This window comes from Pristis pectinata, chromosome 44 (assembly GCF_009764475.1).
Source record: "Pristis pectinata isolate sPriPec2 chromosome 44, sPriPec2.1.pri, whole genome shotgun sequence".
In the NCBI taxonomy this organism is placed as follows: domain Eukaryota; kingdom Metazoa; phylum Chordata; class Chondrichthyes; order Rhinopristiformes; family Pristidae; genus Pristis; species Pristis pectinata.
Window position 1 is genome coordinate 1928534 of NC_067447.1, and position 64594 is coordinate 1993127.

A 64594-nucleotide genomic window follows, 5' to 3' on the forward strand; every position below is an offset into this window, starting at 1 on the left:
CACCTGGTTCCTTACATCGCCTGTAGGTGTCGCATTCTCCTTCTCGCGAAGTATTGTAACCGCCATCGTTCCTTTTTGTTGGATCCTCCTGTTTAACTGTTTGACAGTCAGGCGCATCTTAGTGGCCAGTAAGGTGCGCATCGGACTCCGGCACCGCGGCAGAGAGAAGGATCCAGAGATGGAAAGCCGGAGGAAATCCGTCATTTTACTTTTCAGCGTGTCGGGGAGTTTTATACTGTTGTGGCTGACCGCCACCGTGAACTTCCTGACCACCAAGCTAACCGGCACGGCACATTACGCCGGCGACTACACCGAGCCTGCCTACATCGCTACGGAAGCCGGCTACATGTTCATGTACCTGAGTTCCTGTACTAACACGTGCATCTACGCAGCCTCTCAAACCAAGTTCAGAGAGGAGTTGGGTGCGGTGTTGAAGGTTCCTTTGGCATTGTTCCTGATATTGGTCCAAAGATAAAGTCAAACCAACGCCGGTGGCTATGCACATCCAAGCTTTGGCAGTTTTTAGGGGGTTCCAGCAATACCAGCAAGTCTGGTCAAGTCTACCTAAGCAGCGTCTCGGGCGATTGCAACACTCGTTATTGATGTTTTGTGATGATGTATTGGTCCGTGGTGTAAGTGCGAACTAAACCCTTGACGTCATTCGAATGGAAAAGTTTCATTAAAACCCGTGTCCCGAACAAAAGTCGGATATGACATTTGACTGGGCTTCCTTCCTTCATTGTTTCCGTCTGTTCCGTTCCCTGCTGTTCTTCAATGTTCACCGTGACCATGTGCTCTCGAAGGAGGCACCAGAGATGCTGAAATCTGGGGCAAGAAATCAAACTATTGGAGGAATCCAGCGGGTCAGGCAGCATCCATGGAAGGAAAGGGATGGTCGACGTTTCGGGTTTTTGCCTGGCATCAGGTCCTACTGCATTACGTCTATTTAGTCTCGAAATTCCTACCTCCACAGATGTTGTTTGACTCCCTGAGTTCCTCCAGCATTTTGGGATTTAGTCCGTGATACTCCCGCTACCTGCCTCCAACTAGCTGCAGACACACCGGGAGCTCAGTGTCGACCGTAGAGTCATGGAGTGCTACAGCACGGGAAAGGTCCTTCGGCCCAATTTGTCCTGTCCCGTTTCCCCGCGTTTGGCGCAAACCTCTCTGGACCTGTCCTATCCATGTAGACCTTTCCATCTAATCAGAAGCTCTTCCATATTTTGGAAGGCGGAGATTGGCTACTGGCAGTTCTGTAAGAGGCGGAGCCTTCCCCTCTGAAGGTCCGGAGTGTCTGTGGAATTTCCGACGAGAGCCAATGGCGGCGGGGGGGGGGGGTAGAATAGCATATAGCGTAACAGAGAGACTGGGGGTGGAGAGAATGTGAGAAGTTTAGGGTGGGGATATCAGTGAAATAAACGGGTCAGAGATGAATGGACCACAGACCTGTGTGCGGTGAACACAATGAGAACAAAACCGCCCTTTTTTCAGCTCTCTTGTCACGACGAAAACTGAGGTGCCCGAGGAACTCGGCGGGTCAGACAGGATCTGCGGAAGTGTTCAATCAATTCACATTTACTGACCGCTGTTCTTTTCTGTTTTGTGCATCAAAGTGAACAATATCATGGTTCTTCCATTATATTCCGTCCTTTAGTGTTTCTGCTACTCAGTCTAGCGGTGAGTGTAACACTGTCACAGAGCCAGACACCCTGGTTCAATTCCTGCGGCTGTCTCTACGTTCTACCCGTCTCTGCGTGGGTTTCCTCCGGGTGCTCCGGTTTCCTCCCACATTCCAAAACCATACGGGTTCCGAAGTTGTGGGCGTGCTATGTTGGCGGCGGAAGCATGGTGACACTTGCGGACAGCCCTCAGGACACTCTACGCAAAACGAGGCATTTCACTGTGTGTTTAGATGTGCATGTGACTATTAAAGATAACCTATCATTCAGTGAGTCTGCAACCAACTGAAGCCACTTCACATTCCTATCCCTGCCCATAACCTCGCCTAGTTGTCATAATCGTTTAACCTGGGAATAATGACATTTCATTCCCTCGGCCAGATCCCCAGATATCGCCCCTGACATTTGAAGTCCAAAATCCGACCACCACCACCTCCCCCCCACCACCACCGCACCACAATATTTCTTGACAGCCTGAGAAAGATCCGTCAATTTCCCATCTTTCCTCTCTGTACAATAGCCCACCCTCTGGAGACTCAGCAGACTGCGGAGGCTGGAAACTGGAGCAAAACGCACTCTGCTGGAGGGACTCAGCGGGTTGAGCAGCATCTCTGGGAGGAAGGGGGAGGAAAAGTCGACGTTTCGCGTCGAAACCCTGCATCAGGGCAAAAGCCAATTCTATGTGCTTGTTGAGAAATTTCACCAAATTCCGTCTCCTCTGTGCTGATTGGCCGGCCTCCAACACAGAACGTATGGAGCTTTGGAAGGGAATCACCGTAGCATTAAATTTCTCTGTCACGTCCACTTTCAAATCTCTGGGACGGAGACCGTCCGGTCCGTGGGATGTGACCGGTTGTCGTTTTACCAAACACTACGTTTGCACAAATATGCATTTCCTTCAGCTCATCGTTCTCATTCGATCTCTGGAATTGCTGACACGTTCTTGAGTCCTCTTAGCGTCATCGAGTCACACGGCCCAACTCGTCCATGCCGACTGCTTTGTCCAGCGATCGAGTCTCATTTGACCGCTTTTGGCCCATAAACCTCTCTTATCCGTGTACTTATCTGGATGGTTTTTACATGTTTCTAATGTGCCCATCTCAACCTCTATTTCTGGCAGCTCATTCCAAATACACATTACCCTTTGCGTGAAGAAGCTGTCCCTGGTGTCCTTTTTTAAATCTCTAGCCTCTGATCTTAAACCTGTGTCCTCTTGCTTCAAGCATCCCATTCATGGGAAAAAGTCTATGTGTTTTCACCCCGTCTATGCCCTTCTTGATCTTGTAAACCTCAGTCAGGTCACCCCTCAGTCGCCTAATCCAGCACACGATGTGTGAATAACCAAACCAACTGCAGATTAGCCCGTGTAACTACGGCAGTCAGGGATCTGGGCCCGGAAGAGAAAGCAGAGAGACACGGTGATCAGTTTACTGAGCGATCTGATGGAAGAGACACGATGTTGTTCCCCGACATCGGCAGCAACGATGCTACAAATCATGTGACGGATCAATGACCTGTCACGGGGTACAGAACCTCAGGACAGAAGTCGCATCTGTCACAACACTCGGGAGTTGACTGAAGAGTGGGTAGGATTGGGGAGAGCTTCAGAGGGGTACCGGGGCGGGAGGAATGCGCGGGAGATGAATGTGAAGGGAGAGACGAGCATTTTGCTGTAAATACAAGAAATATCAACACAATCAGATTCACGGCAGTGACCAACAGGACGTGGAGACGGGCAGCCGCGGGTAGATGTGTGCACACGGCTGTAAACTGGGGTTTCACTTGTCATTTAAACGGAATTCCGGATCCTGGACCTCATGAATAGAGGAAGAAGCTTCATGCATTTATTGTCAAACATATGCCACGGCGAAAGTGAAATGATTCAGGTGTTTAAATCCAAAATGTAATGGAAAATTACTGTGAATACTCATGTTTGTGACTGCGGAGCGAGAACAAGATTAAAAGCCGTCAGAACGATGACGATTCATCAGAACAAAGTTCCACTGTCCACTTGTGACAAATTGTTGTATTATTAGTTCCAAACTGCATTCATAATACACGTATAATCAAGAATCCTTCCCATCCCGTTCATTCTGTCTTCTCCCCTCTCTCTTTGGGCAGGAGATAAACAAAAAGAAAATAAAAACACAAAAATATAGAAGTACAGGCGCAAGGGCAGCTTCTCTCCCGCTGTTTTCAGACCCTTGAACGAACCTCTCAAACGCTTAAAGATGAACTCTTGATCTCCAAATGTACCTCGTCGTGCACTTGCACATTGTCTAACTGCACTGCACTTAATCCGGAACTGCAACATTATATTGCCCATGCAATTTTCATTCGACAACATCAATGTAATTATTTCTGGCGTGAGCTGTGCGGGTGGCGCGCAAAACCAAATAATCTCATTATATCTCTGTACATGTTACCTGAACATAAATCAAAGCAAATGTGACATTCCTGAAGCAAAGTCAATGTAACCTTAAAGCCTGTTTATCTGTAATCGGTTCTCTGTTCTGGAGATAATTAGGTAATTTGAAGAAACGGCTTTATCCAGAGAGGCTTGAGTTTGTATTTTGCTGCTTGCACCGGTAAAAGCTAAATCCCAGGAGAGGTGGGAGATTTTGAGGGCGGTGACTGACGAGAGAGCTGCGGTGGTGGGGTTTTCTTTTTTCTCCCGGGAGGAACACCCAGCACTCTTTCCTCACCAGGTGGAGAGTGACCGGGGTTTGGGAGAGGTAGAGGCTGACAGGCTCTGGAAGCGCAGGTTCTGCCCATTCTTCACATGTAGCTCCCGGGCACCCGACCAACATTTTCTGATCTCACGGCCGTTGTTGTAACGGAGACAGTGGGAAGTTATAATTTGCATACAAAATAGACCGTGGACAGCAAAACTTGCAATTCTCTGAACACAGTTAACAGACGCCGCGGCACGGAATGACCAGTTAATAATCATTCCCGTTTATCACAGTTATTGTACATCAGGGGGTCCCCTCAGTGCAGCGTCCGAGATCGCCGCAGATCCAAGAGCAACTATGGAGATATTTCATACATTAACATTCTATCGACAGGATGCTTAATGACTGCAGTAAAAATTCCAGCTTCTCCGCCCTCAACAACGTGTTTAAAAGGCCGGTGTGCCGGGATAACCCACTCCTGGAGATACAGTGTGACAGTTAGTGTCCCAGAATGAGCCCCAAACTCGGCTCTTCCTGGCTAATTTCCCTGGCTCCAGTGGGGGACATCCGACCCGAATATCCGACCGCAGCTTCTCCTGCGGACGGAGGGGGTGGGGGGAATGGGTCACCTGACAGCAGGACCACTTCTGACGTCACACTGTCCCCAGACCGAGCTGGGAACCGTTGGTGTCTAAGCCCGGACCGCGGACGTTTAAAGAGGAAGTCGGGAAATCGGCTAAAAATACTCCCAGCCCGCGGGCGGTGACGTTTCTTCATTGAGGTGTTCACAGGAACACTCTCATTCCGGGTCTGGGCTCCTGCATAGACCGCAATTCCTTCTCCCCGGTCCGACTGAATTTATTCCCCCACAGCCTGAAACAGAGTGAAGAAAAAGAGGAAAGAAACAGATTACACAACAGTGTCAGTAACTGGGGACTCGGGTTCACATTTCAACACTGACAGACAAATATCACCAGAACAGCCCGTGGATCCACCGAGATTTTACCGCATTAAGCATTAACACAAACACTCACCTGATCCACTCCAGACTCGAGTTGGTCACGATGAGGTGCCGCAGAGCGGGGACTGATCGGTCTGTGAGTGAGTTGCTACTCATATCCAGCTCCGTCAGTGAGAGGTTTGTACTGAGAGCGAAGAGGAGATCTTCGGCACCAGAATCTGTGAGATTGACCTTCTCCAGTCTGCAGATGAGAGAGAGAGGTGGGGGCGGAGGGAGAGAGGGACACAGGGAGACAGGAGACGGTGAAAATCCCCAGGGTTTATCAGTAACACAATTACTGACCACATTAATATTCAGTGTCAGACACCCAGTGACTGTAAACACAATCTCTCACAGTCTGGGACTTACCCCAGTCTCTTTATTTTACACTCCGGGTCTCTCAGAACCGCAGACACCAGTTTCACTCCCGAATCTCCTAGTTCATTGTCACCCAGGTCCAGCTCCGTCAGTGACCCGTTTGTTCTGAGAGCGGAGACGAGATCCTCGGCACCAGACTCTGTGAGGCCGACACGGCACAGACTGGAGATGAGAGAGAGTGAGGGTGAGGGACACAGAGACAAGAGATGGTGCAAATCCCTGGTGTTTATCAGTCATACATTTACTGACCACATCAATGTTCAGGGTCAGACACCCAATGACTGTGAACACAATCTCTCACGGTATGAGAATTACCTCAGTTTCTGTATTTTACACTCCGGGTCCCTCAGATCCTCAGACACCAGTTTCACTCCTGAATCTCCCAGTTCATTGTAACACAGGTCCAACTCGGTCAGTGATCGGTTTGTACTAAGAGCGGAGAAGAGATCCTCGGCACCAGAATCTGAGAAACCGACACGCTGCAGTCTGGAGATGAGAGATATTGCGGGTAAAGTACATATTTCAAAATTCAGTGTCAGACACACAATGACCGTAAACACAAGTTCTCACAGCCTGGGACTCACTGCAGTTTCTGTACTTCATACTTGGTGATTGTCAGAGCCGCAGCCAGCAGTTTCACTCCTGCATCTCCCAGTTTATTACCGCTCAGGTTCACGTCCATCAGTGTGTCCTTTGCATTGAGAGCCCAGACGGGATCCTCGCTCCAAGAAGTCCAAACACTGCCTTCATCGAGCCTAGAGATGGAGTGAGAGTGAACGACAGAGCCAGACAGGAGACGGTGCAAATCCCCAGTGTTTACCAGTAACGAAATTACTGATCACACTAACGCTCAGTGTCAGACACTCAGTGAATGAGAACACAATTTCTCACTGTCCAGAACTTACCAGAGTCTCTGTATTTTACACTCCGGGTCGCTCAAGGATGCAAACACCAGCTTCACTCCCGAATCCCCCAGTTTATTGTAATTCAGGTCCAGCTCCGTCAGAGATCGGTTAGTACTAAGAGCGAAGATGAGGTCCTCGGCACCAGTATCTGTGAGACCGATCCCGTCTAACCTGGAGATGAGAGAGAGAGATAGAGAGAGGGTGAAGTACACAGGGAGGCAGGAGACGGTGAAAATCCCTTGGGTTTATGAACAACACAAATTCTGACCATGTTCAGTGTCAGACATCCAGTAACTGTAAACACAATCTCTCACAGTCTGGGACTTACATCAGTTTCTGTATTTTGCATTCCGGGTCCCTCAGAGACGCAGACACCAGTTTTGCTCCCGAATCTCCCAGTTTATTGTTCCCGAGTCTAAACGGAAACAAAATGTGAGACATAGTTATTCAAACAGTGGGTCTAACAGACCTTCTCTCGCTTGGATATTTCAGGGAAAGTAAAACCCTTCATGAAATGTCTGACCGGAGTTCCATTCACCGACAATAACCCTCACTGCCCAGATCCCAAAGAGGGGTACAGTGGGGGAGTTGGTGGGAAAGTGTCCCACGAGGGGAGGGAACGGAGCGAGAGCCTAACAGGAGGGGGCGTCGTAAGGAGAGGGATGGTACCAGAGGAGGGGGAGGCAGGAAGAGGGGAAGAGGGGAGGAGAGTCCGATTGTGACAATACTCTCCATCTCGCAGTGACGGTCCAGTGACGCTCTCCTGTCCCTCTCCAGGAAGAGGGTGGGATTCTCCGACACACCGACTGCTGCAGTCAGTGTCGGTCTGGGCGTCAGTAACAGTGAGAGGGAACGTGGTCAATGGACGTGTCACAGGCAGTGAGAAACACAGCCACTCATGTGATTTACTGCAATTAAACAAATGGCCGTCATTCACTGATCTGATGAAGATTTCAACGACCCTTAATAAGGACCCACTGATCCCTCCAGTTCCTGCGGAATTACAGAACTACCCTATGCTTATTCTTCACAGTTATGCACATTCTACTTTGCTACAGGTTTATCCAAGCACATGCTGTTCGTTTACGTTGAAACAACAAAATGGAATCGTTTCACAGTTCAGAGCTGCAGAAAAGTCAACAGTTACCTCAGCTCCTGGCACTTGTGCAGCCCGGGTCCCAGCCGCTGGAGCCCTTCACTCTCAATGCCGCAGTTACACAGATCGAGGAGTTTTATTGTATCACAGAGCCCGATGACAAGAGACAGGACGGCGCAGTCAATGGGATTCAGGCGAAAGTCACTGAGTGAAAGTGTTTCCACAGCTCCCAGTGCAGCCTGAGCCAGTGCATGGTTCTGAGACTCAAACAGGTAGTGCAGTGTGTTCAGGAGGCTCCTTTTACCAGCTTCACTCCCTGTTATTCCAATCTGACGTTTAACCTCCTCCTTCACCAAGTCAATCACTCGGCAGGTTGTTTGATTCGAAAATGGGCCCAGAAACTTCTCCAGCCCCCGAGCTGACCCTGGGGAGGAGAGACCAGCCACAAAACGGAGAAATATGTCAAATCGCCCGTCTTCCTTGTTGTGGGCTTTAGTGAGTATCTGGACATCCACGGGATCAGGAGTCAGGTATTGTGCGAGTGCGGCTACAAACTCTTGGATGGTGAGGTGTGGGAATGTGTACACCACGCTCCGGGCACAATCCTCTCTCTCCAAAAGTTCCATCAGGAACCCGGACAGGAAGTGGGAAGGCTGCAGATTGTAGCTGATCAAATCTCCATCTGTAAACACAATCTTCCTCTCGGACACTCCTGTGAAGGCCATCTGACCAACCCTCAGTAACACATCACGGGGGCTTTCAATATCACGGCTGTGGTTTTTTAGGATGTTGTAAATATAGTAGGAATATAGTTGGGTGATGGTTTTGGGAACTCTATGCGGGTCCCTGTGTCTTTGTGTGAAGAAGGGGCCCAGTGTCAGACTGAGGATCCAGCAGTAGGAGGGGTTGTAGCTCATGGTGTACAGGATCTCGTTCTCCTCCACGTGTTTGAAAACAGCTGCTGCCACCGCCTGATCTTCAAAATACCTGCTGAAATATCCCTTCCGTTCGTCACCAACAAATCCCAGGATTTCAGCCCAGACACTGATCTCCGCCTTTTCCAATAAATGTAAATCAGTGGGGCGGGTTGTCACCAGCACTGAACACCCTGGGAGAAGCTTGTTCTGGATTAAACTGTACACGATGTCAGATACCTTACACCGGAATTCAGGATCTGTGCACATGTGCTGAGGTTCTGTGTCTCTCCGACTGTCAGCAAAATCGATTCTGTCCCTAAATTCATCCAAACCATCGAATATAAACAGCAATCCCTCTGGGTTTTTCCACAACTTTTCCAGAATATTCCTCAGGTAAGGATAAAAAAATACCATCAGGTTCCACAGGTTTATTGTGCAATTAATCGCGTTTAAATCTCGGAACTTAAAGCTGAAGACAAATTGAAATTGTTGGTATATTTTCCCCGTGGCCCAGTCATAAACAATCTTTTGCACCATGGTTGTTTTCCCGATCCCCGGGACTCCGGCCAGCGCTGCCGAGCTCCCAGATTTGGATTTACTCCAGGCAAGTCTGCCCTGGAACAACTGAGCGGTCCGGAGTTTCTGCAACTCTCCCCGGAGATGTTCCTCTCTCCACTTCTCGTGCTCCCGGCCTCTTGCCAGCAGCTCGTGTTCCACTAGTTTCCGACGTCGAACAGTGGAAATGACCGTAAGCTCAGCGTATCGATCAACCAGCTTGAAAACCTTCACCTTCTCCCTCATCAGGATGGTGTTCACTCTCAGTGTTTCAGTCTGTTGCCGCAGTGTACTCTTGTGTTTCTGTTGAACATCTTCCATGGTAACAGAGAGAGATCAAAATATCAGATGTCTCAACTCAGAACTCAGTATTTAAGACGACAAGAATGAGTTCAATGCTCTTCAATTAATTGAATTCACTCATGTATGTTAGTGCAGGATGTAAACTTGTTTAACAGATCCCTGACTCGACAGAGAACCATAGCCTGTAAAGCCATCAGACCCTGACATTCCCATATTTACTATGTCGAGCAGCATCTATGGGGGTGGGGGTGGAATTGTCGACATCTCAGTAATCGCACTGTCAGGCAGGCAGGGTTCTGATCGGAATCCTTTGCTGTCTTCTACTTTTTCCCCATATATTTGTCCAGCTCAGATTCCCACCCGCCTGTCAATCTAGTTCCATCCCTCCCTACAAGTGCTGGCAAATTTCACTGCAGGGATATTGCTCCTCCCTAGTTCAAGCACAACCTGTCCCTTTTGTGTAGTTTGCCCCTGCTCCAGAGTAGATGTCTCAGTGAAACTCCTCGCCCTGCATCGGGTGCTTAGCCACACGTTCCTCTGGCCGATCTTTCTCTTTATGATCTCTCTATCACGTGGCACCGGTAGTAATCCGGAGATCACCATTCGCAGACACGCTTCTTAACTTGTTATAGCTACCTGTACTCATTCTGCAGGACCTCATTCATTTCTATGCCAACGTCGTTTGTACCAACTGGCTGTTCAGCCTCCCGCTCAGAAATGTTCTGCAGCTCCTCAGAGGTATCCTTGACCCTCGCACCCGGGAGGCAACGCACCGTCCTGGCGTCTCTTCTGCGGCCACATAATCACCTGCCTGTCCCCCTCACAAGGAAGTCTCCTGTCACTATCGTCCTGTCTGACGGCACCCATTCCCTCTGAGCTTCAGAGCAGGTCACAGTACCAGAGACATGACAGCTGCTTCTATCCACTGAAAGATTATCCAAAGAGGTGCATCTGCTCGGGAGGGAAATGGCCACAGGAAAACCCTGCACAGCCTGCCTACTCCACTTACATTTACTGGTGATCACCCATCTATCTGAATACTGCATCTTACGTGTGACCAACTCACTAAAAGTAACATCTGTTGTCCTCTCAGCATCCCGGATGATCCTGAGTACATCAAACATCTTACCCCGTTTGTCAGGAGCTGCAGCTGGGTGCACTTCCCACAGATGTAGTCTTCAGAGTGACCGAGAGGTTCTTTGACTTCCTATATCTTGCAGGAGCAGCGTTCCACTGCCATCCTGCCTAGACTGACTCGAGTGTCACGGATGAACAGCAACACAGAAAATATCTCATAATCTTATGGATTGTTGTTTAATTCCAAGGACAGAACATCCTATTCCCGAGCCAATGATCTTTCGAATCCCAGATCTTGACAACCTATGGATAAATGGCTTCTGACACAGGTCGATTCTAAAGATAAAATGATTATAAGGTTGCATTTCCTCTCTCACCTTTCAGTTCCGTGGGTAGTTCAGTTAAACCTCGGGCGATGTTCAAATATTCCTCTGGTTCCGGACCTGTTCAAATCATCAAGGTTTCATGAAACCAGATCTGACTAATATTGTTAAACCTTGAGTGTTTCAGGATGAGTTTGATTTCAATGTGTTGTTTTACCGTACCGAACTCCTGGATTTCCTTTAGTATTTTGTCCAACTTGGGTAACTCCATCCTCATCTTCACAAAGGATTCCCACATCACCCTCGGGGTCTGGGAGCCTTTCTCCGTCACCAGACTGAGGAAGAGCTTGGAACCTTCTGTCCGCTTTCCCTTCCCCATCAGCTCAGTGATTTTCTGTAATGGAAAATAATGAAAATGTTAAGGAGTGGGCTGAGAGACACAAGAAAATACCTGCTCATTGATGGGAGGTCACAGTGGTTTTCTACACAAAAACCGTCACTGGGCTGTGTCTTTATCAAGCTGGTGAAAAGCTAACTATAAAGTTACAAATCAGAGCATTGTGGTAGCAGAGTGAGGAATCACTGATGCTCTGCAATGGACTGTATGTGATGCGTTTCCCTTGTCCTTCAGAGGCCAACTTTAGTCACATTTCTGACTGTACAGCACAGCTACACAAATCCAGATTTAAGCTACTTACGCTGGAGAAAGAGACGTAGAGCCGACTGAGAGAAGAGAGGTTTAAGGTGGGGAAGGATATTCAAAGGGGATCTGTGAGATCTGTTTTGTTTATCCACACTGAGAGTGGCTTATGTCTGGAACGCGCTGCCAGAGGAGGTGATGGCAATCACAATTATAACTTTAATAAACATTTAGAAAGGCACTTAAATAGGCATGGAACAGAAGGAATTGGTCACATTATGAGCAAACGGTATTGGTGCAGATGAGCATAAGGTGGGCATGGACATGGTTGGCTGAAGGGACCTTTTCTGTGCTGACCGACTGTAACTGCATGAGGAACAAGCCGGCACCAATAACAGGTCCACTTACTCAGAAAGGACAAAGTCTCACTGAGGGAAACAGAGAGAAAGCAGAAATCACCAGCAGCTGATCTCAGGAACCTCTGTGGGTTTATTCAGAGGCACCGAACAACGACAAGAATAACTACCCGATCCGTACAATCATTTGTCCCTGGTACTCGACATAACAGACATTTCCTTTGGCACATTGACTATCCTTGGAGAACTATGCATCACATATCCACCAATGGGATTTCTTCAGGCAGAACATCAACCCGTACCATTTTTAATCCATAGAAACACATTCCATGGAAGTCCCCAGAGGAGGAAGTAGGTTGAATGGACCAGAATTCGCGGTAACCTGTCGCGTGGCACCAGGAACTGGAGAGGATGATAAGGAGAGGCAGATTCTTTCCGGAGATGGAATTTCATTGGAACACAGAAACATTCGGCACAGACAGATACCATTACAGCTCACATTGCCCATGCCGACTGTGATGTGCATCCACACTAATCCCATTTGCCCACATTCAGCCTGTTTACCTCCACACCTTTCCTATCCTGGTACCAGTCCAAAGGCCTGTGAAGCACTGCAAATATTTCTGCCTGCTTCGCCAGCACGACCTCTGGCAGCCCGTTCCAGGTGTTCACCCTACTCTGTATGGAAACGAACCTAACAAATTCACTTGAAATTCTCCCCTATCAGGTTACACCTGTGCCCTCTTATTCTCGACGACTCCTGTGGCTTTGGAAAAATCCTATGTGTCCCATGCTGTTATTAATTTTATTAACCTCCAAGGTCACCTATAAGACTCTTAAATTCCAGTGTGTGTAAACCCAGCCCATCCAATATCTCCTTGTAACTGCAGCCCTCCAATCCAGGGCACACCTCCTGGTGAATCCTTTCTGCACGCAAACTTCTTTGACCACATCCCTCCTGTACTGCTGCAACCAGAACTGTCCAAGTGCTGTCTAACCAATACTTATTTTCATGAGGGTGATGGGTTGTCCGGGAAATGCAACAGCAGCAGAGAGCTCAGTGTCACCACGACTGGCTCCGTTTTACAGCAGGTAGTGGGATTGGACTCTGTGGTCAGAGGGTCGTTTCCGTGACTGCGAGTGAGACTCCAGAATGGGGTGTTGCTTCTCTCCGTGGTGACAGGGTCAAGGATGTCTCTGAGCAGGTACAAAACATTCTGAACGAGGAGGCTGATGAGCCAACGGCTGTGGTCCATATTGGAACTAATAACATAGACAGGAAGAGAGATGGGGTCCTCAGAATTAATTATACGGTGTTAGGTTGAAGGTTAAAATGCTGGAAAGGATGATAATTTCAGGATTACACCCTGTGCCATGTGTTAGTGAGTGTAGAAATAGGAAGATCAGGTAAATAAACGTGTGGCTGAACAACTGGAACAGAGGAACAATGTCATTTACGTGGACTATTGGAATAGCTACGAAAGAGGATGCAACCTCTACAAGGGGACAGGTTGCCTCTGAACCAGATGGGGACCACAGTCCTGGTCAGGAGGTTTCCTGGAGCCATTCAGGAGGCTCTGAACTAGTCTTACAGGTGAATGACACTGAAAATAGTCGTAGAACAGATGAGAGCTTTGAGGCAAATATAGTGGCTGCTTTGAGGACAAAATTCTGTGCTTGAAGACTAAGTGCGAGGCTTTGACTCAAGAGGCCTCGGTGAGGAGGCTGAGTCGTGATAAAGTAAGATACGTCAGATCTTTTACTTTCCTCTGTAGCCTTCGTGGTTCGGTGTTGGCAGTCAGGGCAATCGCATGCTCCTCCGGCAGAATGGAGGAGATAAGGGGACCGTCCACTCTCCCCGGTGCCTGTACCTGTGGAAGTGTATCCACCTGCAGCTCCTGACTGACCACGCTGAGGAGAATCCAGCAAGCGGAGAACATCACAGACAGGAGCGTTATAGTGAGCTGATCACTAAGGAGGTACATGCCACGGATAGTTTGGTCACAACCAGGAAAGGTTGTGAAAGTAGGCAGGGAAGGCTGGATTCCACTATGACCCTTTCCCTCAGTAAGAAGCGTGCCGTTTTTGTGACTGTTGGGATAATGGCTTCCAGGGGAGAGCAGCAGCAGGTGCCAGTGGCTCAACAACGGCCTCTGATGCTCTGCAGGGAAGGGTGGTTTCTGGAACAGCTGCAGTGATGGGAAACCCGGTAGGTAGGGGAACAGATAGGCTGTGAACAAGGCTCCAGAGTGGGACGGAGCCTCATGGGTGCCGGAGTCAATGACATCTCCGGGCAGTTGAAGAACATCCTCGATGGAGACTGTGAGCAGCCAGAGGTCGTTCTGCACACTGGTATCAATGACATAAGTAGAAAAGTGGATGAGATCCTCCGCAGTGAATACAGGGAATTTGGTGGAAGGATTCAACAAAGGACCAAGGTTAACTCTGGACTACTCCCAGTACAACGCTCTAATAAGGGGAGGTATAGGAAGGCAGAACAGACAGATGATCGGCTGAAGAGCTGGTGTAGGTGGGAGGGATTCAGGTCCGTGGACTGTTGGGATGTCTTCTTGGGCAGTGGCGACCTATACAAGACGGATGAGTGATACCTGAAGTGGAAGGAAAGCAGGGTCTTGGAGATTTGCTGGAACTACTCGTGAGGATTTCAACTGGTCAGGCAGGAGTTGGGTTCCAAAGTAGTCGTAGAACATGTAAATGTAAATAAAATACAGAAGTTAAAGCAAGCAAGACCGTTTCGCAGGAGAGGGGGCAAGAAGCCTCACAAACGAAACAGATGAACAAACGCCACTGATGGACACATTGGATTGCAACATAATCGCTATTACAGACACGTGTTTGAGGACATGGGCAGAACTAGCAGCTCAATATTCTGGGTACAGATGCTACAGGCATGAGAAAGGTGGAGGTAAGACGGGAAAGGGCGCTGTGTTATTGATTGGGGAGTATACTAGAATGGGAGGATATTCCGGGAGTAATGTCCCTTGAGGATATGTGGGATTCAACTTAGAAATAAGAAGGGCGATCACTGATGGAATGATACTATCGGCCCTCCAGCAGTCAGTGGGAATTGGAGGAGAAAATGTGTCGTGAGATCCCAAATATGTCCAGGACATATTTGTCACAGTGCCAAAGGATTCGATGGGGTGGAATTTCTTAATTGAAAACAGGAATATTTCTCAACCAATTGTAGATGGCCCTGTTAGCGAGGGCCAAAGCCCAACATTCTCCTGGGAAATGAAGCTGGGCAAGTGGCCGATGCGTCAGTGAGGGAGCATTTTGGGAACAGTGACCATAATTCTATTCGTTGTCAAACAGTCATGGAAAAAGATGGGACTGGCCCACAAGTTAAAGTCCTAAATGTGGGCAAGGATAATTTTGATGGCACGGGACAGGCTCTTGGGAATGTTAATTGAGAGAAGCTGTTATCACACGAAGGGCCACTTCGCAAGTGGCAGGATTTCACTCGTGAGGTTGGGAGAACTCACTGCTATCGAGAACCTGTTAGAATGCAGGACAAGGCTAGCTGGATTGATATAGAACAGTACAGCACTGGAACAGGTCCTTCGACCCAGGATGTAGGTCCAAACTAATTAAACTAGTAATTAAATGCACAACTAAAGTAATCTATTCTGCATGTACAGTGCCCAGATCCGTCATTGCTCTGCATATCCACCAGCCGCTTGAAAACCTGCCTCATACTTGCTTCTAACATCACCCTTGTCAGCGCGTTCCAGTCACCCACCATTCTATCTATAAAACACTTGGCCCCCACATCTCCTTTGAACTTACACCCTCTCACCTTAAATGCGTTCCCTCCAATAACAGACATTTGGAAACTGGGAAAAAATGCCGCCTATCTATTCTACTTGTGTCTCTCATGATCTTAAAAGCTGATAGGTCTCCCCTCAGCCTCCGCCGCTCCAGGGACAAACAATACAAGTTTGTCCAACCTCTCCTTTAAGCATATGCCCTCTGTTCCAGGTAGCATCCTGGGTGACCTACTTCTGTACTATTTTTAAAGCCGCCACATCGTTCGCATAATCGGGTGAGGCCTAACCAGAGGTTTATAAACCTGCAACATTACATTCCAACACGACCTCAGTGTCTCAACGAATAAACGAAACCATTCCGAACGCCTTCTTTACCACTCTATCAACCTGTGCAGCCACTTCCAGGAAGCTATGGACATGCACCGCAAGAACCACCTGTACATCAACACTGTTCAGGGCCTTGTCAGTAACAGTGCACTGTCTCTTTACATTTGATCTCCCAAAGTTCAACAACTCGCATTTGGCCGGATTAAACTCCGTCTTCTATTTCTACGACCATCCCTTCAACTGATCTATGTCTCGCTGTATCCTTTGTCAATCTTTTGCCATGACCACGACACCACCAATCTTCGTAGCGTCTGCGAACTTACCAACACACCCATCCACATTTTCATCCAGGTCATTTATACATATCACACACAGCAGAGGCCCCAGTATGCCGAACCCCATTTGTCACGGACCTACAGCCACAATACGTCCCATCGATCACCACCCTCTGTCTTCCATGGGCAAGCCGGTTCCGAATCCAAAGGTCTAAGTTTCTGTGGAGTCCATGCAGTTTAACCTTCTGTATGAGCCTACCATGTGCGACATTGTTAATAGCTTTACTAAAATCCATGCAGACAACATACACTGCTCTACCTTGGTCATCTTGAAACTCTCAATTAAATTAGGAAGTCATGACGTCCTCCGCACAAAGCCACGCTGACTGTCCCGAATTTCGCAATAGCTGTCCAAATGCGCTTAAAGCCTATATCTGTGAATCCTCTCCAGTATCTTCCCGACCACTGACGTGAGACACACTGATTCCAGAAATCTCATCTCTCGCCTCCCTCAATAACCTGGGCTTTGTCGCATCAGGTCCTGGGGACATCCATCTTAATGTGATTTCAAAGAGCCAACACTGCGCCTTGTGGATAATCTACAAATATTATAAAATACGAACACCTAAGTAGAGGTACAAAGGTACAAACATTATAAAAGTGAACCCAATTAAAGAAAAAAGTTCATTTACACATGTGCCAGCATACAGCATTATCCACACTGATCTCACTGACCTCCACGTCCTTCTCCTTGGTAAATACCGACGCGAATTACTCGCTTAAGACCTCGCCCACATCCTCTGGTTCCACGTACATTTTCCCTCCTTTATCCTGGGGTAGTCCTACCCTCTCCCTCATTATCGCCTTGCGATTAATGTATGTACAGAATGCCTTGTACTTCTCTTTAATACTGCTTGCCAAGGAGATTTCATGGCCCTCCTGGCCCTCTTAATTCCCTTCTTGAGTTCTTCGCTCGTTCCTTTATTGTCCTCAATGGGTCCTTTTGAATTTAGCTTCCTGAGTCTTATATACGCTTCGTTTTTGTCCTTGTCTAAGTTCACCAACCTCTCCTGATATCCGAGGTTCTCTGACTTTCGCATCATAACGTTTCCTTCTCACTGACCTGCAGTTGGTCTTCAAATACCCTCTACATGTCAGATGCGGACTTTCCCATAAGCCGCTCTTCCCAGGGAACTCATCCGTGCTCAGAGAATGCAGTTGAGGCAGGTACAATAACAACATTGAAAATATATCGGCATAAGTGCATGGATAGGAAAGGTTTAGAGGGATATGGGTCACACACGGGAAAATGGGTCTATCTCAGGAAAGCATTTTGGTTGGCATGGACGAATTGGGCCGAAGGGCCTGTTTCCGTGTTGTGTTATTCTTTCACTCTCACCTCATGTTCAGGTCCACTGAAATGTCCCTCGTTTCTCAACAGTTGGCTGAGTCCTTCAACCCGTTCTTCAATCGCCTCTGCCAGTCTATGCTGGTAGAATTTTCCCAGCTGGAACAGTTGGTAATCGTCCCACTGTGTCAGGAGCTCAGAGAGTGTGGACTTTGGCTCTGTAAATAGAAAGGGAGAAAGTGAACATCATCCCAAAGAGTGCCGTGGGCTCTGGCCCCAAACACAAACAACGCCCCGGACCCTAAGCACAACGCTCACCACCACAGTGAAAACGTGTGTCTTCCACAGAGCCATAGAATTGCACAGCATAGCAAAAGGACTTTCAACCCACCGGGTCTATGCTGATCACTGTGATAATCACAGCAGTCGGCACTAATTCCTTATCCCCCTTTGCCTTGCTCCAGTGTCTAGAAGTCTGACACATGATGTTACTGTTCCTGCTTCCACCACTTTCTCTGGCAGCTCTTTCCAGATGCCAGCTACAGTGTGGGTGAAATATTTACCTTTCAGGTTCCCTCTGAACATCCTGTCTCTCACCTTAAAATACACCGAATGCACTTAACTAGAGAACTCAAACAGCACCTCCCGATCTGCAAGGACATGTGTAACATGTGGATGGGAAGACCCCACTGCCTGGACATCACACCCCCAATGTTGCACAGATTTCCGTTGTGCATCACTGGATATAAAACCCACCCGACAGTACAGCGGGAGTTTGTTCACCTAAAGAACCACACTCACCAGCACTCCGTCAGGGTCAGTGAGGGATGGGCAAAAAATTACAGCCTCATCAGTGACGCACTCACGCAGAAGACTCTGAGCTCTCTGTCACACTCCGACACCCCCGATACAGATCACACATGCCCCACACACAGGTACCGCACCTTTCACTCTCCCCGTCCCTGACACAGATCAGGTACTACATTCCACTGCTCCCGTCTGCCCACTTCCCTCCTCACTGCGTCCACCTCTGGTCTTCCTCACTCCCCTCCCCATTCTCTCACCTCTCACTTGATAGAAGCTTGGCAGTTACTTGTTTAATGAGCCTCCAAGGGCAGGAATCACTTCACATGAGTTCGAGGGACCTGATCACTGCCCCTCTCTCCACTCCCTCCTGTCTGACTTTGTCCCCTTCTCCCTGCAGACAGCTCACACTCCACAGGGACTCTCACTCAATTCGAGATCGCTTTCTTCTTGCGGTTCCAGTAATATCATTATTTTCCCTTAAACTGACTGGCAAAAACTTCTTTCGAATACACAGTTCTGAGGTTGGAAGGCTTGTGCTTCATTCAGTTGTTGTCCCGAAATCAATTTTCCCTTTCCGTCCGCTGTAAGTAACACAGTGCCACGAGGTCGATTCGAACAAATACCTTTATTAGCAGTGCACCGCTAGGAGAATTCTCTTCAGCACTCACTAAGAGTCGCTTTCCGAGTTCTCCCCGAACAAAGGGCAGACAGACATTTATACAGGAATTGTCACGCACATCCCATGCAAACGGCGCCGCGAGTTTCCGTCAAGCAAAAGAGATCCCGAGACAGCTATCACACCTTTTGTCTTAGTACAATTGAGTTATAATCAAGGCTTTCAAAGGCAGGTATCACTCTTCATTGTTCCGACCAAGTCTTTACCTCGATGTTAACTACACTCAGTATCACCACCGTCACATATCACATATTGGAACGGTTCGTTACCCGAAACAATACTTAACATTCTGACCTAACTAGTGGGTCAGCAGCTTGCTAGTCCTTGCTAAAGAAATATAAATGCATATATATATATTTTGTTTTCCAGTTATAGGTATGGTTGCAATTCTTAACCCTTCACTTCCTCACAGTCACCGAACCACGTTTCATTGTCTCCAAAACCCTCGTAAGAGGTTAGGAGTCCACTTAATCTTAACTGTGAAGCACATTCCATGGCTTTTAATTACTTTGTTCTCTCCAATATCCCATACAAGCCCCAGAGGATTCACTCAACACCAATTTCCTATCGCTGAATCCACTTCCCTTTTCCTCATCAAACCTTCAATAGCTTCTGTAAACAAGGTTCTTTTAACTTACCGCCTTTGCTTATTATCCTTGAAGGAACTTGGTGACTCCGAACTCTTACAATCTCGCTTTTCAACACTTCCCATTTCCCCAATGTTTCTCCCCCTCTGGCAGCTGCTCCCATTGACTGTGTCGGACCTACCCATTGTCGTCGCTCCATTCCATGTGACCTCCTGCTGCCCAATCACTTCCTCTACGGCCATGAAAATGCCCACTGACAGGGATCTGTCCGAGAGCTCCCTCCAAATGTGCTCCCTCCCCTCAGCCTATCCTCTCCTGTGAGCTGCAGGTCCGGGAACCTGACCCGGACCCAATTTCAGGACGTTTGTATTTTACAGAATTCTCTCACCCACCCTTGTCGTCCCTTCTTGTTGTTGTCACTGGATCTCCTCCCCTGTCTGTACCTTCAGCCATGGTGGTGACCGGTGTTCACAGATTCTTCTGCTCTGCAATGAACGGAACATCGAAAGGCTAATCAGACAATAGTTCACACGAGGGGGAAAACATTGCCTTACCAATGGGGTCACGCGAAGTCTCCTGTCCTGCTGAGGGTTTACGGCATTTTCTGTATTTATTACAGTAGCTGCAATTTGATGCTGATGTCTAAAAAGTACCAAACGGAGGCAAACTATTTCGGACATCCCGAGATGGGAAACGAATCAGAAAACCCTGCTCCTCTACCGTCACCCCCATTGGTTAGTCAGTTCTATATTCAGGTGCAAGGCTCATGCCATGAAACATATCCTCAGAGCCGCATTTCCCCGTCCATTGAGTGTTGCATCTGTCTCATTTGTCAACATTGTGTGACATTTCCTGACAGTTCAAGCCGGCTGTTACCCAGACAATGGAGGGAGGTTCTCGTCAACGATAACTGAAAGCATAAATAACAAACTGAATATCGCATGTTCCTCGGCTTCAGTCTGAAAAATATGTGAACCCTGAAAATTCTATCCCACTTTAACCATTCAAAACCAATTCCAACGTCCCACAAAACAAGTCACAACAAAGCTGCAGATGCTGCAAATCCGAATACAAGCACAAAGAAGGATTTGTTTCCGTCCGAGGCGTATCAGACCTGAACCAGTGACTCTGCTCCTCTCTGCACACACGCTGTCCAACCCGTTTCCACCATTTCCTGATTTTGTTTTCAGATTTCCAGTATATATACGTTTTATTTTTCCACCCGCACCACCCTGACACCAAATACCGGCATCCCCAGATTCACGGGATCAACGCCCATCCCAGCCCTGATACAGTATTCACAGTCAACGCGCAAATATGTTGATATAATTCAAATCACAGTTATAATTATCAATTCAAATTTACATTTGCTTCCCATTTACCTGTCTCATCCACTCCCTCTGGCAACTGATTTCATACGCTCACCACCTTCTTTGTGACAAAGTTGACCCTCAGATCCCTTCTCATTCTTTTCCCTCTCAGCCCATACCTGTGCTACCGAGTTTTAGACTCCCCTGCTCTGGGGAAGAAATTTATCCCATCAACCGTGTGCATGCCTCTCAGGATGTTAAACATTTCTATAAGGTCGCCCCTCATTCTCTTACGTTCCAAGGAAAGTAACCTGGAGGAGCTCTCCCTATAACTCTTTGCCTCTAGTTCTGGCAACACCCTTGTAAATCTTTTCTGCACACTTTCCAGTTTAGACACTTCTTTCCCGTAACAGCGTGACAAAAAAAATGTGCACAGTACTCCAACTGCGGCCTTACTTATGACGTCTACAATTTCAAAGTAATTTCTCAGCTCCCATACTCTATGCCCATACTGATGAATGTCAGCGAGCGAAACACTTTATTCACCACACTGTCTCCCTTTGAAGCCGCTTTCAACAAACTATGTGCTTGTACTCTTCTGTCCCTCTGCACCATTACATACCTCGCCCCCCTGCCATTCATCGTATAAGTCTTACTCTGGTTTCATTTTCCAAACTGCATCACCTCACACTTACCTGTATTGACATTAATTTGCACTCATTGGCCCACTTCGTAAACTGATCAAGATCCCGCTGTAATCCACGATAATCTTCTTCACCTTCAACAACATCTCCTAATTTTGTGTCACCTGCAAACTTCCGGATCAAACCTTCCGCATTCACATTAAAATCATTTGTCCAAATATTTGGGATAACGAAGATACCAACATTGACCCTTGCGGCACACGGTTAATCACCGGTCTCCATTCCGAGAAACAACCTTCAACCACCACGTGCTGCTTGCTCCCTCCGACCCAATTTTTTATCCACATAACTGGCTCTTCCTCGATCCCATGGTACCAAACCTAACGTCCACGAGGACCGGGAACATTTCGCACTTTAATGAAGGTGAATAAAGACATTGATAAGAAAAAAGGAAAGTAGGACACGAGAGCAAGTTGGTGAGAAATGGAAAGTCAGATTTTGAAAGCAACTGGAGATATAAATAAGAGAATTTTACCAGAATTTAAACTTTATCACTTAACGTTGAAATTTGACCTGCCTGCTCGTGTGTCCATCTAAATCCGCCTGAAACCTCCACGCGCCCCCTTCCAGCGCGTTCCAGGCACCTGCTGTGGAGTGGCTCAGATTTTATCAAACGGCAGAGCATGTTTCAGATACCGAACTGCCGCTCCCTGCTCTGGGTTTCCAGTACGGAAATATTTTCTGTAGTCAACAAAATCGTACTGACACAGAAATGTCAGATGATTTTCAGGTGAAAGGATTTGAAACCAGAAGGGCTTCAAGTCCAACCTGAACTTTTTGGAACAGGAATTAAACGAGGGAGGGAATACCCGCTGAACGAGGAGCGGACGACTCCACGGGACAAGACGATGCGGGCAGGCGTTACAACTGTGCAATAAATGCTCGTGAAATCAGATTGAAACGTGTTACAACTCGAGTCTGTTCGCAATACACAAGCCAAAATTGGAAGATAATGTCTCTGTGAGATACTGTCTGAACCCCCAGTTCGAGCCCCTCCTTTGTATCGACGATTGGTCTGTCAGAGACCCAGGGTGCGACTGAGATCTTTGACTCCAGGTCAAGCTGAACTACTGGACCCTGTTTCCACTCACAGACTCACAGAACTGTCGCATACCCTTCCCCAGAATACGTAGGTCAGCGGAAAGGGAAGAAATGGGTCAAATACAGGGGACGGATAGCACGGCGGGGCGGCAGTTCATGTCGCCGCTGCTCAACTCCAGCGGCTCCAGCGCATTCCTGTTTGTTGGTGCGTTCTCGCACTCCCCACCCCCTCCCCGGTTCTCCTGTTTACCAGCACGTCGCACAGATGTGTTGGTTAACTGTCTGGTATATATTTCTCCTTCGTGGGTGGACAAAGTCCATTACTTTAGTCTTACCTGACAGTCGCTGTTGATTTCTACCTGGATTTCCGCGAATAGATTGCATGTAACAGCCTTGTTATTCCATTCCAACTAATGAGGAGGCTATTTCGCAAGTCACAGATGTGAATTTCATCCGACTCTCGTTCTGTGAGTTTCTGAGCCCCGGTGTGCCTCAGGAGGGACCAGCTTCACCTTAAACATTCCTCGCATTCTTCAGCTCCCTTACTGGAAAATTAAAATAAAACCGGTTCAACCATCTGCTGTCGTTTCAACTGTGAACTAAACCTCAGCATAGAACAGTGCAGCTCAGCAACAGGCCCTTCGGCCCACAGTGTCTGTGCCGAACACAATTCAGATCAAACGAATCCCTTCTGCCGACGCAATGTCCAAATCCCTCCGTTGTCTACACATTCGTGTGCCTATCTCAGAGCTTCTGAAGCACCCGTTTCGCTGAAGGTTCTGCACAGCCTTCACAAGCAGGTGCTCTGTGCCCTCCCCTGATTTACATTTTCTTTGTTTCCCTGAGCACCCCCCGTGCAGATCTGGGAAACCTTCAGATAACCGCTCACCGTTCCTCACTTCATCTTAACCTGCTCAGATCCTCCCAGCAGAAGCTTAGCGATGTGCACCCAGGATATTACAGATAAAAACAACATCAAAGCGTGATTCTATCAAAGTCGAATTCAAATTCGAGTTTATTGTCAAATGCACAATTACATGTGTGCACAAGTGCAATAAAAAACTTACTTTCAGCAGCATCACAGGCACATAACATGCGATAAGCAACGTTCACTAGAAAAACATAAATTACACTGAAATTATGCACAATTTTTACAAAAAGAAACACAACCAGAACATAAACAAAGTCCACTTTGGTGCAATGTGATCACTTTGCTGCTAGTGTTGCTATACTACGGTTATTCGGGTTATGCCAGTTTGTTCAGGAACTTAAAGGGAGAAGGGAAGTCGCTGTTCCTGAACCTGGTGGTGTAGGAGTTCAGACTTCTGTACCTCCTGCCCCGATGGTAGCTGTGAGAAGACGGCATGGCCCAGATGGCTGGGGATGCTTGATGATAGATGTTGCCTTCTTGAGTCAGCGCCTCCTGTAAACACTACGGATGGTGGGCAGGGATGTTCCCGTTATGTGTTGGGCAGGTGATGGGATGAGATGTGCTTAAGGTTCTTGAACCGACCTGAAAATCCCTTGCACTACCTCGCACCACATTTCCCTCAATTTTCACTAATGATAGCGTTTCTGACGAAGGGTCTCGACCCGAAAGGTCTACTCTTTATTTCACTCCATAGATGTTTCCTGACCTGCTGGGTTCCTCCAGCACTTTTTCTGTGCGTCTAATGATATAATATTTATTTTTAATGTATATTATGATATTTAAGGATGGCAGTTATGTCCATCATGTCTGTAACCTACTGTGCGTTTGCTTCAAAAAACAAACGAAGCCTCACGGCCTTCGTTTGTTGGGTATTCATGCCACGATCATAAACTTGAACTTGATTGGTGTCCAAGATTGCTGTCTCAACAGTCTGCCATCTCCCAGTTACAACTGTTAATGAGATCAGTCTGCCTAACTTCCTTTTGGATGGCCAGAAGCTGAATGAAGGAGTTTCTTCCCAATGATCAGAGGTCACTTGCAGAGTGAAGAACTGCCAGTGATTTATTGACTCTCCCTTTGCAATTGTAAATTAAACATCAGGAAAGGGAAGACGGCAGAAGGCATATCATGTAAATGCCAAGCGCCCACATTCGTCTGTTCACCACAGGACACATTGAAACCCCTTCCAGCCCCTTGCTGCAGACTAATTGGGGGAGTCCTGGTATATTAGTTGCCAAAGTCATAGTGATACAGCTCGTCCATGTCGAGCAAGGTACTAACCCAGCTAGTCCTTTGTGCCCATGTTTGGTCCATATCCCTCAAAACCCCTCCTATCCATGTGCTTGCCCAAATATCTTTCAAATGTTGCTGTTGTACCTGCCTCAACCGCTTTCTTTGGCAGTTCGTTCGGCATATCCACGATTATCTCTGTACTAAAAACTCCTCCCCTTGGTCTCTTTTACACATTTGCTCTCTCTCCTTAAAGCTAAGCCGTCCTAAGTTCTCTTTCCCTTGGAACAGGCTGTCGGGCACAGTAATACTGGCACTCAACGACACCGGGGAAGCGCACGTTGCACATGAAGGGTAAATATTGCTTGGGGACAGAATCCCAGAGGGAAGCATTGGAAGCTTCTTGGTGCTTACCCCACACGAAAATCTGCAGTGAGTGGCCTGCCCTTTCAAAGCATTTGCATATTGTGTTAAAGCCAATACGAGAAAGGATCTGTGTTTTGTTTCAATGTGAGTAGTCTTTTGAATGTGCGGGTTGTTGTTCTGTGTGAGTCACAGCTCGGCCGTTGTGTTTACTCAGCCGTCCGTCAACAGGAACGGATTTCAACACCCGCATTCCTCAGGATAGGGAGCGGCCTTTCTGCTGAAATCAAATCAAACCGGACTTACAGTTGACTGTCAAAACAACTGTGAATAAAGTTGATTTCTATTTATTCTGAACACTAAAGGGTAATGCAGTGACGGTCATGATTTCTTTCCTGATTCAGCAGGTGTTTACAAACAAACGTAGGCACAAAACATGTGTTAAAGCTTATGGAAAACTACTTTATTAGAGTTGTATAAACCATAAAATTCAGAAAGAAAGAATACATTGAAATACAGAAGGAAGCAAAATAGTACTTATCAACCAATCAATGAACCGATCAAGAAAATGCCGGAGGGAACCTCAGGTGTCGGACAGCCTTTTCTGCAGCCTTTTCTCTGTCGCACAGCGCTGGTGTGGCGACACACTTCAGGCAAGATTGCAATTTACAGAACCAAGTTGTCCCGTTTCTACCCTTCAAAACCGAGCAAAGTTCCTACGCCAGTATTTGTCCATGCAGCTGTAGTACCAGTCTGTACCCCCATTTTGTGACCTGTGACCCAGAAACATGTATTAAATACAGAGAGATCATGTTTGCAGAAAGTAACGTTCGTCGTCATTATCTGCTGTCGGGTTCTGTATCAGTATTGTTGTACGTTCCCAGACGTTATCGCTGTCGAAGCTGACACCATTTTGTCTCACAACCACCATTTTGTGTTAAACACATTTGCACTTCCTAAGGAGGAATCAGATATGACTTTTGTAATATTCAACTCTTTCCTTACACCCACTTAAGACAGAGATGAGATGCTTTGTTCGCCCTCTGCGGCTGGGAGGTATAGATAGTTGATATTTATTTATTAATCACACATACATTGAAACACATAGTGAAATTCATATTTTGCGTCGAGTGTTCTGGGGGCAGCCCACAAGTGTCACCACTCTTCTGGCGCCCATGTAACATGCCCAAGCTTCTAATATGTATATCTTTGGAATGTGGGAGGAAACTGGAGTACCCGGAGCAAACCCACGTAGACACGGGGAGAACATACAAACACTGTAAAATATATGCCCCTCTTTATCAAAAGGCAGTGGAAGCAGGGTCAGTGAATACGTTCACGGCAGGGGTGTTGAGCTTCCTGACAATCAAGGGGGTTATGGTCACTGCAGGTGAGAGAGAATGTGGAATTAAGGTCACATTGAGATTAGCCATGGTTGTACAATGGGGATCGGTGATAATTTTTTAATTTTTTTTAGATGTTATTTACAGTGTGGTAACAGGCCCTTCCGGCCCAACGAGTCCACGCCGCCCATTTTAAACCCAAATTAACCTACCCGTCCGTCTATTTTTAGACTGTGGGAGGAAACCGGAGCACCCGGAGGAAACCCACGCAGACACGAGAGAACTCCGATCGCTGGCGCTGTAATAACGTCGCGCTAACCGCTACGCTACCGTGCCGCCCTCTGCTATATCTTTCAAGTTGATATCTTCCAAGTATTGCTTGCACGATAAATTAAATCAGTACCCCCAAACCTTGAAGCATTTACTAATGTAACAATTAGCTCCATTGAACCTATCTGAACCTGCCACGATCACGTCCATCTCTTCCAAACCACCGCACAGCCTTCTTTCGTTCAAAGTGAAAGCCCATTTTCTCCGGTCTCAGGCTGTGGTAGTAACCACTACCACACCACCTCCCCCCCCAATCCCGCAATTGTTATGGTTTAATTTTAGATAAATAATCTTAAGTAATAACTAATTGTTGAAATCTTACGAATCTGTCCCAGATAAGCACAGGGATTTTCCCATCCTTTCTGACGGTGAGAGAGCAGAATTGGACAGAGTGTTGCACAGCTTCAACGTGATCTCCCTGCCTTTCTACAGGGAGATCACGTTGAACCTGTACAACAGTGTGCCTCTGTTGATGAAGCTCAACACCCCAGGTGATTTCCGAGTCCAGGAGTAGAGCACTGTCCTCCTGAGCTGAAGGTACGGATGTGAGTCACTTCTGGTGATCCAGCTTGAACCAATGATACTTGGTGACTCCATGCACTGGCACCGGGGTACACAAACCCTTGGAATGGGACGTGGTTCGATTTATTTGTTGCGAAATTTGACCTCAATACATTTTTCTTCATAAATTTGCAACACATACCTTCATGTGAAATAATTCTGTATAAATTATTGAACTCTTGAAATATTTAAACGCCCTCTGACCAACAGGGATATTCAAAGACTCCTGTATCGCAGCTGACAACTTGTTAAATGGCCATCAGGTTTTATTTTTGCCACAGATCTCGCCCCGGTCCCTCCACAAACTCCTGGTCAAGCCCCACAGCAAAGATCCAAAATATTTACTTCAACTTCCGTCCGAGGAAAGGCTGGAGGTGCGTGCGTGGGCAGTCACTGAAGGCGGGGGCGGGTGGTGGGGTTATTTCTGCACACGTTGGGGAGCCTATGGCACTCTGCTACGCCGTGGAGGGTCACCGTGGCAGAGGGTGGGGGGTGGGAGAGATAGAGGGTGACCAAGTGTGAGACCGGACCCGGAGGACAGGCTGTGGCATATCTCCACATTTAGCTGCAAGGGAGCGGCGTTTTCCCGGTGAACCAATAAATATTTCCGGACATCACGGCCGTCGTTGTAAAAAAGACAGGAGAAAGTTATAATATTCAGACAACATAAGCTGCAGACAGTAAATAGTGCAATGCTGAGAACACAATTAATGGACACTGGGGCACTGAATGACCCGTTAATAATCAGTCCCGTTCATCCCCGTCATTGCACATCAGAGGAACCGCTGATTACAAAATTGCACCTGATAGCAGTTCCCGAGATGACTGAAGTTCCAGGCTGCAGATCCAGATGGAGAAATTTGATAAATTACCATTGTAACGACGGGCTGCTGAATGGATGCAGGAATCTCCGTCAACAACAGCGCCGTGCGGAAGGGCGGCTTGATCACGCGACATCTGGGTATAGACGTCGCAAGGTCGCCAGGTTGAGCTGGGAACTGAAGCGCGGCCATTCAGGGTCCGCAGGCAGGTGACGTTTCCCGATCATGTGTCCACCTGCAGTCCGGGTCTGGGCTCCTGCAGAGACCGCAATTCCTTCCTCCCGGTCCAACCGAACTCATTTCCCAACAGCCTGAAACAGGGTGAAGAATAAAGAGGAAAACAAACAGGTTACACAACAATGTCCGTAACTGGCCAATGGGGTAAATATTTCAACACTGACAGACAAATATCTCCAACAACCCGTGGGTTCACTGATATTTTACCACATTAACCATGAACACAAACACTCACCCGATCCACTCCAGACTCGGGTGAGTCAGAATGAGCCGACGGAGAGCGGGGACAGATCGGTCTGTCAGCGAGTTGTAACCCAGCTCCAGCTCCATCAGTGAGCGGTTTGTGCTGAGAGCGGAGACGAGATCCTCGACACCAGAGTCTGTGAGACCGACACGCCCTAGCCTGGAGATGAGAGAGAGAGAGAGGTGGTGAGGGACACAGACAGACAGGAGACGGTGAAAATCCCCAGAGTTTATCAGTAACACAATTACTGACCACGTTAATGTTTAATATCAGACACCGAGATACTGTAAACACAATCTCTCACAGTTTGCGTCTTACCACAATCCCTGTATTTTACACTCCTGGTCGCTTAGAGTCCCAGACGCCAGTTTCACTCCTGAATCTCCCAGTTCATTGCAAGAAAGGTCCAGCTCCGTCAGTGATCGGTTTGTTCTGAGAGCGGAGACGAGATCCTCGGCACAAGAACAGGTGAGACCGACACCACCTAACCTGGAGGTGAGAGAGAGAGTGAGCGTGAGGGACACAGAGAGACAGGAGACGGAGCAAATCCCTAACGTTTATAAGGAATACAATTACTGATCACATCAATGTTCAGTGTCAGGCACACACAGTGACTGGAAACACTATCTCTCACAGTCTGGGACTTACTTCAGTCTCTGTATTTTGTATTTGGTGATGTTAAGAGCCTCAGACAGTAGTTTCACTCCCGAATCTCTCAATTCTAAACAATTGAGATCCAAATTTTTAAATGAGTCCTTTGTGCTGAGAGTGGAGACGAGATCTTCCTTCCAATCACGCGAAAGACTGGCTCCATCCAGCCTGGAGATGAGAGAGTGAGGGTGAGGGACACAGAGAGACAGGAGATTATGCAAATCCCCAGGATTTATCAGTAACACAATTACTGATCACATGAATGTTGAGTGTCAGACACCCAGTGACTGTAAACACAATCTCTCACAGTCTGGCACTTACTCCAGTCTCTGTATTTTACACTCCTGGTCCTTCAGAGCCGCACACACAAGTTTCACTCCCGAAATTCCCAGTTTATTACCACACAGATTTACTTCCATCAGCGATCTGTTTGCAGTGAGAATGGAGACGAGTTCCTCGGCACCAGAATCTGTGAGACCGACTTTCTCGAGCCTAGAGATGAGAGAGAGAAGGTGTGTGAAGGACACAGAGACAGGAAACGGTGGAAAATCCCAATGGTGTACAGTAACACAATTACTGTTCACATTAATGTTCAGGGTCAGACACCCAGTGATTGTAAACACAATCTCTCATAGTATGCTACTTACCACAGTCTCTGTATTTTACACGCCGGGTCCCCCAGAGCCGCAGACACCAGTTTCACTCCTGAATTTCCCAGTTTATTACCACTCAGGTTAATTTCCATCAGCGATCCGTTTGCACGTAGAGTGGAGACGAGATCCTCGGCACCAGAACCTGTGAGACCGACAGACTTCAGCCTGGAGATGAGAGAGAGTGAGAGTGAAGGACACAGAGAGACAGGAAACGGTGCAAACCCCCAGTGTTTATCAGGAACAGAATTACTTACCACATTAATGTTCAGTGTCAGACACCCAGTGACTGTAAACACAATATCTCACAGTCTGCTACTTACTCCAGACTCTGTATTTTACACTCCGGGTCCCTCAGAGCCGCAGACACCAGTTTCACTCCCGAATCTCCTAGTTTATTACTCCCAAGTCTAAAAACAAACAGACAAACTGAGGAACAAAGTGATTCAAACCGTGGCTCTGACAGAATTACACTCACTCGGATATTTCAGAGAAATTTAAACTCTTCAGGAAATGACTGACCGGAGTTCCCGTCACCGTCACTGACCCTCACTGCCCAGATCCATGGTATTCACAGAAAATTGGTAATTTAGTGTGTGGGTGTGACCCCTCTAAACTCTCTACATTCTTTCTCATTCCAGGACGATGGGAAGATATGTGCCTGGCATGAGAAGGCCGGGACTAATAGACTACAGGGTGGGGAAGTGAGCAGAGTCTCACAGAAGAGGGGGTATGGTGGAGTGAGGAGAGAACCAAAAAGGGGGAGGTGTGTGGTGGGAGTGAAATATTCCACAATGGTCGGTGAAGAGAGATACCACAGGAGAAGTGGGGGGGGGGGTGAGGAAAGACCCACCGAGAGAGGAGGAGATTCCCAGAGAGACGTTTCTCTCCGGTGACACTCATCCGTCCATCCACGGGAAGACGGTAGGAAGCGCCGAACACCGATTGCTGAAGTCAGTGTCGGTCTGAGTGTCAGTAACTGTTAGTGGGAACATGGTTAATGGACGTGTCACAGGGTGTGAGAAACACAGCCATTCATGTGATTTACTGCAATTAAACCAGCAGCGTTATTCACTGATCTGATGAAGTCTCCAACATTCCTTCACAATAAACCACTGATCCCTCCCATCCTTGGAAAGTTACCGACCGATCCTCTGGTTATTTGTCACAGTTCTTCATAATCTGCCTTTTTACAGTTTGATCCAAACTCTTCCTTTTCCTTTACATTGAAACAACAAAATAGAATTGTTACTTAGTTCAGAGCTGCAGATAAGTCAACAGTTACCTCAGCTCCTGACACTTGTGCAGCCCGGGTCCCAGCCGCTGGAGCCCTTCACTCTCAATGCCGCAGTTCCACAGATCGAGGAGTTTTATTGTATCACAGAGCCGGATGACATGAGACAGGACGGCGCAGTCAATGGGATTCAGGCGAAAGTCACTGAGTGAAAGTGTTTCCACAGCTCCCAGTGCAGCCTGAGCCAGTCCACGGTTCTGAGACTCAAACAGGTAGTGCAGTGTGTTCAGGAGGCTCCTTTTACCGGCTTCACTCCCTGTGTTTCCAATCTGCCGTTTAACCTCCGCCTTCATCCAGTCAATAACTCGGTAGGTAGTTTCATTGTGAAATGGGCCCAGTAATTCCTCCAGCCCCCGAGCTGACTCTGGGGATGAAAGACCAGCAACAAAACGGAGAAACACCTCAAATCGCCCATCTTCTTCTCTGTGGGCTTCAGTGAGGCGTTCCATGATATCCCCTGGAACTGGAGTCAGGAACTCTCCGAGTGCGGCTAAAAACTCTTGGATGATGAGGTGAGGAAATGTGTACACTGTGCTTCGGCCAGAATCTTCGCTGTCCAAAAGTTCCATCAGGAACCCGGACAGGAACTGGGAAGGTTGCAGATTGTATTTGATCAAATCTCCATCGGTAAACACAATCATCCTCTCGGACACTCCTGTGAAGGCCATCTGACCAACCCTCAGTAACACATCACGGGTACTTTCGATCTTACAGCTGTGGTTTTTCAGGATGTTGTAAATATAGTAGGAATATAGTTGGGTGATGGTCTTGGGAACTCGCTGCGTGTCCCTGTGTCTTTGTGTGAAAAAAGGACCCAGTGCTAGACCGAGGATCCAGCAGTAGGAGGGGTTGTAGCTCATGGTGTAGAGGATCTCGTTCTCCTCCACGTGTTTGAAAACAGCTGCTGCCACCGTCTGATCTTCAAAACACCTGCTGAAATATTCCTTCCGTTCCTCACCGACAAATCCCAGGATTTCAGCCCAGACACTAATCTCCGCCTTTTTTAATAAATTTAACGCAGTGGGGCGGGTGGTCACCAGCACTGAACACCCCGGGAGCAGCTTGTGCTGGATTAAACTGTACACGATGTCAGACACCTTACACCGGAAATCAGGGTCTGTGCACATGTGCTGAGGTTCTGTGTCTCTCCGACAGTCACCAAAATCGATTTTGTACTTGAATTCATCTAAACCATCGAATATAAACAGCAACTTCTCTGCGTTCTTCCACAGCTTTTCCAGAACATTCCTCAGGTAAGGATAAAAAAATACTATTAGATTCCACAGGTTAATTGTGCAATTAATCGTGTTTAAATCTCGGAACTTAAAGCTGAAGACAAATTGAAATTGTTGGTATATTTTCCCCGTGGCCCAGTCATAAACAATCTTTTGCACCATGGTTGTTTTCCCGATCCCCGGGACTCCGGCCACTGCTGCCGAGATACCAGATTTGGATTTACTCCAGGTAAGTCTGCCCTGGAACAACTGAGCAGTCCGGAGTTTCTGCATCTTTCCACGGAGATGTTCCTTTCTCCACTTCTCGTGGTCCCGGCCTCTTGCCAGCAATTCGTGTTCCACAAGTGTCCGATCTCGAACAGTGGAAATGACCGTGATCTCAGCGTATCGATCAACCAGCTGGAAAACCTTCACCTTCTCCCTCAACAGGATGGTGTTCACTCTCAGTGTTTCAGTCTGTTGCCGCAGAGTCCTCTTGTGTTTCTGTTGAACATCTTGCAGGGGAACAGACAGTGGTCAAAATTTCAGATATTTCAACTCAGAAATCAGTATTTAAGATGACAAGAATAAGTTCAATGCTGTTGAATTAATTCAATTCACTGATGTATGTTGGTGGAGAAAGTAAACTCGTTTAACGGAACCATGTCTCGCCAGAGAGCCATGGACTGGTAAACCATCAGACCCTGACATCCTAATATTTACTGTGTTGTGAACGTTTCCCTGGTATTTTACTGATCCCTGCCTGTCCTGTACTGGACACCCTCCCAATACTACCACAGCTATGGATGTTCCTGTGGAACTCACTTTGAAATCCCGAGTTTGAGGTGGTGTATTGAGATGCAGAAAAGGGTAGTGGACATTCTGTCAAAGGAACTGATCTGGGTGTTACCGCTCTTCTACTGTTGTTGTTTCAAAAGAAACAGTGTCCAGCAGCATCTGTGGGGATGGGGGAGGAATTATCGACATCTCAGCAATTCACTGTCAGGCAGGCAGGGTTGCGAACGCAAACTCTTGCTGGTTACTGCTTTATCCCATGACTTGGTCCAGAGGAGTGTCCCAGTCACCTGTCAATCTACTTTAAACCCTCCCGTGAAGTCCTCGCAGATTTCCCTGCAGGGGTATTTCTCCTTTGCAGTTCAAATGCAACCTCTCCCTCTTGTGTATTCGCCCCTTCTCCAGCAGAGGTCCAAATGGTACAAGAAGCTGGAACACCACCTCTCCACACCCACCCACCCCCGCATTAGGTGCCAAGCCACTCGTTCAACTGGCCGATCTTTCTGATTCTGACCTCGCTGTCAGGCGGCACCGGGAGTAATCCGGAGATCACCATCCTCGGTGCCTAGCTTCTTAACTAGTTATAACTACCTCTGCTCATTCTGCAGGACCTCATTCATTGTTCTTCCAACGTCGCTTGGATCAACCGGCTGTTCGCCCTCCCGCTAGAGAATGTTCTGCAGACGCTCAGAGATATCATTGACCCTGGCACCCGGGAGGTAACACACCGCCCTGACGACTCTTCTGCAGCCACTGGATCTCGTTCTTGTCGACTTCACAAGCGAGCCTCCTGTCACTATCGCCCTGCCTGACTGCACCCTTTCCCTCTGAGCTTCAGAGCAGGTCACAGTGACAGAGACATGACAGCTGCTGCTCCTCACTGTAAGTCCATCCCCAGAACATTATCCAAAGAGGTGCACCTGTTAGTGAGGGAAATGGCCACAGCAGAATCCTGCACTGCCTTCTACTACTGCTGATCACACATAGATCTGAAACCCGCATCTTACGTGTGACCAACTCACTAAAAGTAACATCTGTGGTGCTCTCAGCATCCGGATGATCCTGACTACATCTAACACCAGTTCCAGTTCCTTGAAACGTTTCTCAAGAGCTGCAGCTGGGGACACTTCGCACAGATGTAGTCATCAGAGAGACCGTGAATGTTCCTTGACTTCCCATATCGTGTAGGAGGCGCATTGCACTGCAACCCTGCCGAGACTGAGTCAAGTACTAAGGGTGAACAGCAGAACAGAAGATGTCTCATGATCTTATGGATTGGTGGTTCATTCCAAGAACAGCACATCCCATTCCCAAGCCAATGTCCTTTTTAATCCCTGATCCTCACCACCTCTGAATAAATGGCTTCTGCCGTGCATCGATTCTGAAAAGAAAATGATGATAAGATTGCATTTCCTCTCTCACCTTTCAGTTCCTTGGGTAGTTCAGTTAAACCTCGGGCGATGTTAATATATTCTTTTGGACCGGGACCTGTTCAAATCAACAAGGTTTCATGAAACTAGATCTGACCAATATTGTTAAGTTTAGAGTGTTTCAGAATGATTTTGAGTTCAATGTGTTGTTTTACAGTACCGAACTCCTGGATTTCTTTCAGTATTTTGTCCAACTTTGGTAACTCCTGCCTCATTTCCACAAAGCACTCCCACATCACCCTCCGGGTCTGGGAGCCTTTCTCCATCACCAGATTGAGGAAGAGCTTGGAACCATCTGTCCGGCGTCCCTTCTCCACGAGCTGAGAGACTTTCTGCAATGAAAAATAATGAATAGGGTGAGGAGTGGGTTGGGCAACACAAGGAAATATCAGCTAATTGAGAGTAGGCTAGTTTGGCTTTCTGCGCACTGTCACCGGGCTACATCTTTACCCACCTGTTATTCTCAGGATTCAGTCATTAGCTGAGAAAACTGACTGCAAAGTGACAGATTATATTTTTGTTGTCGCAGAGTGAGGAATCACTGATGTTCTACAACGGATTTAATGTGATAAGTTTCCTCTGTCCTACAAACGACCAAGTCGCTGTCTGTCCTATCCACCTTAATCTTCTGGATCGGCCGGACCATGTCTGACCTTGGCAAACGCCTTACTCAAATCTATGCAGGAAAACTCCACTGTTCTGCATTCATCAATCGCCTCTGTCACCTCCTCGAAATACTCAATCAAGTTAGTGAGACACGACTTGTCCCTCACAAAACCATACTGACTGTTCTTAATTTGGCCATAGTTTTCCAAATTCTCATATATCCTATCGCTAAAATCCTCTCCAAGATCTTTCAGAAAACTGACATGACCGGTCTGTAGTTAACAGGATGATCCTTCTTGAATAACCGAACAGAATTACTGCTCAAAGCCCTCCGCGACCTGCCCTATGGGTACAGAGGACACGAAGATCTTGGTCAAGTTCCCAGAATTCTCGTATCTTACTTCTCTCATAACCTGGGCTATGTTGCATTGGGCTCTGGGGAGTTATCTATGTTAATCTGTTTGAAGAGACCCAAAACTACTTGGTTCTTTATCTCAAAATGCTCCAGCATATTAGGATGCTCCACACCGATCTCACTGTCCCCCACGTCCTTCTCCTTGTTAAATACAGACATCAAATACACATTCAGAACCTCTCCAACATCCTCCGTCTCCAGGTACATTTCCCCCCCCTCCCCTTTATCCTTGAGTGTCCTATCTTCTTACACTTGGGATTCTTTTCATTCCCATTTGCCAAGGATTTTCATGCCCCCTGCTGGTTCTCCTAATTCCCTTCTTGAACTCCTTTCCAGCTTCTTTATAATCCTCTGCGGCTCCGTTGGATTTTAGCTTCCTAAATCCAACATCCGTCTCCTTTTCCTTCTTCATTAAATTGACCGCCTCTCTCGACATTCAAGTTTCCATTCCCTTGTTATCCTTCTCCGTCCATCTTACTGGAACATCCCTGTCCTGTACTCAAGCAGTTGGACTTTAAACGGTCTCCACATGTCAGCAGTGGACTTTCCAAAAACAGCTGTTCCCTATTAATTTGTACATGGCTGAGAAAGTAGCTGAAGCAGGTATAATAACAACATTGAAATATATACTGTTTGTTGCTACTACATTGGATCGGAAAGGTTTGGAGGGATCTGGGTCAAACACGGCCAAATGGGACTTTCTTAGGTGGACACCTCTGTCAGCATAGACGAGTTGGGCCGAAGGACCTATATCCGTGCTATGACATTCTGTGACACTTACCTCATGTTCACATCCACTGAAATGCCCCTCGTTCCTCAACAATTGACTGAGTCCTTCAACCCGTTCTTCAATCGCCTCTGTCAGTCTATTCCGGTAGAATTTTCCGAGCTGGAACAGTTGGTAATCGTCCCACTGTGTCAGGAGCTCAGAGAGTGTAGACTTTGGACCTGTGAATAGAAAGGGAGAAACCGATCATCACCGCAAGGAGTGCCGTGGGCTGGGGCCCCAAACACAAACAACGCCCTGGATCTTGAACACAACCCTCACCACCAGTGAAATGTGTCTGCACCACAGAGCTAGTGAGTTGTACAGCATAGAAACAGACCATTCAGCCCACCGGGTCCACGCTGACCATCATGGATATCGATGTCAATCACACTTGCCAGCATTAAATCCAATTCATCCTTTCCTTCCTCATTGTCGAGATATCTGCAGTATGCTGTCACTGTCACCGCCTTCGGCACCTCCTCTGGAAGCTCATTCCAGATACCAATAGCACGGTGTGTGAAACATTTACCCCTCAGATCTCCTCTAAAAAACCTCGCTCTCATCTTCAACCGATTTCATCTGTTCTTAGAAACGCCACAATGGGATACGGACACCGACCATCTGCAGCTCTCACTATGTTGAGCACTTCTCTGACTTCACTCCTAAGCCTCCTCTGCGCCAGAGAAATCAGGCACACCCAATCCAATCTCTCCTTCCTTGTCACTCAACCTCCAATCCATTTTACCATCCAGAGAAAGCAACGCTGCTGCTCATCTGGACACTTCAAACAGCACCAACCAACCAGTAAGCACTCCATCAAGTCCATGTTTAACATGTGGATGGGAAGACCTCACTACCTGACGTCAGACCCCGACGTTGGACAGATTGACGTTGTTCATTACTGGATTTCAGACCCACCCAACAGCATTGTGGGAGTTTCTTCACCAAAAGGTCCACATTCACCAGCACCCCGTCAAGGGTAGTGCGGTATGGACCATGAATTCCGACCTCAGCAGTGACTCACTCATCCAGAAGACTCTGAACGACGTCTTCAACGCACCCTAAAAGCTCCAACACAGATGAGGTACTGCATTCCCCAAACCAACCCACTGCCTCTTCACACTCCCCCACCCCTACACAAATCAGGTACTACATTCCACACACCGACCCACTGCCCTTACACTCTACCCCACCCCTAAACAGATCAGCTACTACATTACCTACACCCACCCACCGCCTCCTTCACTCTCCCCAATACCTTAAGCACATCAGCCACTACATTCCCCACAACCACACACTGCCTATTATAGTCTCCTCAACCCTCCACAGATCAGGTATCACATTCCCCACAACCACCCACTGCCCCCTTCACTCTCCCCAAACCCTGCCCAGAACACGTATTACATTCCCCACACCCACACACGCCCTTTCACTTCCCCTACCCCGACACGGATTAGGTTCTACATTCCCCACACCCACCCCCTGTCCCTTCACTCTCTCCCAACACTACACCGATCAGGTATTAGATTCCCCACACCTACACACTGCCTCCTTCAGTACTGCCCATCTCTAAACAGATCAGGTATACTTTCGCCACTTACACACACACACACACACACACACACACACACACACACACACACACACACACACACACACACACACTGCCCATTCACAGTCCCCCACCCATTCACAGATCAGGTACTACATTTCCCACACCTACCCACTGCTCCGTCTCTCTCCCTCACCACTACACAGATCAGGTACAACATTCCCCACACCCACAGGCTGCCCTTTCACTCTTCCCCGCTCTTACACAGATCAGGTACTACATTTCCCACACCCACCAGACACCCCTTCACTCTCCCACACACCTATACAAATCAAGTACTACATTCACCACACCCACCAACTTCCCCGCTTGAAAAATATCTGCATCCAAATGACCTTCCCCGCTCAAAAATCGGGAACTACAGGTCTCAGGTGAGTAATTCAGAACTGTGCAAATCTCAGATGCATAATAGGTGAATGCAACGTGAGCCAAGACACTGGGTGAGCAAATTCTGGAGGGAACAACGTTGGTGAGTATTAAATGGGTCACCTGCAGGGCGATCACATCTATGGCAGGTGACCAAACACCCCCACTCACAGACAACACAGCAGACCAGACACCGTCCTACCGATTAAACCTTCTATGATGGGTGAACGCAGTGACGAATGGGAGACCGTTCTTGCAATGCTGCAGATGATTCAGGCAACTCTGACTGGGATGATACCTCACAAGCAAGAACAACGCCGCACCGATCATTTGCTTATCCCTGCTGCCCTGTTGGTAAAATTGGACAACATGTCCTGTCCTCCAGTGTTCTGGCACCTCAGCTGTGGCAATTAAAGACGCAAAAACATTCACTGAACCCCATCAATGTCCTCCCTTGTTCCTTCAGCATCCTGGGCTAAAGCTTCTCGGTCCATGGGGATTTACCCACACTAATTTGCTCCAATATTTCTTACAATACCTCTCTCCTGCTACAGATATGCTCAGGAATATACCCATATCCCTCCCCTAACCTCTGAACATTCTTCTCCCTGGTGAATACCGATCAGAAGTATTCATTCAGGATCGCCCATTTCCCCTGGCTCCACGCATCGATTACCCCTTTGGTCCATGAAGGGATCATACTTTTCTTAGCTGCATGCCTGCTTCCAATATACTTGTTTTAGGTTTTACGATTCTCTTTAATCCGGATTCCCCAATCCAATTCATGACCTCTTCCACCCTCCAAATTACCGCGTTCTCTCCGTTTTCTCCAATGAACCTCGAAGTACGTGGTCAACGATTTCTTGTCGCTTTGGTCGCTGAGAGGACTGACTCTTTCAGCTGCTCCAATATATTTTAATAAGGTTTTACAATTCTCCTTCAACCTACTCCCAAGGGGGTTTCATCGCCACTTACACCGTTCTCATTTCTTTGTTCTCCCCGTTATCCCCAATAAACCCCAATGGCCTCACTCGACACCAAATTCTTTTCACTGACGTAAACTTCCTCTTCCTCATCAAACCTTCAATCAGCGTTGTTAACCAGATTCCTTGATTCTTCTCCTTGCAGGAACAGGCTGACTCTGAACTCTTACAATCTCGCTTTTCAACACGTCCCATTTCCCCGATGTTTCTCTCCCTCTGGAAGCTGCTCCCTTTGACTGTGTCGGACCGGCCCATTGTCGCCGCTCCATTCCCAGTGATCTCCTGCTCCCCAATCACCGCCTCTACGCCCATGAAAATGCCCACTGACAGGGATCTGTTACAGAGCTTCTTCTAACTGTGCTCTCCGCCCGTCAGGTCATCCCCTCTTCCTTTGTGAGCTGCAGATCCGGGAACCTGACCCGGACCCAATGTCAGGACGTTTATATTTCACAGAATTCTCTCACCCACCCTTGTCCTTCCTTATTTTTGTTGTCACTGGATCTCCTCCCCTGTCTGCACCTTCAGCCATGGTGGTGACCGGTGTTCACGGATTCTGCCGCTCTGCTGTAAACAGAACATCAAAAGGATAATCAGACAATGATGTACACGCTGGGAAAAATATTGTCTTACAAATGGGGTCACAAACCATCTCCTGACTTGCTGAAGGTTTACAGTATTGTCTGTGTTTTTTCCAGGAGGTGGGATTTGATGTTGATAAGTACATGTATCAACCTGAAGCGAATTATTTCGGACATACCGAGATGAGAAATGAGTCAGGTAAACGCTTCTCTTCCGCCCTCAGCCCTGTTAGTTAATCACTTCTGTATTCAGGTGCAAGACCCATGTCATACAACAGATCCTTAAAGCGTGAGGTGAGACATTATGTTGTAGTTGTAGAAGTCGTTGGTGAGGAGGACATTGGTGTACCTTCAACAATTTTGACCAAGTTGTTACTGGAAGGAAAAGATTTACGAGGATGTCGGCAGGACGATAGGGCCTGACCTATTGGGAGAGGTTGGCCAACTTTGGTCTTTATTCCCTGTAACGTAGTCGAAAGGGAGGTTACCTCAAAAAAGTGTTTGAAATTACGAGAGGCACAGATTAAGTGGATAGTAACAGTCACTTACCCAGTGTAGCGGAGTCCAAAAGTGGTGGCCACAGATTTAGGGTGAGAGGGAAAATATATTAAGACCTGAGAGGCAAGTATTACACGCAGAGGTTGGTGAGTATGCGGAATGATCTGCCAGAGGTTGTGGTTGAGGCGTGTACAAAAGGATAGTTGAAAAGCCTCTTTGATAGGGTCATGGGAGGGGAATCAAGAGGAATATGGGACTAACGCAGTAAATTGGAGTTAAGTGGGTGGGCACCGGAGTCGGCATGGACTCGCTGGGCCGAATGGCCTGTGCCCGTGCTGTATTGCATTGTAACTCAATTCAACAAATTATCAAATCAGCGTTTCCCCCTGCATTCGGTGTTCCATCTGCTCTCTTGTCCGTTCTCTCTCTCTGCTCAGGCGCAGTGACAAGAGAACAGTAACAGGGCGTAACATTTCCTTGCAGCTCAGGCAGGCTGTTACTATGGCAATGGAGGAAGTCACTCATCAAAAATAACTGAAAACGGAAATAACGGAATGTATATCACGTGTAACCAAGCCTCAGTGTGACAAAGGTCATCATTGAACATTCAGCCGCATTTTCAAACTGTGAAGCAGCAATTCCAATGTTCACATTTACACCACCAGACCTCTCAGTCATTCAGGGAATCCAACGTCAGTTCGGGCTTTGAAGAATATTGAGCAGTGTCACAGCTCCCGAAGCAGGTCCATAAAACAAGCACATTGCTGCAAACATACCTCCTCAAAAAAGCACGGGGGCCATTTAAATCATCCACTATTGAATTTAGTGGAGAAACCCTCTTGACTAATTTCTTCAGCTCAATCATATATTTTTCTAAATGTTGCACTGAAAGGGTCAACGCCTCTCGGCCCAGAGCACCGTGCAAGGTCCTACACACAGACATCTGGAGACTCCTCCCTCAACGTTAATAAACACCACAAAGTCTTGTCCTCCAACAGAGATAAGGGGCCAAGTGTTATGTTACCTGATTTAATGATGATACGGAGATACTAGCGGCGTGGGGTGGGGGTGTGGTGTTATTGTGCGTTGGTCATAAAGAGCCAGCAAATAGATAAAATTAGAGTAGCTGAGGGGCAAGAAGTTACAGATGGAGTATAATGTGGGAAAGGGTGAGGATATCAATGTATGTATGAAGAAACGTGAAGATATTGTTCAAGTGAAGTGAAACTGCGGCAAGGAATCTGGGGTTTCCAGCGTCTTAAACATAGTTTGAATGGACATACAGCAATTGATAAGAAAGGCCGGTGCAGTGTCGGCCTATATTGCAAAGAATACGGGCCACGAAAGAAAGGGGAGTTTTAATGCCACTTCACCTGGTGCTCTGAGAAAACACCAGGAGCATTTGGCGACCACATTGGTCTGTATATTTTCGGAACAATAACTTCACATTGGAGGCAGTGCAGAGGTTTACCAGTTGAAGCTTGAGATGAAGGGGTTCACGTATGAAGAGGCTGAGCAGGTTGTGATATATTCATTGGCGGTTGGAAGGAGAGGTGATCATACTGCAATAACAACATGGAACATGGGAGCAGGAGTCTGTCACTCGGTCCCTGAATCCCACCTCGCCATTCAATAATAGAGCGGACTAACCTGCCCTCGGCTCACCTCAGTTCCCCAAAGCTCTCAAATCCACGGACTGCCAAAAGAATCAAATACCCCAATGATCCGGATTGCACTCCACTCGAGGATAGAGAATTCCAGAGAGTCACCGCCCTCTGCAAGAAGTTCCTCCACACCTCACGTCCAAATGACTGCTCGCTCGTCATCTCACCGCATCCCTTCAATTCCAATTCTGCCACCAGAACAAACATCTCGACATCTACCCTTCTCTGCAAACAAAGGATGTTTTTCGACATCAAACCTTGCTGTTCTAAACGCCAAGAATAAATAGACATTACTTTCTCAGCCATTCACAGAACATAGAACTGTACCGCTAAGGAATAGGCTTTCCGGACGACCATGTGTGTGCTGAACATGATACCAAATTAAACTAAATCTCTTCTGTTTGCACACGATCCATATGACATAGAAAATTAAACAGCACCGGAACAGGCCCAACGGTCCATGATGTTGAGTCCAATTAACCTAATCCTTCCATTCCCTGTGAATTCTTGTGTCTACTTAAGAGCCTCTTAAACTGTTCCCCTGGCAGCAGGTTCCAGGCATTTATTATACGAGAACAATCCCCCACCTCCCCCCGCGCCACTCTTCCCCGCTGTCTGCTTGGCACATTTCTGGTTGAACTGTCTGACAATCTGCCTTGAATATCTTTAGTGCATCCACCTCCACAGCTCTCTGGGGGTGGGAATACCATATTATCATGGTCCAACCTACCCTCCGATCATGTTCTCTTCACTGTCAGTTCCCAAAAGCAACGACCCCTCAGCCATTCACTCAATCCATTGTCAGTTACAGATTTACAGAACGGCATCGCTTCGACAGAAGCAAATCAAATATCTGTAAACATTGCTGGGAATGCAACTTGTCTGCTCCAGAGGTCCAGGGGAGGAGGGAGAGGAGGTGTCCAAATCTCACTGTTATTAATTCTGCGGTGAAACCTGCGACGTCTCCTTCTTTGCCCGGCTGAATCACTCAACACTTGGTAATCCAAATAGGTTTCAATTAAAGGATGATCGTTGGCCAGAGGTGGAAATGCCCCACTGACCCCATCATCATATGGGGGCTGATGACTCACATGGGAAATGCACAACACAGCCGAGTGCACCGACGGCCAGACACAGCCGGAACTGCTTGTCGAAATGTCCTGTAAATATTGGTATTGTCCCTGCCTCTCCATCGGTGTGAGTGTATTGGGCAGAGTCTGCAGAAGGGAGGGTAGAGTGACCTCCGAATTAAAAGTTAAGTATGAAAAGTAATGGTGTATTTTGAATTTACATTTATAAGCTGCACAGACCGCAATATCCCGCGTTCTCACAATGCAAAATGCCATCTTATGCGATTAGCTGTATTTCCTGTTGATATGAACAGGCATAGTAATAAAAATTCTGTCTACTTTTTCACTCCAGTATCCTGCCTTTTAGCATCAAGTTGCTGCTGCGAGATGTTCGAATGTAATTCTCAGTGACTTCTCGTGCAGAGCCATAGGGGACCATCAGGTCCATGCCCACAACAGTGCCTTCCTGACCCAGTCCCGTTTGCCTGGATTTGGCTCCTATACTTGTAAAACGTACTTGTCCCTGTACTTGTCTGAATGCACTTCTACCCGCCTCAATCACTTCCTCTGACAGATCCTTCCAAAAACCCACCAGCCTGTGTGTGCAATAAAGTGCCTCTCGGGTCCCTTTTTAGGTATTATCCCCTCACTTGAACCTGTGCCCTCTAATTTTAGACTCTCTGAAGTTTGGGAGAAAGATTGCGAACATACAACTTTTCATGATAGATAAACTTCTGTCAGGTCACCCCTCAGCCTCCTATGCGCCAGGATATTATGGACGGATTATCTCTGTGGAACGATTCTAACTTACTCAGTTATTTTGTCACAATTCCATTTTTTGATCAACTCACTCCACGACACCACAGGAGTCCCGTGTTGGCAGATTCCGTTGGAAGAATACCATAATGTTGCCCAGGATATTCTGTGTCTTTACCTTCTGCTGAACTCCGGCTTCTCGATCCAGTCAGGCCGAGTAAGTCAGCGGTGCGCACTTTCACGGGAAAGCGGACACTCTCTGGGTAATCAGTATTTCCTTATCACATCGACGAACAGGACTTTAAACTCGTCAGCACATACTTTCCACATCCTGTTCACCGCCGCAGTTCTTGCACTGAATCGCACTCTCGTTCAAAGACAATAGTTCTAACACAGACTTCAATCTAAAATCCCGAATTCTGCTCAATGTCAACCTTACATTTCCCTCAGCTCATCCATCTGCAACCTGGAACAGTCCAGGGAGATTCGCGGCGGGCAGCTGGGTTCGGTCTGGTTCGTGGCCTTGGCTGTTCCGTTTACTGATCACCTTCATGTCGCCATTTTCCTGTCAGACTCGACGCCCCAGTGACGGTGAAGGACAAAGGTCGCTGTGAGCTCTCTGAAAATAAGCCGCGGAAGAGAGATCAGCGTGAAACAGCGGAGTGTTAGTTATTCGGAACGATCTTTGTTTTTTGAAGACTCGCTGTTCCTTTCTCTAGATTCTGTCTCTGCACCTCCATCCGGGAGCCTGACCTATCCGGGCATCGGACCCTTTATAAAGTCGGCCTCAACAATAATCCTCTGTTCGGGTTGTAAAAGGAGTGTAACTGGTCCGTGACTGTAACTTCTTGGATCCAAACTCCTGAGAATTAGCGAACATGTGCAGCAAGATAAGAATGTTATTGACCGTCAGTTTGTTGATCACTTACTGGAAACAAGTCGGCTTATCACAGAGCATCTGGTCACTTCACCTTCAAAGAGTCACGTAGTCATACAACACGGAGACAGTCCCTTCGGCCCAAATGGGCCATGCCGACCAATATACCCCATCCAACTACTCCCATTTGCCAGTGTTTGGCCCACAGCCTTCGAATCCTTACCAATCTTGACTTTATAGAGGTGTACAAGATGGTAAGAGGAATAGGTCGAGTGGACAGTTAGAGACTTTTACCCAGGGCGACAATGGATAACACAAGGGGACATATATGTCAGGTGATTGGAGGAAGATATAACGGGGATGTCCGAGGTATGCTTTGTTGCATAGAGAGTGATGGGTGCATGGAACACACTGCCAGCAGAGGATGTGGTGGAACATACATTAGAGACATTTAAGAGGCTCTTAGATAGAGACAGGAATGATAGAGAAAGGGGGACTATGTGAGAGGGAAGGATAGTTAGATCTTGGAGCAGCATGAAATGTCGGCACAACATTGTGGGCTGAAGGGCCTGTATTGTGCTGTAATGCCCTATGTTCTATGTTCTATGTTCAATCATTGTACATGCCCAACTGTCTTTTGAAAGTTGTTATTGTACCTGCCTCAGCCACACCCTCTGGCAGCAGGTTCCACAGAGATGGCACGCTTTGTGTACACTTCACCCCATCTATGCCCCTTATGTTTTTATGCACCTGTATAAGATGACCTCTCATTGTCCTGCGCTCGAAGATATAAAGTCCTAGTCTGTCCAAACTCCCCGTGTAACTCAGTCCTGCAAGTCCTGGCGGCATCCGTGTCACTCGTTCATGCACAGTCTCAGTTTAGTAACATCTTTCCAAACCTCTAAGTGTCTTCTCACTATCGTTCTGTTCAAGCACACCATAATCACCCAACTTTTGCACTCAGTGCCCTGACTTCTGAAGGCCAGTGTTACCAAAGCCTTTTTCACCGCGCTTTCTACCTGTGACTCCACTTTCAGAGAACCATGTCCCTGTACTCCAAGGTCCCTCTGTTCTGCAACACTCCCCATGGCCCTGCTGTTCACTGTGGAAATCCTACCAGAATTTGTCTTTCCAAAATGCAACACTTGGCATTTTCCAATCGGCCACTTATTCAGCTGATGAAGATCCCGCCGTAATTTTTCACGACCTTATTCATTGCCAACTGCACCACCTATTTTACTTACATCTTTAAACTTAACAACCATGGTTTGTACATTCTTATTCAAGTCATTGATAGAGATGACATATAATAATGGGCCCAGAAACGACCCTTGAGGTACTCCACTAGGCACGGGCCTCCAGTCCGAGAAACAACCTTCCACTACCACACTCTACTTCCTACCATCAAGCCAAACGTGTATCCAATTATCCAGCTCTCCCTGGATTCCATGAGATGTAAATTTACATTGAATCCTCCTACGAGGAACCTCATCAAAATTTTTACTGACATCTATATAAACTGCGTCTACCTCAATGACTTCATCAAATTTCTTGCTCATCTCCTCAAAATTCTCAATCAAGTTCGTAAGACATGATCTCCTACGCACAAAGCCATGTTGACTATCCCTAATTAACCCATGTATTTCCAGAAGTACGTAAATCTTATCCCTCAGAATCCTCTCCAGTAACTTACCGTACAGCTGTTAAACTTTCTGGCCTGGAGGTCCCAGGTTTTTCTTTTCCGCCCTTCTTAATTAAGGACACAACTTTCACACTCCTCCAGTCTATGGCCCCTCACCCGTGGCTAACGGTGATGCAAATATCTCAGCCAGGGCTCCCGCCATTTCTTCTACAGCCTCTCACAGTGGTCTTGGATATACCTTGTCAGAACCTGTAGATCTTTCTACCGACATACATTTCAAAGTATCCAGCAGCCCTTGCATTGCAATGCGCACCATCCCCAATACGCCCCCATTTACTTGTTCCTTGTTTCGAAGTCTTCATGTCTTTCTCCACCGTAAAAACAGAGGAGAAATATTCATTGAGGACCTTATCCATCTCTTGCGGCTCCATACCAAAGTGTCCCTCTTGGAATTGTGTGTGGGGGTGTCTATAACTCTCTATCGTTAGTGTTATTCCTTTTAGTTTGTTTGTAAATCACTTTGAATTTTCCTTAATCTTACCTGCCAAGGTTATTACATCCCGCCCTTTCTCTGCCCCTGATGTCCTTCCTGAGTACTCTCCTTCATCCATGATACTCCGCAGGGATTCACTTGATCCCCGATGCCTGTACCTGACCCATGCCTCCTGGTTTTTCCTGGCCAAGTCTTGAATATCCCTCATCAGCCAGGGTCCCCTTCTCTTAGCAGCTGTGCCATTCACCTTAACAGGAACATGGAGACCATGAGCTCTCACTATCTCACATTTAAATACCTCCTATTTGCCTGTGGTACCTTTCCCTGCAAACTATTTTAATCATCCTTTGCATCTCCTCTGTCGTACCGTGAAAATTCACCTTGCCCCCATTCAGAACTTGAACTTGTGGACTAGTTCCTTCCCTTCCGTTACGCTTCAGAGACGAAGAGAATGATGGTCTCTGAACCCAAAGTGATCCCCCGCTGTCACATCATCACCTGCAAGAGTATCGTCACCTGTATTACACAAAAGTAAGTCGAGCTTTGCCCCTCCTCAGACGGTCCCTCTGTTTGTTGCCCAAGGAAAAGTTCCCTTTCCCCTCTCGCAGTGGCAGCCGTGACAGAGGCCTTGCTCGACCTCAGTGAAGTTTCAGCTTGCTGGACTTTTCCTCCGTGCTCGGCATCAGATTGTCCGCCTCACTCTCAGCTTCATCAGACAGAACCTACTTAATGTACTGAAGAGGCGGAGAGACTGAAGGGGAAACAAATCTATACGTTGGACCTGATGGAAAATGTCCCGATGATACAATTCACCATAAAGTCCAACAATAGACTTCTAATTACCCGCCCTCGGAAAAAACCTCACTATTGGTGCCAGGAGGCAGCACCAAGCGGACGCCGAACCATCCAGCGCACCGTCATCCACCGCCTGTTCTCCCGAGTTACAGCCCCCGTGGCTGCACGAACCCAGTCCCACTCCCACTTCGACCAAGGAGCAGTGCCGGATTGGTGGCAGGTTGTTTCCTCCTCTGTCCTGTCACTGTTCCGAGCGCTGTTAAATACCCGGGAACCACTGAGCATCCGCAGTCAATGGAAGTAGACTCCTTGCCACCCCAGCTCTCTCCATGGGCCTGGCTAGGACCGGGATCGGGACAGTAGGAGGTGAACTTCTGGGTGACTCTGCTGTCGTTTTTCCGAGAGTGGGATTCTCCATCACATTACCTGCCTGGCGCAACTAATGTGGGGGTCTAAGCGTCTGCCTTGGTCACATAAAGCATAATAGAAGGACGACCAGGGAAATGAGAGCACGAAAGTAGGCGATGGGAGACGGGAGGCAGAGAGAGGCGTGAGAAGGGGAGAATGTATGGAGTCGAGCGGAGAGAGAGCGGAGGAGGGGAAGGGGTGCGAGAGCGAGGGGAGAAAGAGCGAGAGAGGAAGAGAGAGAAAGAGAGAGATAGAGAGAGAGTGAGAGAGAGAGAGGGTCAACAGAGCCACCATCGTGCAAATCGAATGGCGACACCGTCAGCTGAAGGCGAGTCTCCAGCTTCCAACAGACATTACTGCAGACACAAGAGGCTGCAGACACTGGATTCTGGAGCGGTGAGAGGCGCCCTCTAAGTCAGAGCTTTCCTCTACAGACAACACATCACCCTCAACGTACGCTTCCCTCGGAAGGCTGCCGGTGGTGGGAGGCGGGGAGGGGCCGAGGAAACTGTTGCAAAGGCTGTGTGGAGACTGATGCAAGGGCCCGTGTTACGGATCATCCCAGCAGCTGCGTGACAGAGGACTCGCTGAGCTCCGAGCTGTTGCCGTGGACACACACACACCGAGCGAGACATCACGTGCTGCTGGAAGGTCATCAACTCGGTGAAAGACTCCCTTTCGTCTGCCCGAAACTTGTTGGTCTCCCAGCAAAGCGAGATGTCTGGAAAGGAACGCTGCCGACTGGCGCAATCCCGGCTGCAGGAGTACGTGATGAGGGACGCACTGAAGCTCGGTGCAGCCAATGCAAACGCTATGTGGCGAAGGACCACAGTTTAGGCGCATTCAGTTACATCACATGGAGGAGCTGAGTTGGGTGCCGACGACCCTGGAGCATAGAAAGGGCTATCACCTCAGCGAGCCACATGAGGGCAAACGGTGCTGTGTGTTTTTGATTTTTTCCCCTTTAGGTTTTATACGAGGGAATGTGAAAAGCATGAATGTTAACGTTTTGTATTTTACATGTTTACTCCCTTTGTACATAATTTCATTTTGTACAACGTTTATTCTGACGGAGTTAGGGGGAGGATATTCAATCACTCTACCCTGTAACACAAACCGAGACAGGAGGAGGACATTCAATCACTCGAGCCTCTAACACACTCGGAGACAGTGGAAGGACATTCAATCCCTCAACCCTGTACACACGCGGAGACTGGAGGAGGGCATTCAATCCCTCGACCGTTACACGCACCGAGACAGGGGGAGGACCTTCAATCCCTCGACCTTGTTACACAAACGGAGGCTCAAGGGTAGGACATCCAACCCTTCGAGCCTGTTAAACATACAGAGACAGGGGGAGGGCATTTAATCCCTCGACCGTGTTACACACACGTAGAAAGGGGGTAGACATTCAATCCCTCGACCCAGTTAGACACACGGAGACAGTGGGAGGACATTCAATCCCTCGGCCCTGTTACACGGACGGAGACACGCGGAAGATATTCAATCACTCGATCTTGTTACACACACGGAGACAGTGAGAGGACATTTAATCCCTCGAACTTGTTAGATATACGGAGACAGGGGTAGGACATTTAATCCCTCAATCCTGTTACACACACCGATACAGGGGGAGGACATTCAATGCCTCTATCCTGTTACACCCACGAAGTCGGGGGAGGACATTTAATCCCTCGACCATGTTGCACACATGGAGACAGGAGGAGGATATTCAACCCTCTGATCCTGTTACACACACGGAGGCAGGAGGAGGACATTCAATCCCTCGATCCTCTTAGATACACGGAGACAGAGGGAGAATATTCAAACCCTTGATCCTGTCAAACATGGAGACCAGGGCAGGACATTCATTCCCAGACAACTGAGCCCCTCCGGGACATCATCCCATTCAGTTCCCAACACACCCCCGCCACCGGCAACCACCCTTCAGTCGCCACTATCACATCGTCACCTATGGCTCCACAGCTCGTGATCCAGAGCCCAGGTCTTGTCGATCGGTTTAAATGTTAGTGAGGCTGCTCCATTTGAACCTTCTCCGGACGAAAACCGGATCGGTCTTCCCAGGTGATGAACAGCCGGAAGACGCAAAGTCTGACAGCGATTTGGAGGAAACTGAAGATTGATCGTGAACATGTATTGGACCGTTACAGAAAGCTAAAAGCAAGGCCGAGGGAGACTGCTGTCCCTGTCTCAGGTACTGTGGGCGGAATGTTTCGGTTATACAAAGCCCTGGTCTGAATATCCCAGGAGCAGAGAGAGGGGTTTGTACGACCCAGAGCGGGGCAGACCGGTACCCGAGTGAGGGGACCGTGGACTGACCACAGTCATCCCGGAGTTACATTGTACGGACAGATCAAGACAGAGGCTGTCTTTTCTGGGATGTGGGAAGTTGAGGAATGTTCTGATTGAGGTTTCGGAATGTTCTGATTGAGGCCTCAGCCCAAACCCCAAATTTGTGTGAAGTAAGTTACACTTTCTGCTGAAATCATCGGAGATCAGACACCAAGTCAGAAAATTGCAAATGTTCCGTGATTTCACCATTGGAACGATAACCTGAGCACTCAGCATCATTTCATTTTGTGGGCAAAGTCAGATCTTTACGGTTTATTTCCGATCACGCAAAATTAACACGATGAAACAGTGACGGACAGGTTGACTGGTCAGTCCCGTTTGTACGTCAGGGGGACCGCTGATAATTAAATTCCAGCCGCACCGTCCTCAGCAAAGTGACTAAATGAACGGTATCCGGGGAGAGCGCATTATCCCGCCCCCCGGGTGACAGTGTTATTATTGGTGTCCCAATCGAGCCCCACCCTGGGTTCTTCCTGTGTAATTCCCCGGGTCCCCACTGGGGGCATTATTTTCATTATTTTTCAATCTTTTTCTTAGTTTGCAAATTAATACAGATTGATATCTAACATCGATGACTGTACATGCAATAAAAAGAGATCACCAGAACAATCATGACAGAGATAATCATAAAGAAAAATAAAATATAAAAAAAATTCAGATCATAATGCAATTAGTTTCAAGATAATTATGGATAAGGATGGGTCTGGTCCTCGAGTGGAGCTTCTAAATTGGAAAAGGCCAATTTTATGGATATGAGAAAGGATCTAGGTAGGGTGGATTGGGATAAGTTATTTTCTGGCAAGGATGTGCTAAGTAAATGGAAAGCCTTCAAAGACGAAATTTTCAGAGTGCAGAGTTTGTATGTTCCTGTCAGGATTAAAGGCAAGGGTAACACTCATAGGGAACCTCGGTTTTCAAGGGATATTGGTGAGCTGGTTCAGAAAAAGAGAGAGGTGTATAGCAGCTATAGGTTACTAGGAACGGATGAGGTACTTGAAGAGTATAGGAAATGTAAGAAGATACTAAAAAGGAAATCAGGAAGGCGAAAAGAAGACATGAGGCTGCTTTGGCAGATAATGTGAATGTAACCCCAAAGGGTTTCTACAGGTATATTAAGAGCAAAAGGATAGTAAGAGACAGAATTGGTCCCCTAGGTGATCAGAGTGGTCGTATATGCGTGGTGCCTCAGGAGATGAGTGAGGTCATAAACAGATTTTTTACATTAGTATTTACTCAGGACACTGGCATCGTGGATATGGAAGGAACGGAAACAAGCATTAGTGTCATGCAACATATACAGATTAAAAAGGAGGAGGTACTTGATGATTTACAGCGAATAAAGGTAGATAAATCACCAGGGTCTGACGAGATATTTCCTCGGACCTTGAGAGAGACTAGTGTAGAAATTAAAGGGGCCCTGGCAGATATATTCAAAATGTCCTTAGCTACAGATGCGGTGCCAGAGACTGGAGGATAGCTCAAGTTGTTCCATTGTTTGAGAAAGGCTCGAAGAGTAAACCAAGTAATTACAAGTCAGTGAGTCTGACATCAGTAGTGGGTGAATTATTGGAGGGTGTTCTGAGAGAAAGGGCATATAAGTATTTGGACAGCCAAGGGTTGATTAAGGATAGTCAGCATGGCTTTATGCGTGGTAGATCGTGTTTAACGAATCTTGTGGAGTTTTTGGAGGAGGTCACTAAGAAATTAGATGAAGATAAGGCTGTGGATGTTGCCTACATGGACTTTAGTAAGGCCTTTGACAAGGTCCCACATGGGAGATTAGTTCAGAAGGTTCAGTCAATGGGTATCCATGGTAAGGTTGTAAACTGGATTCGAAATTGGCAGAGTGGGAGAAGACAGAGAGTTGTTGTGGATGGTTGTTCCTCAGATTGGAGGCCCGTGACTAGTGGTGTGCCTCATGGATCTGTGTTGGGGCCATTGTTGTTTGCTATTTATATCAATGATCTAGACGATAATGTGGTAAATTGGATTAGTAAGTTTGCGGATGACACTAAGTTTGGAGGTGTAGTGGACAGCGAGGAAGGCTTTCAAAACTTGCAGAGGGATCTGGACCAAATGGGAAAATGATCCAGAAAATGGCAGATGGAATTTAATGCAGACAAGTGTGAGGTGTTGAATTTTGGAAGGACAAATCAAGGGAGGACATACACAGTAAATGGTAGTGCACCGAGGAGTGCGGAGGAAGAGAGGGATCTGGGAGTTCAGATCCATAATTCACTGAAAGTAGAGACACAGGTAGACAGGGCTGAAAAAAGGCTTTTGCTATCCTGGCATTTAGAGATCAAAGTATTAAGTATAGGAGTTGGGATGTTTTGGTGAGGTTGCGTAAGTCATTGGTGAGACCAAATTTAGAATATTGTGTGCAGTTCCGGTCGCCGAACTACAGGAATGACGTCAGTAAGATTGAAATAGTGCAGAGGAGAGTTACTAGAATTTTGCCGAGTCTTCAGGAGTTGAGTTACAGGGAAAGATTGAGCACGTTAGGACTTCATTCCTTGGAGTGGAGAAGAATGAGGGCAGATATGATAGAGGTTTACAAAATTACGTGGGGTGTAGACAGAGTTAATGAGAGTAGACTCTTTCCACCTAGATTAGCAGAGATAAGTACGAGAGGACATGGCATTAGGGTGAAAGGGGCAAGATTTAGGGTGAACATTAGAGGGAACTTCTTCAGTCACAGAGTGGTGGGAGTGTGAAATGGGCTGCCATCTGATGTGGTAAGTGCGGGCTCGCTCTTAACTTTTAAGAGTAAATTGGATAAATACATGGACGGGAGAGGTCTGGAGGGGTATGGGCTGGGGGCAGGTAAATGGGACTAGCAGAATAATGTTCGGCACAGACTAGAAGGGCCAAATGGCCTGTTTTCTCTGCTGTAGTTTTCTATGGTTCTATCTCACGATCTCTTAGCAGATGAATATAATATGAAAGAAAGGAAAAAGAATGATTTATTGTGTATATAATAGAAAAGGAAAAACAATCCCCAAGTCAATAAAAAATTGTAAATAATATGTCAAACCAAACTAAAAAACATTTCCCAAAAAAGACAAAGAAAAATAAAACTAGACTTAAATTTCTTACTAGAAAGAGCAATATGATGTCGTCAAATCGGTTCCTCGAAATTGATAAGTTATTGAAAAGGGATCGCTCTCATATGAAAGTATTGAATAAATGGACTCCAAGGGGGGCATTCGAGCCGTACATCCGACAGCAGCTGCTCGGTGCGTCCGGGCGGCTTGGTCACGTCACCTCAACACCACCTCTCACGTCACAACGACCGCACTCCGACCTGGGAACTGCGAGGGTTGAAACCCGGAGAGCACACATTTAACGGGGAGGGCAAACAGAGAGACAAAGAGAGAGAAACATAGAGAGAGAGACAGAGAGAGAGAGGGAGAGAGGGACAGAAGCAGAGAGAGAGACAGAGAGAGAAAGAGAGAGAAAGGGAATAAAGTAGTCTTTTTATTCTGAACTGATGGGTAATGCAGTGATGGCGATGATTTCTTTCCTGATTAGGCAGGTGTTCACAAACAAAAGGTGGCACTGATCACGTGTTATAGGTTGTAGAAAACTACTTTATTGGAGTTATCTAAATAATTAAAAGCAGAAAGAAATAGAACACAATAAAATACACAAGGACTCAAAATACTGATCAACCAATCAATGAACCGATCAAGAAAATGCCGGAGGGAACCTCAGGTGTCGGACAGCCTTTTCTACAGCCATCTCTCGGTCTCATGGCGCTGGTCGCGACCCAACTCAGGCAAGATTCAAATTTGCACTAAGAAGTTGCCTCTTTATCTATCCTTCAAAACTGAGCAGAGTCCCTACTCCAGTATTTGTCCATTCAGTCATGGTACCGGTTTGTGAGAGGAAATGTTCATCAAAGGGCGATGGAAGCAGGGTCAATGAATACTTTTAAGACAGGGGTGTGGACATTCCTGACGACGAAGGGCCTGATCGGTTACTGCAGGTGAGAAGAAATGTGGAATTGAGGTTACATTGAGACTGGCCGTGATTGTACTGAATGGATTTCAGTTAAAGGGCTCCTGTATCTATTTCTTGTGTCTGAATCTCTGCTGATATTCTCCATGTATCGATTTCTCCATAAATTAAATCTGTGCTCCAATCCTTGAAACCTACACTGATGAGAACAATTTGCTCTGTTGACCCTACCTGATCCAATCAAGACCACATCCATCTCTCACAAACCACACACAACCTGTTTTAGTTCAGCGAGACAAGGGCAAATTCTCCGGTATCACCCTATAAGAGTAACCTCTCGTCCTTGGAATTGTTCCAGCAGACCAGGCCCACATACTCTCACGGACCTTCACTTCCTTTCTGAAAGTGGGAGAGCCGAATTGGATACAGTATCGTTCAGTTTCAACATGAAATCCCTGCCTTTGTACACTGTGCTTCTGCATATGAAAGCCAGGGCCCCAGGTGATTTCCGAGTGCAGGACTGGAGCACTGTCCTCCGGAGATGAGGTCCGGATGTGCTACATATCTGGTGATCCAGCTTCAACCAATGATGCTTGGTGACTCCACACTCCGCACAAGGACACCCAAACTATTGGAGAAAGATAGTGGTTTGGTCTGTTTGTTGAAAAAATTGATCTCAATACTTTTTTGAAAAATTTAGAACACATTCCTTGTTGTATAAGGATTCTATTTTGATTATATTACGCATGAAATGTTTCAGCTTCCTCTGACTAACATGGATGTTTAAAGATATTTGTAATGCAACATAGAAGCGGTCAGGTGGCCACAGACCCTGCCCCAGTCCCTCCACAAACTCCCGGTCAAACCTCAGAGCAAAATTCCAAAGTTTTTACTTCAGCTTCCGTGCGAGGAAAGCTGGGAAATGTGGGTGGGCAGTCAGTGAAGGGTGGTGGGGGTGGAATTATTTCCACACACGTTTCTCAGCCTATGGCACACTTCCACGCCAGGTTGAGGGTGACCGGGCTGGGAGAGATGAAGTGTGACCAGGTGTGAGCCCGGACCCGGAGACAGGCTGTGGCATTTCGCCACATGTAGCTCGAAGGGAGCGGCTCTGCCCCAGAGAACCGGCAAATACTTCTGGACATCACGGCCGTCTTTACAGCAAAGACAGGGGAAAGTTATAATCCGCAGGAAAAAAAAAACACAAGCTGCAGGTAGGAAACGATAAAATGCTGAGAACACAATCCATAGACTCTGAGACATTGAATGCGCCGTTAATAATCAGTCCCGTTCATCACCGTTATTCAACAGCAGGGGAACCGCTGATTACAGAATTGCACCTGAGAGCAGTTCCTGAGATGGCTGCAGTTCCAGGCTGCAGATCCAGATGGAGAAATTTGATAAATTAACATTGTATGGACTGTCTGCTGAATGGCTACAGAAATATCCGTCAACAGCTGCGCCGTGCGGAAGGACGGCAGGATCACGTGACATCTGGGCCACCTCTGACGTCACAGAGTCTCCAGGTTGAGCTGGGAACCGAAGCGCGGCCATTCAGTGTCCGCAGGCGGTGACGTTTCCCGATCATGTGTCCACCTGCAGTCCGGGTCTGGGCTCCTGCAGAGACTGAAATTCCTTCTTCCCTGACAAACCGAACTCATTCCCCAACATCCTGAAACAGAGTGAAGAATAAAGAAGAGAACAAACAGATTACACAACAGTGTCAGTAACTGGCGACTGGGGTAAATATTTCAGCACTGACAGACAAATATCACAAGGAAACCGTGCTATTCACTGATAGTTTACCCCACTAACCATTAACACAAACACTCACCCGATCCACTCCAGACTCGGGTGAGTCAGGATGAGGCGGCGGAGAGCGGGGACAGATCGGTCCGTGAGACAATTGTAACCCAGTTCCAGCTCTGTCAGTGAGCGGTTTGTGCTGAGAGCGGAGACGAGATCCTTGACACCAGAGTCTGTGAGACCGACATCCGCCAGCCTGGAGATGAGAGACAGGGAGAGGGTAAGGGACACAGAGAGAAAGGAGACGGTGAAAATCCCTAGGGTGTATCAGTAACATGATTTCTGACCATGTTAATGTTTAGTATCAGACACCCAGTGACTGTAAACACAATCTCTCACAGTTTGGGACTTACCGCAATCCTTGTATTTTACACTCCTGGTCGCTTAGAGCCCCAGACACCAGTTTCACTCCTGAATCTCCCAGTTCATTGCAAGCAAGGTCCAGCTCCGTCAGTGATCGCTTTGTACTGAGAGCAGAGACGAGATCCTCGGCAAAAGAACCGGTGAGATCGACACCACCCACCCTGGAGGTGAGAGTGAGAGTGAGTGTGAGGGACATCGAGAGACATGAGACGGTGCAAATCACAACGCTAATCAGCAACACAATTACTGCCCACATTAATGTTCAGTATCAGACACCCAGTGACTGTAAACACAATCTCTCACATTCTGGGACTTACTTCAGTCTCTATATTGTGTATGTGGTGATGTTAAGAGCCGCAGCCAGCAGTTTCACTCCTAAATCTTCCAATTCTATACAATCTAGATCCAAGTTTGTCAGTGTGTCGTTTGTGCTGAGAGTGGAGACCGGATCTTCCGACCAATCAAGCGAAAGACTGGCTCCATCCAGTCTGGATATGAGAGAGAGCGAGGGTGAGGGACACAGAGAGAGAGGAGATGATGCAAATCCCCAGGGTTTATCCGTAACACAATTACAGACCACATTAATGTTCAGTATCAGACACGCTGTAACTGTAAACACAATTTCTCACAGTCTGGTATTTACTCCAGTCTCTGTATTTTACACTCCGTGTCCGTCAGAGCAGCACACACAAGTTTCACTCCCGAAATTCCCAGGTTATTACCACACAGGTTTATTTCCATCAGCGATCTGTTTGCAGTGAGAATGGAGACGAGTTCCTCGGCACCAGAATCTGTGAGACCGACTTTCTCAAGCCGAGAGATGAGAGAGAGAAGGTGTATGAAGGACACAGAGAGACAGGAAACGGTGGAAAATCCCAATGGTGTACAGTAACACAATTACTGTTCACATTAATGTTCAGGGTCAGAAACCCAGTGACTGTAAAAACAATCACTCACAGTCTGCGACTTACCACAGTCTCTGTATTTTACACTCCGGGCGCCTCAGAGCCGCAGACACTCGTATCACTCCCGTATCTCCCAGTTTATTACTCCCAAGTCTAAACACAAACAGACAAAGTGAGGAACAAAGTGATTCACCCGTGGCTCTGACAGAATTACACTCACTCGAATATTTCAGGAAACATTAAACCCTTCAGGAAATAACTGACCGGAGTTCCTAGCGCTGTCACTGACCATCAATCTGCAGTTCCAGGGTATTCACAGAAAACTGGTAATTTAGTGTGTGGGTGTGACCCCTCTAAACTCTCCACATTCTTTCTCATTCCCGGACAATGGGACGATATGTGCCTGGCATGAGAAGGCCGGGGCCAATAGACCACAGGGTGTGGGAGTGAGAGGAGTCTCACAAAAGAGGGTGTATGGTGGAGTGAGGAGAGAACCAAAAAGGGGGAGGTGTGTAGTGGGAGTGAAGTATTCCACAGAGGTGGGTGAAGAGAGATACCACAGGAGAAATGGGGGAGGGGTGAGGAGAGACCCACCGAGAGGGGAGCAGATTCCCAGTCAGACGTTTTTCTCCGGTGACACTCTCCCGTCCATCCGTGGGAATAGGGTTGGAAGCGCCGTCACACCGACTGCTGCAGTGAGTGTCGGTCTGAGTGTCAGTAACAGTTAGAGGGAACATGGTCAATGGACATATCCATTCATGTGATTTATTTCAATTAAACCAATAGAGTTATTCACTGATCTGATGAAGTCTCCAACATTCCTTCACAATAAACCACTGATCCCTCCCAGCCTTGGGGAATTACTGACCGTCCTCTGGTTATTTTTCACAGTTCTTCACAATCTGCCTTTTTACAGTTTTCTCCAAACTCTTCCTTTTCCTTTACATTGAAACAACGAAATAGAATTGTTACTTAGTTCAGAGCTGCAGATAAGTCAACAGTTACCTCAGCTCCTGGCACTTGTGCAGCTCTGGTCCCAGCCGCTGGAGCCCTTCACACTGAATGCCGCAGTTCCACAGATCGAAGAGTTTTATTGTATCACAGAGCCCGATGACATGAGACAGGACGGCGCATTCAATGGGATTCAGGCGAAAGTCACTGAGTGAAAGTGTTTCCACAGCTCCCAGTGCGGCCTGAGCCAGTCCACGGTTCTGAGACTCAAACAGGTAATGCAGTGTGTTCAGGAGGATCCTTTTACCAGCTTCACTCCCTTTGTTTACAATCTGGCGTCTAACCTCCTCCTTCACCCAGTCAATCACTCGGCAGGTTGTTTGATTGGAAAATGGGCCTAGAAATTCCTCCAGGCCCAGGGCAGACCTTGGCGAAGAGAGACCAGCAAAGAAACGAAGAAACACCGCATATCGCCCATCTTCTTCGCTGTCGGCTTCAGTAAGGTGTTCCATGATATCCCCGGGATCTGGTGTCAGGAACTTTACGAGTGCTGCTACAAACTCTTGGATGGTGAGGTGTGGGAATGTGTACACCACGCTCCGGGCAGAATCCTCTCTCTCCAAAAGCTCCATTAGGAACCCGGACAGGAACTGGGAAGGCTGCAGATTGTACTCGATCAAATCTCCATCGGTAAACACAATCGTCTTCTCGGACAATCCTGTGAAGGCCATATGACCAACCCTCAGTAACACATCACGGTGCCTTTCAATCTTAAGGCTGTGGTTTTTCAGGATGTTGTAAATATAGTAGGAATATAGTTGGGTGATGGTCTTGGGAACTCGCTGCGGGTCCCTGTGTCTTTGTGTGAAGAAGGGGCCCAGTGCCAGACCGAGGATCCAGCAGTAGCAGGGGTTGTAGCTCATGGTGTACAGGATCTCGTTCTTCTCCACGTGTTTGAAAACAGCTGTTGCCACCGCCTTATCTTCAAAGTGCCTGTTGAAATATTCCTTCCGTTCCTCACCAACAAATCCCAAGATTTCAGCCCATACATCGATCTCCGCCTTTTCCGATAAATGTAATGCAGTGGGACGGGTGGTCACCAGCACTGAACACCCTGGGAGCAGCTTGTGCTGGATTAAACTGTACACAACTTCAGACACCTTACACGGAAATTCAGGGTCTGTGCACAATTGCTGAGGTTTTGTGTCTCTCCGGCTGTCACCAAAATCGATTCTTTCCTTGAATTCATCTAAACCATCGAATATGAACAGCAACCCCTCTGGGTTCTTCCACAGCCTTTCCAGAACATTCCTCAGGTAGGGATTAAAAAATACTATTAAGTTCCACAGGTTTATTGTGCAAATAATCGTGTTTAAATCTAGGAACTTAATGCTGAAGATAAACTGGAAGTGTTGGTATATTTTCCCCGTGGCCCAGTCATAAACAATCTTTTGCACCATGGTTGTTTTCCCGATCCTCGGGACTCCGGCCACTGCTGCCGAGCTCCCAGATTTGGATTTACTCCAGGAAAGGCTGCCCTGGAACAACTGATCTGTCCGGATTGGTTCCGACTTTCCCCGGAGATGTTCCTTTCTCCACTTCTCGTGCTCCCGGCCTCTTGCCAGCAGCTCGTGTTCCACAAGTCTCCGACGTCGAACAGTGGAAATGACCGTGAGCTCAGCGTATCGATCAACCAGCTGGAAAACCTTCACCTTCTCCCTCATCAGGATGGTGTTCACTCTCAGTGTTTCAGTCTGTTGCCGCAGTCCTCTTGTGTTTCTGTTGAACATCTTTCAGGGGAAAGGACATTGGTCAAAATGTCAGATATTTCAACTGAGAACTCAGTATTTAAGATGACAAGAATTAGTTCAATTCTCTTGAATTAATTGAATTCATTAATGTATGTTGGGGGGGAAAGTAAACTTGTTTAACCGATCCATGTCTCAACAGAGAGCCATGGCCTGGAAAACATCTGACCCTGACATTCCAATATGTACTGAGCTGTGTACGTTTCCCTGCTAGTTTACTGATCCCTGCCTGTCCTGTACTGGACACGCTCCCACTAAGACCACAGCTATCGTTGTTCCTGTGGAACTCACTTTGAAAACCCTAGTGTTGAGGTGGTGTATTGAGATGCAGAAATGTGTAGTTTACGTTCTTTCAAAGGAAACGATCTGGGTGTTACCGCTCTTCTACTGTTGCTCCTTCACATAAAAACACTGTCCAGCAGCATCTGTGGGGATGGGGGAGGAATTACCGAGATCTCGGCAATCTCACTGTCAGGCAGGCAGGGTTGCGACAGGGCACTCTTGTTGGTTACTGCTTTATTTCATGACTTGGTCCGGCGCAGATTCCCAGTCACCTGTCAATCTACTTTAAACCTTCCCGTGAAGTCCATGCAGATTTCCCTGCAGGGGTATTTCTCCTTTCCAGTTCAAATGCAACCTGTCTCTCTCGTGTAGTTCGCCCCTTCTCCAGCAGAGGTCCCAACGGTACAAGAACCTGGAACACCACCCCGCCACCCCCGCTTTGGCTGCCGAGCCACTCGTTCTTTTAGGGTATATTTTGTTTCTGACCTCGCTGTCACGTGGAACTGTGAGTAATAGGAGATCACTGCCCTAGCGGCCCTGCTGCTCGACTTGTTATAACTACCTCTACTCATTCTGCAGGACCTCATTCATTGTTCTTCCAACGTCGCTTGTATCAACCGGCTGTTCGCCCTCCCGCTCGAGAATGTTTGTGCAGACACTCAGAGATATCATTGACCCTGGCACCCGGGAGGTAACACACCGCCCTGACGACTCTTCTGCAGCCACAGGATCTTATTCCTGTCCCCTTCACAAGCGAGCCTCCTGTCACTATCGCCCTGTCTGTCTGCACCCTTTCCCTCGGAGCTTCAGAGCAGGTCACAGTGCCAGAGACATGACAGCTGCTGCTCCTCACTGAAAGTCCATCCCCAGAACATTATCATAAGAGGTACACCTGTTAGTGAGGTAAATGGCCACAGCAGAATTCTGCACTGCCTTCTACTCCACTTACATTTCCTGCTGATCACACATCGATCAGAAACCCGCATCTTACGTGTGACCAAGTCACTAAATGTAACATCGGTGGTGCTCTCAGCATCCCGGATGATCCTGAGTACATCTAACTCCAGCTCTAGTTCCTTGCCACGTTTATCAGGAGCTGCAGCTGGGGACACTTCCCACAGATGTAGTCATCAGAGAGACCGAGAGGTTCCTTGACTTCTCATATCTTGCAGGAGGTGCATTGCACTGCAACCCTGCCGAGACTGAGTCAAGTGCTGAGGGTGAACAGCACAACAGAAAATGTCTCATGATCTTATGGATTGGTGGTTAATTCCAAGAACAGCACATCCCATTCCCAAGCCAATGTCCTTTTGAATCCCTGATCCTCACAACCTCTGAGTAGGTGGCTTCTGTCATGCATCGATTCTAAACAGGATATGATTATAAGATTGCATTTTCTATCTCACCTTTCAGTTCCGTGTGTAGTTCAGTTAAACCTCAGGGGATTGTTCATATATACTTGTGGATCAGGACCTGTTCAAATCAACAAGGTTTCATGAAACTAGATCTGACCAATATTGTTAAGTTTAGAGTGTTTCAGAATGATTTTGAGTTCAGTGTGTTGTTTTACCGTACCGAACTCCTGGATTTCTTTCAGTATTTTGTCCAACTTTGGTAACTTCTGCCTCATTTTCACAAAGGACGCCCACATCACCCTCCGGGTCTGGGAGCCTTTCTCCGTCACCAGACTGAGGAAGAGCTTGGAACCGTCTGTCCGCTCTTCCTTCTGCACGAGCTCAGAGACTTCCTGCAATGAAAAAATAATGAATAGGGTGAGGAGTGGGCTGGGCTACAAAGAAAATGTCTGCACAGTGATGGGAGGTCCCATTGGATTTCTGCACACAAACATTCGCTGGTCTGTATCTTCATCCACCTGTTATTCTCAGGATTCAGTCATTAGCTGAAAAAAACTGACTGGAAGGTGACAGATCAGAGTATTGTGGTCGCAGAGTGAGGAATCACTGATGTTCTACATTAGATTTGATGTGATGAGTTTCCTCTGTCCTACAAACAACCAAGTCTCTGCCTGTCCCATGCACCTTAATCATCTGGATCGGCGGACCATGTTTGACCTTGGCAAACGCCTTACTTAAATCTATGCAGGAGAACTCCACTGTTCTACCTTCATCAATCGCCTAGGTCACCTCCTCGAAATACTCAATCAAGTTCGTCAGACACGACTTCTCCCGCACAAAACCATACTGACTGTCCGTAATTTATCCATTGTTTTCCAAATTCTCATATATCCTGTTGCTAAAATCCTCTCCAAGAGCGTTCAGAACACTGACATGAACGGTCTGTCGTTACCAGGATGATCCTTCTTGAATAACCGAACAGAATTACTGCTCAAAAGCCCTCCGGGACCTCGCCTAAGGGTACCGAGGACACGAAGATTTTGGCCAAGCCCCAGAATTCTCGTATCTTACTTCTCTAAATAACCAGGTCTATATCCCATTGGGCCTGGGGATGTATCCATGTTAAGCTGTTTGAAGAGACCCAAAACTACTTTGTTCTTTAACTCAAAATACTCCAGCATATTAGCATGCTCCATACGGATCTCACAGTCCCCCACGTCCTCCTCCTTGTTAAAAACGGACATCAAATACTCGTTTACGACCTCTCCTACATCCTCCGTCTCCAGGCACATTTTCCCTCATTTATCCTTGAGTCGACCTATCCTCTTGCACTTGGGGTTCTCTTTATCCATATTTGCCAAGGCCTTTTCATGGCCCCCTCCTGGATCTCCTAATTTCTTTCTTGAAATCACTTCCAGCTTCTTCATAATCCTCTGCGGCTCCGTTGGATTTTCGCTTCGTAAATCCTAACTATGTCTCCTTTTCCTTCTTCATTAAATTCACCACCTCTCTCGACATCCAAGGTTCCCTTTCCTTGCCATCATTGTCCGTCCATCTTACTGGTATATACCTGTCCTGTGCTCTGTGCAGTTGTTCTTTAAACACCCTCCACATGGTCAGACGTGGAACTGCCCAAAAACAGCTGTTCCCAATTAATTTGTACATGGCCTGAGAAACTAGTTGAGGCAGGTACACTAACAACATTTAAAATATATGTTGGACATGGATCGGAAAGGTTTGGAGGGATCTGGGTCAAACACGGCCAAATGGGACTTTCTTATGTGGACACCTTGATCAGCATGGTCGAGTTGGTCGGTAGGGCCTGTTTCCCTGCAATGACACTCTATGACACACACCTCATGTTCACGTCCACTGAAATGTCCCTCGTTTCTCAACAGTTGGCTGAGACCTTCAACCCGTCCTTCAATCGCATCTATCAGTCTCTCCTGGTAGAATCTTCCCAGCTGGAAGAGTTGGTAACCGTCCCACTGCGTCAGGAGCTCAGATAGTGCGGAGTTTGCATCTGTGAATAGAAAGGGAGAAACTTAACATCTCCCCAAGAAGTGTCGTGGGCTCTGGCCCCAAACATAACAGCTCCCGGGACCTTGAACACAGCCCTCACCGCTAGTGATATGTTTGTGTACCACAGAGCCATAGAGTTCTGCAGCATAGAAACAAACCTTTTAGCCCACCGGGTCTGTGCTGTCCGTCATGGCTATCTATGTCAATCACACCTGCGAGCATTAATTCCACTCTCCTCGTTTCCTTCCTCATTGTCGAGATACCTGCTATGTTCTGTTACTGTCCTCGCCTTCTGCACCTCCTCTGGAAGCTCATTCCGGATACCAACTACACGGTATGTGAAATATTTACCCCTCAGATCCCCGTTAAA

General features: G+C 47.4%; 1 protein-coding gene and 1 long non-coding RNA gene across 2 annotated transcripts; both read right to left on the reverse strand.

Moving 5' to 3' along the window:
• Positions 1-3771: 3771 nt before the first annotated feature.
• On the reverse strand, positions 3772-45012 carry LOC127566659 (uncharacterized). Its single transcript, XM_052009173.1, has 28 exons — positions 44237-45012; positions 40084-40179; positions 36667-36833; positions 35025-35196; positions 34857-34922; positions 31417-33154; positions 30455-30541; positions 30129-30299; positions 29803-29973; positions 29479-29649; positions 29149-29319; positions 28822-28989; positions 28401-28485; positions 22895-23012; positions 22498-22596; positions 17697-17863; positions 13668-14291; positions 11131-11302; positions 10963-11028; positions 9062-9366; positions 7785-8236; positions 6966-7052; positions 6638-6808; positions 6317-6487; positions 6048-6218; positions 5724-5894; positions 5389-5556; positions 3772-5227 (listed from the first exon to the last, which is right to left on the reverse strand). Exons 2-28 carry the CDS (start codon positions 40142-40144, stop codon positions 5140-5142), a joined length of 6258 nt encoding a protein of 2085 aa, XP_051865133.1. The 5' UTR covers positions 40145-40179; positions 44237-45012; the 3' UTR covers positions 3772-5139.
• On the reverse strand, positions 17733-23240 carry LOC127566646 (uncharacterized). The gene is made up of 3 exons (XR_007955762.1): positions 23106-23240; positions 20108-20200; positions 17733-17863 (listed from the first exon to the last, which is right to left on the reverse strand). It is a non-coding gene; the product is annotated as an uncharacterized LOC127566646 (long non-coding RNA).
• Positions 45013-64594: the final 19582 nt, after the last annotated feature.

Bases quoted from the DNA above. Each gene is read 5' to 3' on its own strand.
- LOC127566659 (XM_052009173.1), bottom strand. From the start codon at position 40,144: ATGGCTGAAGGTGCAGACAGGGGAGGAGATCCAGTGACAACAAAAATA. The intron at 29,320-29,478 runs GTAAGTCCCAGA...TCTCACCTCCAG, and splicing joins TACAAAATACAGAGACTGAA to GTTAGGTGGTGTCGGTCTCA. The intron at 9,367-10,962 runs GTGAGAGAGGAA...GTCGGAAACTAG, and splicing joins ACTACCCACGGAACTGAAAG to TGGAACACGAGCTGCTGGCA.